Source organism: Sparus aurata, unplaced genomic scaffold, assembly GCF_900880675.1.
Source record: "Sparus aurata unplaced genomic scaffold, fSpaAur1.1, whole genome shotgun sequence".
Taxonomy (NCBI): domain Eukaryota; kingdom Metazoa; phylum Chordata; class Actinopteri; order Spariformes; family Sparidae; genus Sparus; species Sparus aurata.
This window is the reverse complement of record NW_022045101.1, coordinates 168174-228041: the sequence shown is the minus strand read 5'-3', so window position 1 is coordinate 228041 and position 59868 is coordinate 168174. Positions and strand designations below refer to the sequence as shown.

The window sequence follows — 59868 nt, the reverse complement described above, 5'->3', positions numbered from 1 at the left end:
GCTTTGCATCACTACCTACCTCTTCTAGTAGGGCTGGGTATTATTAAGAACCTCATGATTCGATTTTAAATCTTCAGGTCGCAATTCGATTCAATATCAATTCAATATTGATTTAAATGCTTCGATATGGATTCAGTAATAAGCAGTAATAAACAAATACCTGTTGATAATTTTCAAATTCAAAAAAGTAATCTTAAATTATAAAACTTTCCTCTAGGAAGCTCTAGTTGAAATGTAAACAAAGGGACACGATGTGTTAAGTTATAAAATAGTGCAACCATAGTTAAGCTAAGAAAGTGCCATTGTTTCTGGGACTGCGTCGTACATTTTTGTCTGACATAAACAGACATAACCGCGGTCCCTCCGCCCTCCGGCAAGACACGAGGGGGTAAGACATTGACACTGACCCCCCCTCTCTCCCTGGAGGAGAGTGCTACTCGCGGGCGCACGGTGCAGCGGCCAGGGTGAGACCGGCTGCGCTGGGAGTGTACAGTCTGCGAAAGAGTGGTGCGTCAGACGTCGGCTACCTGCCTCCGACAGTGATCGCGGGCGAGGCGCTTCCAGCTGCTGGAGGCGGGGACCGAGAGGCGTCCGGCGAGGGACAGCCGCTGCAATCAGCCCTGCATACGTCATTGTCACTCACGAGACAGTCTCCAAAAAATCACGGTTAAGTAACGCAGTAACGCAGCCTGCTCGCGGGAAAGTAACAGTAATCTAATTATTTAAAAAGTAATCGGATTACAGTAACGCGTTACTTCTAACGCGTTACTGCCCATCACTGTTTATAATAAGGAAAAACTACAATTTTCTGTAGAATATTTGACAGCGATTTACAATATTTTAAGTTATTTCATGTCTTTTCTCTTCAAACTCTCAGTGCATCAATATAATATTCTTTTAAATATTGATACAGAAATATCAGATATAGAATATTATATTTTGTTTGATTAAATACAAGAAGCTGAAAGCAAAGTTATGTTTTCTGTTGAATTTCTGTAAATACTGAATGCATGTAAAGTCTGATTCACTTGCACTCCTTCATTTCTTTTGTACTGACGTTTGTTCTTTAATAAAAAGCTCTTTATGTAAATACATGTAAATCCTCTGTGTGTCTGTAGTTACTGTGACATGAATAGGACCTGAGAACTTCCACATTAATGTCACACTGCTGGTTTGATACATAAGGATGAAGGTAAACCTTTAAAAGAGAAACACGAGTACATAAAACACACATTGATAGAAACATCTGCTGTGTTGAGACTTTATCTCATGTGAACCTCCTGTGAACCTGCGTCCTCATATAAGGGACGTCACATTTTGGGTTTTCTGCACCTTAAACTTCACTCTGCTTTACTCAGACCTGTTGTTCTCATTCTTGGACACCTGTTTCTGCCATCTAGTGGTCACAAAGGCACAATACATTAATGAGAGCAGAAGCAGTCCCAGCCGGTTCAGTTGAGGTTGTAATGGCCGTGATGCTCAGCTCTGTGAGGTTGATGTGGGGAGACCAGTTATCCTGGCAGCTGTGTTGGTTCTGTATGTGAGTCTGGCCCGGTTCTTAACAGAACATGTTGAAGAAGCAGGTGGAACAGTACAGTAGGATGGGCTGGATGATATTCAGCTACAACAGCAGAAGGAGTCTTTATTGATTTTCATGTTTTTATCATGATATGATACACCTACAGGGCATATTTCTCTGTCAGGAGCAGACAGGTTGTTGAATGCATAATGTGTAATCATGTTAATGTTTGAATGCTCCGCTATGTTCACCAGCTCGTCTCTAACTGTGTCTGTCTGCTGTTTGGTGCAGAGCAGATAGTGTACAGTGTTTGTTTTCTTTGTCAGCTGTTATTTCTCTCTGAGCTCGTCTCTACAACGGACACATTTCACATGATTTGATCCCTCATTAATATAAAGTACTGAGTAGTTCAGTTTCACATACTAAACCTGAAACCAACACTGAGGAAATACTTTACACTAGTGGTGTTTCTCAGCCTAATGAAAGTCATGACACAGTTTCCTAAAGTACATTGTGATTGTTTATTGACAGAATGAGTGTGAGAAGAAACCGGAGCACCTGGAGAAAACCCACAAACACACAGAGAGAATGAGCAGACTTCATGCAGGTTGGATGTTGATGCTGTCTTCATTCTCGTGGCAGGAGGTTCACACTGAAAGTCTGATTTGAAGATGTGACTCCTCGACTTCTTGATGTCTTGACCACATCATGCAGGAGTAGACCATCTCGTCGACAAAGTTCTCACTTGTAGAAGCCGAGGCTTCATCACTTGATGACTAAATTCATGAAATCATTCTATAAATGTAAAGTGTAAAAGTATTTATTTTGTAAACATATTGTGAAGTAAACATGGTGCTGGTAGGTGTGGCTTGTCTACACAGACATACACAAAAATAGCTCCACAACTATCCGGTGAATTTACATGATCTTGGTCTCAGTGGATAGTTCAGATCTCAGAGAATGTGTCCCCATGTACATTTGTATCACCACCTATAACTTATTCTACATCAGACAGTAGATAACACCATGATAACAATGATCCTTTGCACAGAGATGCCACTGAAATCATTCAGCAGCTCCTCGACTTCAACTGAACCAAAGTAGACAGAAATACCACAGAGCACATATATTCTACAAAGGTTTCAGTTTGGACAGAACCAGTCAAACCTGGATTCCTTAAAGTACCCAGTGTGTGTGAGATATTTATTATTATCATTAACAGTCAAGAATCACACAGAAACAGGTGATATTGATTATTTAGAGTATTATATAGTAACATTTGAGTCACTCTGAGTCTCTCAGTCTGAGTTTGTTTCTCTTTCTTTCTAAACGTATCTTATGACCTCCTCACAGGTGAAGCGTTACAGGACATCAGTCAGGCAGCTGTTTAGTTGTCAGAAGGCTCCTTTAACAGAGATACTGGCTCTCTGTTTAATCTCTAACTTCAGTGTTCATGCTAAGCTAAGCCAACCTTGTCTGGGAGCTAACTCTGCTCAGAGTTCACATTGATATCAATCTCCTCATTCAAATCCTCTGTGAGAATACTGAATGTTCAGGTAATATACTGAAGTGTCGTCACAAATGAGCATGAGAACCAAACTTTTTAAAATGTGAGGATTTTATTGAAAAGACAAACATCAGCACAAAAACAAAGAACAACACATTTGAGTTTAACATTCATTCATGTTCATCAATGTAAAGGAATTTACATGTTTAGACTCATAAATTCATAGTTGAAAATTTGTCAATAAACATCTCCCACTCTGCTCACTGCTCATACGAGAGACACACTGGCTCCATGATAGACCAAACTCCATATTCTCCATCTATAGAGTGGTGCAGCAATAAACTATTTTTTGAGGATAACCCTGAAGTTAGCATCACCCTGGTTTCCTCCACAAGAAGTCTATGAGATTTTTTAAAGTGGATTTTGGATTATCACACAAAATAACCTCTGTGACAAACACAAGTTTATGATTGTTAAATGTTTTGTTTGTAACTACAGTCTGGTCACACGCTGTCCTCTGATTGCTTTGAGTATGAATTCGACAGAAACAACAATCAATAAAACAACCAATCAGAGTCATAGAACATAGAACAGTCCCACCTTTTCAATCAGTCCTTTTTATGTAATGTTACTTAAAGTGCAAGAAGCCATCTTTTACTCTTTGAGTCCATCAAAGCTAAATAAAGTGTCACCAGGAGAGTCACTGGGTGTGTTTGTCATTCAGGTCTCTGGATTCAGCTGCTCAGAGAGCTCTGTGCTGTTGTCAGGAGCTGCAGGTCAGAAACAAACATCCTGGATTGAACTTTTATAAATTATAAATACAGGAAACACTGTTGAAAAGGTTAATCTGCACAATAATGTGAAACATGTTTTAATCTAAAACATGAAGTGTGAGTCAGATCAGCTGAAATAGAACCAAAGTAAGTTTTACTTACAAGATGGAGGGCTGATGGCTGAAATCAAAACAAGACAAATAATTTCAGTCACAGTTGTAAATGCCAGATTATCTTTAGTCACTTTATTCCTCTCTTCTACTCACTCAGACTGAGTATCTGTTTATACTCAGCCTGTTTAGTGCTGACTGTATTTACTTTCTCTGATGCTTGTTTTAATTTTTCAATTCTGAATAATAATAATAAAAATAAACTCAAAGACTAAAATCAAAGTTCTGAAATATTCTCTCTCACCTTTCTTCTTGTTGTAAACGATGAATCCAGCAGCACCGATGAGAATGAGAGCAGGAACAACCACTGCAGCAGTGACGAGGACGGTCATGTTACTGGGCTTCACTGTTGAATACAATAAATTAAGACTGGTGCAGATGAAACAGGTTTGAACAATTTAAAACAGTTAATTAGTTTATTAGGGTTCTAACCCCGATTCTAAAATTGTGCCGGTTTATTATTATTTGTTGTCTGCAGCTTGAGCTCAAATTCCCGTGAGCTGGAATGGGCCAGAAACTTGAAACTTGGCCCAATGATTGGAAATGATGTGCATCAACTTTCAGTAAAATATGAGCCCCATCAGCCAGATGGTGGCGCTGTAACTAAGGCTTGAAAATGCGTTTTTCAGAAGGCCACGCACCTCACACTGACCACAAAGCTCCGCCTACTACGATTTTTTCACAATTAGCATAATGTGAAAAACAGTCAAATGAATAGAACTTTTGAAAGTTTGACTCTATCACCACCAATTTTGGTATACACCTTCGGGGGGATGTAAAGACACATTTCAATTATAAATGGTCGCCATGGAACAATGTATTTTCGCAATGGGCGAGGCTTAGAAATTATTGGTCATAACTCCCACACACTTTGCCCTATCATGACAAAACTTGTTGGGTAGGTTCAGCACAGGACTGGCAATCTGCCTACCAACCTATAAGGGGCACTATAAATGCTACACATGCGTATCTCAAAGACCATTGGACGTAATCTCACCAAATTTGGTATGCATGCTCTAGGGGCAAGTATTAATGAATATCTTGAGTACCGTGTTCATATGTGAAAGTGGGCTTGGCCTATTAGTCAATAAAGTCCGTGTAAACCAAAATCAGCCATTTTCTTCTAAACACATTAAACGGGTCATAAATGTGTTTACTTAAAACATGTAAAAGCCATTCGGCCATGTAGAATTTAATTTTGGAGCTAGGCTCACAAACAGTTTTTCAACATTTCTGTGTTCAGGATTTAATGGGCGGGTCAGAAATCATGCAAATCATGGCCGCGTTACGTAACGCGGCCATATGATTTGCATAAACCCCGCCCTGCTGCGGAAGTGGTATAAATACGTTCAGCGCATCGGCTTCAGCGGTTCTCCCACTCACTCTCCAGTTTCGGATTGCATTGCTTACAATAGTTTGCAGCTAGCTAACCAGCCAACCAGTCAGCTAACCAGCCATGTCTCCTCCACATCGCTCTGTATCTTTCCTGGATGCCACAGTGTGCAGGGTGACTGCGCTGTTATCTTATTTAAGTTTCCTTCGGATGAAACGTAAGGAAACGGGGGAGTCCATTGACGCTGGTCAACTCCGTCCCCGGCTTGCATCCTCTCCTCCGCCAACGAGGAGATGTGACCGCTGCTGACCGCCGCTGACACTCTCCGTCCTGCTGACGGCGGGTCCCACCGGCATGATGTGGCCGCGCCGTCCCGCTAACGGCGGGTCCCACCGGCATGATGTGGCCGCGCCACAGCCGGCCCTCCGTCCCGCTAACGGCGGGTCCCACCGGCATGATGTGGCCGCGCCACAGCCGGCCCTCTCTGTCCCGCTGACGGCGGGTCCCACCGGCATGATGTGGCCGCGCCGCAGCCGGCCCTCAGTCCCGCTAACGGCGGGTCCCACCGGCATGATGTGGCCGCCGCGCCGCAGCCGGCCCTCCGTCCCGCTGACGGCGGGTCCCACCGGCATGATGTGGCCGCGCCGCAGCCGACCCTCTCCGTCCTGCTGACGGCGGGTCCCACCGGCGGTATGTGGAGGTAGTATCAGGGCCGCATTATTGGTGAGCCGTCCCAGTGTGAACGGATAATCCGGAGGCGCGGAGCGAGGGCGTGTCGGTCTGACAGTCTAACTGCACAGGTCCTTCACTCAACTAAATACAGAGAAATGTCCCACAAAGCAACGTTACATGACCGAACAAAAGTAACGTAGTAACTGTAACTGTATTTAGCAACTTATGAGGAAAACAAATCCCACAGCTGTATGTGGAGAAGCGTCTGTCCTCCTGTCCGTCCCCTCCCTGTCCTCCCGACTCTTCCTCACATTTCTGCTCACAAAACAGCGTTTGTCACGCTTGTCACAAGAGTGTTTAACTCACCGAGTGTTTGACGAAAATAAATCACCGCGACCGCCAGCCCTCCTGACCGAGACTACAGGGAACTGTCCCCCAGAAAACAGCCTCCGTCCCCGCGAGTGACAGTGTCAGACAGCGTCCTGTTTACTGATGGTGATTATGTATAATTATGTAATTTAGCGCGAAAAACTTCACTCCGTCACTTTCCAGGATGTTTAGTGGGTCAGGATCTCAATCAATACACGTTATAACAGCATCTATATGATTATAAACTGTCCGCGGGTTTAGATAGACAAGGGGAACACCTGGGGAACACCTGGGGAGACACCGACGTCATTAACATGACGTGTAGCCCCCGCCGCATGGGCGTGGTTCCAGCGCCTCTAACTGACACGGCCCCAGCGTTTCACAGCAGAAAGAAGTGCTTGTTTTTCCATGATTTAGAGACCTAATTTTATATACTTAACAATTTTTTTAATCTTTCAAATTTGGCTCAGTGGTCAATGATACATGTTTCTTTGGTGTGACAAACTTATAACACAATTTTTTTGCCGCTTTACACGGACTTTAACCATCATTGTTTGCGTTTTATTAATTTATGGTGAGCTGGGAAGACTCAGAGACACGAAACTTGGTAATTTGAGTATAAATGACGTCCAAATGCTGCTCCAAAAATTTGATCCCAATCTGTCGGATGGGGGCGCTATAACATAGGGCGTAAACTTTGAAAGGCTCTCCAAGACAAGCCATAAGTGCTATTGACTTGAAATATTTTATACCACCACCACTTATAAAAACATGAAATATGTTATACACGTCCTCCTGATAGTCCGCTACAAAAAATCCTCTTGCATCATGAAAGCTGCTATTACAAGTTGGTATACAACTTGGGGGGATGAAAAGACAAATTTCTCTCATAAATGAGCCAGATTGGTCAAAAAACATGGCTGTTATATTTATTACTGTTTTCTTCCTAGAAGAATTCTCATGCACTCCCCTTCAGCACCCTCTGATCTCACTCTTACCTTCATTGGTTCTGATCCGATCTTTCTCCAGTTTGGTGATGATGTCCTCCTTCACACCAGAGAGCTGAAACACACAGTCGTACCTCGTCCAGTCTTCAGGTGTGACTGATGAAAGGTTCAAGTCAACACTCATCTGGAAGGTTCCATCGTGGTTGGGGAGGATCTCTCCATGGTCCACCTCCTCATGAAGCTCCTCTCCATCTTTCCTCCAGACGAGTGAGGCTCTGTGAGGGTAGAAACCTGTAGCGAGGCAGCTGACTGGAGAGGAGGGAGTCTTCTGGAGGAGAGACACTGAGGGAAGCTCTGAAGAGAGATCAATCAAACTATTCTTAGCTTTAACAGTCAGACTGACTGGAGTGAAAACACAACAGCAGTTCAGTCTGTGCAGACTGTATGAACATGATTCTGCCCATTAAACTACATCAGGTCAGGTGATTCTACCTGTTCTCAGCAGAAAGCTCCTCCCATAGTCCACATATTTCTTCAGCCACTCAGGGAAAATCACTGTGAGGATATTCTGATTGAACTTCATTTTAGCTTTGTCAGCATCCCATATCAGTTTGGTGAGGACAGCCTGTTGTTTTGGAGCGATCCATGTCTCTGTCTTCAGGTCGATTGATATGAAGTCTTCTCCATCATAACCATACTGATTAAAACCAAGAATCTCTCCGGTCTCATCATCCCACTCACAGCCACTTATCCTCTGTAAAATGTGAACACCTGAGACAGAAACAGAGACAGAAACACCTCACCTCATCACTTTAAGGTTTAACATGCAAACAATGAACAGTGATGCAGCGTCACTGGTTTGGGGCCCCGTTTACACCAAGGGAAGACGCAGATATTTCCCTGCGGTTCGGCCTCTCATTTACACGAAAACCGTGTTTTTATCAACGAAAACGATTCTTTCTAAAAACTCTGGCCAAAGTGGAAATTTCTAATAACGCCGGTTATGTGTTGCCGTGTCAACTGGGAGAAACAGGTTTTAGGTTCTCAAACATCACATTATGCGCCAGAAAACGCTTAGCGTCATGTGAGCGCCCTATGTTTGTTTGGCTATCATGGATGCTGTTAAGGCAGGGCTTGACAGTGCGACTGTTTTGCTCGCATTTGCGAGTTGATCATTTCCAGTGCGAATAGTAAATTACATTCAGTCTCATCAGTGCGACTCCGACAGAAACTGTAGTACATGCACCGTTTTGCATGCTGTTTAACGTGAGCAGTATTTTTTCCCCCTGCCTGTTTGGTGATTTTGGCCGCCGCCTTGATTAAAGCTTGTGTACATCGGGGCGTTCAGATGCAGCGTCTTTTCCGCACATTACTTTCAAGGTAGACACGGTCATGCATGCCAAGGCAATGCCGTAGCAGTGCACATTCGGTTTTTTTGTGCACGTTCGACCTGCTTCTCCCTCCGGTACACGGTCTCGGGCTGTGTCTCTCCTACTGTTTCACACGGAGCTCTGCTCCGTTTGAAAGGTGAAGAAAGCCAATAGGTGGAAAGACGTGGCCTCCGAGATGTAGAATATGTTTTATAGGAGAGAAACACACATTTCAGGACAGCTGCCGACACTGATCACTGCCTGAGGAGTTTCAGAGTACTACTGTACAACACAGCTCAAACCAACCCGCTACCTCAGCGACCAAGATTTGATAAATACATTGTGTCCTCCCGTGTTTCAGTCGGGTCGATACCGCGGAGCTATTAAAAAAAAAAAAAAAACGCTTGTCGCGGTGGAGCTGAGAACAGCTGACATGTGGTCACAGTCTCACAGTGCAACATTCATTAATATTAACTTCAAAGCTCTCTGTCTGACCTGACCTGTCCCTGATCATCACACAGGGGCAACATTGAGATGCTTGTGTGACAGGTTCTTGAGTTTTATTAGTGTTAAAGAAAAAAAAAACATTAATAAGAGTATACAAATATAGCTACTGATGTGTTGAACATTAGGTTTCAACAACTATGGTTTAAGAGATGTAATTCATATCAGAGTAATGGCAGGAAAGACCAATTAACCAAATATTGTGTTGGTCAAGAGATATAGCCTACCTAGAACAAGTTACTGCTTGTGTTTGTTGATTAAAAAAAAAAATAAAAATTGAAATATTTCCATGTATGACCCATTCCTGGTCACATAAAACGTCAACTTAGGAAAAATGTTTGGTGATTTTACTGTTCTCAAATGTAAAAATGGGTCATGTTGGCCCATCAACATTATTTCAGGCTTAAATTCTACTTAAACATTTTTCATTGTGCTTCTAAAGTAAACAAACAAATGTTAGTGTAGAGCCTTGGATAGGCTATGTTCAGCTTTTCTATACTGAGGGAAAAAAAGGTTTGCTGCTCATCAATACCCCCATCCCAGGGCCTTTGCCACCTTGGTCTCAAAACCCAGGAAAAATCAAATCAGACCTGTAATCAGATCTGATAGAGAGCTTCTCTAACCAATGCAGTCCTTCCATAACAGACACGTGACATGCGCAAAAACACACAGTGAAGACTGCAGCGCGAAACTAAAAACTAATATTGGTTGTAATAAATATTCTATTTTCTCACACACATTTGCATTGTTTGTCTTTCCTGATTTTTGTTAAGGCAAAGAGCCAGTTAGAACATTAAAAAATTAGCAGGGTTAGGATTAGGCTAAAGTACTTTATTTGTTTCAAAATGACTTCTTTACCAAAATTGCTGAATTTTCATTGTGCTACAAAAAAATGTTGTGTGCTACTAAATTTTTCAGCATGGTAGCACAAGTGCTACTTGGAAAAAAGCTTAGTGTCAAGCCCTGTGTTAAGGTTTTTGCTTTTCTCTGCAAGCAGCACGCACACACACACACACACACCCCCGCCCAACACAGCTCTCTGACCTGTTCACATCGGAGTTAAAAACATCCCGTAATTCATTCCCTTAACTGTTTAGTAGCGCGAACGAACATTGCGCCATATGTATTGATTTGAAAGGAACAGGAAGTCGCTCATGTTATTCGATGTTGTCGATTCTGAGGATTCTGATTGTCTTGCATGGCTTTATCCTTCTCCCTACACTGCCGACCACAGGTTTGGCATAGTTAGAATAGCGCTCGACGGCGTATTTATGCGGGTTGATGTCAATGACAACATTTTCTCTAAATACCCGGCTATGTGTGAATGTGGCCTGAGTCCAAACTATTACAGCGGGGACTAACACAAAAACAATTTTCTCTAGTTTTGTACTACAATAGTTATATTCTGTGTGATGTCAAGTCGAGTGTCAGTTCTGTGAGGCTTTGACTGGTGAAGAGATTCACCTATCTGTGGACATATAGGAGGACATATAGGAGGACATATATGCTGGGTGTGTCCTGTATGTGTCTCTGTGTGAGACCAAGCTAGTTTTCCCAAGTAGGCTCAAAATGTTCTGCAGCATGAACATAAGCATGCAGTCCGCCATTGTTGCTGTTGTTGCTGTTATGAGACGTTGCAGGGTTAAGAGGTTGAAGGGTGAGGCGATGGCGTCATCGATACACAAAGTATGGGGATTCGCTGTCCATGTGAGAACGCAAAGGCGGCATTTCCACCCTGAGACCAGGTTTAAAAAAAGTGTCTTAACAGGATCCATTTGGACGATCAGCCAAAACAATGCAAAACGTGCGTTTACACACAAATGTGTTTCTATGTGGATGGCCCCTTAGTTTGTTTGAACTTAATCTGCCAATTTGCTCCGGATATTTTGTTTTGTATCCTTTAAGTTATGTGTACATGCATCCAAATGACATATAGTTTATCTTTTAAGTGATGTTTAAATGCAGCCAGTATTTATAATGTGTATCTGCCTTCACACCAGATTGTGGTGTAACATTTGAAGTTGTTTGATTCCTACTTCCTCTTCTGTGAGAAGTTTAACCCTGTAAATATGGCTCATGGAAGATATTTGGATTTAAATGCATCTTGCATTGTTGTTCTATACTTACTTTATGTTTTTAATAAGAGAATCACAGTGAAGGATTACAGAAGACTCGTCCTTCATGGATGCATTAATAATGTAAGCTACCTTTGTTCTCATCCACTTTCTGTGTTATTCAGTTTTGGCATGTATGCAAATATATTGATCTATATTTGCTGTTGTACAGAAATCATCTATCATGTCTTTCATCCATCATCTGATCGAGCATTCCCAACTCAATAAATGATTTAAAGGTTTTTGGATCCTCGTGTTTAAATGTGCACACCAGTCAGATGTTCTGTGGTCCAGTCGTCCCCTGAAGCAGTATTAGTCAATAAAGTTTTCAGTCTTTTTCACTGTGCATGATAGTAACTTTCTTTCAGCCCAGGGAGGCTGATAAAATCAATTCCAATATTTCTGATACAAATCTTACTAAAATATTTTACAATTATAAAGAACAGTTAATGAAGTGAAAGGTGAAATATAACATAGTACATACTGTACCTCCACTTTGGTTGAAGCGTTGTTTCAAACTATTGATGGTGGCTTTGAAATAAATTGGCTCCACCTCATAACATGCTTCTTTGTACTGCTTCAACTGGTGAGGATCATCTTCGAATAATTTTTTCACCAAGACGTGTTTCGGTTCGATTATCTTTTCGTTGCCATTGCAGTAAACCACCAGATTGTCATCCACCACTGCAGCTACAACGTACTCCGGGAAGTCTGGAAGTCCAGAAGATGCAGTTGTGATATACTTCAGGGAGTGTTTCACTGCAGGACAGAAGAGGTTCATACATTCAGTATAAATGAACACATCATCATCATCATCTCACTCATCATAAATATGATGTCATGGGTTACAGTACGGCCCACCAACTACTCCAAGCATTTTGGTGACTCAGTAGTTGACTTTAGACTTTAAAGAGAAGTTACACTCAAAGTACTTTAACTATCAGATCCCCCTTCTAATATGAATGTGAACATCCTTAATGGCTGCAATATTTTATACTGTTACTATGATAAGAGACTATTTGTCATCATAGATTGTGGATATTGTTATATCATAATGTAGGTGTTACATTACATGTGTTACATGTCTTACTTACTGAAGAGGTCACAAACCAGTGTCCACCACCAACATGTGTTGGTGAAGTGAAGACAATTTACTGATAGAAGACACACACTGAGTCTGAAAGTTGAACTGTGGTTTGTCCTTTCATTCTGTATGTTTGCTATTGTGCAACAACTTTCAATAAAGTTTCTCAATGACTGTTGTTTTTCAGTCTTCTACTGTTTATGACAGTTGTTCTGATCCTGTGACAGGGCAATAAAACTGATCATCTTCTATAACTGCCTCATCATGAAGAAGCTTTTCTTCTTCTTGTACCCGACAAAAAACAAAGAACAACTCTGTGTAACAGCAATGTCAGTACACATCTACTTGAATCAATTACCCACTTCTGACGTCCTCTGTCTCCTATGTTTCACCCCCCACTTACAACATACAGCCTCCAGTAACACAGCACAGTAATACAGGCTTTAGGACTACAGTATGTTCCTGACAACAGACTTTGATCTGTGCTTGTTCCAAAGTTAAACACAAATCAAAGTTATTGAGGAACTATAGAACAACATACTAATTCATTTTCATATTATCTGAACCCTGAGCTGGACAGACTGGTTGATCTGAAATATAAAGACAGGCAGCCTCCATCTTCAGGTCACTAGTTTACTGCTGAACTGTTCTGTGTTTCATAAACTGCTTTCAGGAAGTAAGTCAAGGAAAGTTCTCTTACCTGAAAATGCAAAGTGGCTGGAGAGAAGCAAGAGAATGAAGATCTTCATTTTGTGATGAGAAGTAAGTTTCATCCACGTAACAGCTGAGTTGAGTCTTCATGGTGTGAATAAAGGGAGGAGGTGTTTTCTGTTTGGATAAACGCCTCCTTCCTTCCATTACTGTGTCTTTAGCTCCCTCCAGTGGGGATGAGAGGTTTAGACAGGAGTAAAAGTTCTTCAACAGGTTTTCCTGTGGTCTTTGGTCTTTGTTAAACTCAAAATAAACTTAAGCTCTTGTACTCAAATAATGTAGTTTCAGATATAGAGGTGTTTAAAAGTATAGATAGTAAACTTAACTTAACACATTTAATGTACTTGTGTGTCTGATCTTTGTCTTTATTACGCCATCCTTCAGTTGTAACATGAGATTAACTGAATTCACTGAGTGAGCTCAGAATGGAAATTGGCTGGTAGAAAAGATTTTCTTTAAAATGTAAAAGAAATAATAGTTTGTCTTATTTTTTAAATTACCTGACATTTTGTTACCTGTGTGCATTCAAAATCTGCCTCTCTCCACAGTGAACAGTCCCATGTTTCACTTTATACTGACAGTTTCATAACATCAAACAGCTGAACAGTGAAACAGAGAAGCATCAGTGCCGGTTTGGACTGGCCCGGCTTTGTCTTTGACAGGTACAGAATCAAAACACAATGTATATCTGTTTCAGTGGCTGAGGAGGACTTTAACACTGGACTAGTGTCAAACTGTAAAAACGGCTTTTTCACTGTGAAGTCCAGACAAACTTTACATTGGATATATCAACTTATATTCTAACACAGGTGGACTTCACTTTGATAAAATCATCTGAAAATATTTTAACACAGCTCTTGTCTTATAGCATCACACACCTACAGAGACTCACTGCCGTTGTTTGAACTGATGTGATATTCTTTACTTTTTCTTTACGTTTCATATAGAGGAGCAGTCTCAGAGAGTCTCAACTAGGGCTGGGACAACGCATCGACGTCGTCGACGTAACCGACGACATAAATTCGTTGACATGAATAATTTGCGTCGGCGCGTCGTCCCAAACAGGAAGTGGTTTTACCTGCGGAGGCTGAGAATAGCCCCTCTCACACAGAGACGCTGCATTAACACCGCAGCGGCGGTTCGTCAATTCTCTGCCGTTGGTCATTCAAACAGTGGGAAGCACCGCTGGAATAAAAGCAAACCGCATGTAATTCACACAGAAAGCTGCGCTGCCGCTCCTAAAGAAACGTGACAGTACACGTCATGATGATGACGTCGGGGTGTTACGTTGTTCGCGCTAAATTACATTATGTTATTTATATCAACACAACCACTGCAGTAAGTTAACGGTTTTTGCTGGTGAAAGACCCTGTTTTTCGGGCAGAAATGTGATGAAGAGTTGGTAGGACAGGCTGGAGGACAGGCGCTGCTCCGCCTACAACTGCGGTATTCCTCATATAAGTTACCAAGGACTGTTACAGTTACTACGTTACTTTTGTTTGGTCATCATGTAACATTAAATTAATCGTTAGATTAGTTGACTAATCGAGAAAATAATCGCTAGATTAATCGTTTGAAAAATAATCGTTTTGGACAGCTCTAGTCTAAACACACCTGAGATGATTATCTTTTTAAAAATGTGTTCAAAAATGTTCTCTCCCTTTTGGTACAACACATTTAATCATATGAAGAACTACATTTCTATACTATACAGACATTATCTATTGTAGCCCTCTCACTCAACTCTGTTTTATGATTTTCATGAATACCTCTTTTATGTATCAGACTGTATTATTAGGGATGTTTTACAATAATTAACACAGATTGAAAATGAATCTGGCTAAATTGCAGAGAGGCCTGGTTAGTTCATTTAATGCAACTATACTGTCATTGAGCATTCATTTTCCCATGCAGTTTACTTTAAATGTAACTTTAGCTCTTATTCAATATAAACATCATCAGCATGAAAAACACCTTCAAACAAGGATTTAGCAATAATAAACCGTTTTAATGTTGAAACCGTGTGGCTCATATCTTTCTCCTTTGTTTTGAATCACCTCATGACAGAAATACACACACATTAGAAACCTTCACAATAGTAATACTCCGGGTTTTTGTACTGTTTCAGTTGGTACCAGTGATGGTGCGCATGCGGAAGCTCATATGGAAATAACCGTTGAACCCGCAGGTCAGGATACTCACCCGAACCATGGACAAACGATCAAGCCATTTCTTCCAAAACCTCTTCCCAGAGGCAGTGACGTGACCAGAGACCCGTCCCGAGGCTCGGTTCTGTCCTGAGGCTCGGTCCATCACTGACTCCTCCGTCCTGCAGCAGCCCTGTCAACGTCCAATATCCAACCTGTCTCCTGATTAGCAGTTAGCGATGCTAACCGTTAGCAACAGTCCCATCTTCAGTTAGCGCCAGTAATGAGCCCTCACTTCTAAAACACGCTCGGTTATACTTTTAACAAAATAAGCAAACACTCGCACAAACTTCCGGTTGATAACGGTAAATAATACTTTTCCATAAAGTTATTTTAGAGTTTGCTCGGACTTAACGTCTTTCCGCTTCTCTCTGCAGCTCTTTCTCTCCTCATTTCCCCCGCTTTCCCTCTAGTCCCGCCCCTCTAACAATCCCACAGGTTAATGCAGAGAAAATGATTGGCACCTGCCCAAACAAATGAGATCACAAACAACAGACACCTGAGGCGTTCAAAGACCATTCAAAACATAGGAGATATTTAAGTAATTTCTCTGATTGTTGCTTGTACATTTCATCTGTGTTAACCGTCAGCTCAGAGCTTTTGACATCATTAGCCTCATAATATTGATTTAAAAAAAAATCAGACAAAGTCCTTTTTAACAAAATTTTCATGCATTTGACAAATTTGTGCTTTGTTGATATTTTTAAGTTGATTTGTACGCATGCAGGACACATACCACTTTCAGATGTTCGCCCGGTGAATAGAAGTTATGTTACCTCTTTCCATACCAACTTAATTTAGTGTTTGACCTTAATGAAGAAACCCTTCTACTCAAATGATGTGCACATTTGTTTATTTGCTGTTGGTATTCAAATAGTATCCAGAGATGATGATTATTGGCACACTTCACAGGGTTCATGGTGAGAGTTAGCGATTCTTTAAAAAGTCTGTAAATGAGGTGAAAATACAGATTTTAGGACAAATAATATTGTAACAAAATCTGTTTCTGTTTCAAATAAAAACATTTAGATTTAAACTTTAGTATGGAGTGTCCTTTGATGTCCTTTGATGATCTTTGATGCCACCTGCTGTTCTTTGATGTTCTGAAATGCACTTGAATATTCTAGAATGTTTCAACACTAAGCAGTACTCAGTGGTTATAGCTGTGAACAAATTTAATGCCTATTTCTAACAAACTCAAGAGGACACCAAGAGGAGCAGCTGGAATACACAAGAGTGGACGAGTTGCACGATTTACAGGGAAAATTAGGAAGATCACAACTGACATTCAAATATGTCATAGAGTGTCGTCAGACTGAGAGAGAGAATTTGATTCACAGGGAAAAGAGACTTCTTGAAAAAGTCCAACGGCTAGAACAACTGATTCAGGAGAACAAGGATAAACTCAGACTGGAGTTGATGGCTCAATCCAACATGGGTTTACAACAGCTCAAGAGCACGTTCAGCTGCTATGACGGACTGCTTCACCTCTATGACTCAAACAACCAGGAGACTGCAGAGCTCAAAGCTGAATGTGTCCACCTGAAAGACATCGTCAAGGACGACGATGAGACGATTGAGGAGGAATTACAGGCCATGGTGAGCGAGAGCAGAACCCTGACTGCAAACCTGAAAAAACTTGAGAGGTTTGATGAGTCGATGATTTTGTTGAAGGAGAGTCTGGTGATGAGACTTAGAGCTCTGATAGCAGAGGAGGAGCAGAGAGTCGCTGAAGACGAGAACACAACGATACATGTCCTTCAATCAGAGACACAGCCGGTGAGAAGAACCAGTAGTTTGAGATCATTGTGGAAAAGATTCACCGAGCTCTTCAAAACCTGACGAGTGGAGGACAGTGCCTCTGATGATGCTGTCGCAGCTGATAACTACGACTCAGTGGTTATAACTGTCACCTGAGTGGACCGACCATGTTCTCTGGGTTTCTGTACAGGTTTTCACTGCCTACTCCAGTTCACCTACTAGCATTCTCTGTAAAAGAAAACATAAATAAATAACAAGAAGCAACGTCCATCCTTGATCTTCCAATTTCTGGCCCCGCCACCAACCATTCCCTTCCTCCGTGTCGACTCCACCTTCAACTACTCCTGTAGATGGAGCAAGAACATGGCGCCTCTTCTGCTCTTTACGGAATAGCACCTTTTTTTTTAGGATGACCAGCTCTCTCCCTAATGCAAAAAGTCAACAGAGAAGAAAACATATATTCTTTAAATTCTTGAAGTTATTCTGAAAGTGAGAGTAAAAGTATGTATCTTTTAAACACAACTATCAGGTGAATTTACATGATCTTGGTGTCAGTGGACAGTTAAGATCTCAGAGAATGTGTCCCCATGTACATTTGTATCACCACCTATAACTTATTCTAAATCAGACAGTAGATAACACCATGATAACAATGATCCTTCCAATGAACAATGAAATACCACAGAGCACATACATTCTACAAAGGTTTCAGTTTGGACAGAACCAGTCAAACCTGGATTCCTTAAAGTACCCAGTGTGTGTGAGATATTTATTTTATCCACTTGAAAGGGAATCAGGCTCCACAATACAAGTGTCACAGCCCTGTTTGTAATGCTGTATATAATACCACTAAACAGCCGTTAGATGGCAGCAAAGACATGTATGAAATAGAGGCTGAGAGTTTCACAGCTGCCCGACCCAAAGCTCTGGTATTTGATGACCTGGGAATGAGACTCAACAATCAACTATGTTTCTCCAGAATCACGTGATGCATGTTTGAAGTGGGCAGAGCTCTAATGGGGAAAAACATGTGATTATATATATTTTTTCTTTTTACTCTTTGGTTGATTTCATTATTGTTGATTGTTGCTCGTACATTTAATGTTTTTTTTTGCTCCTAACTCACCACAGTAAATGAACATGTTTCATCATGTATTTCACTTTGAGTCTCTCAGTTTTCTACGTCATCATTTGTTTCACTTTCTTTCTAAACAGATCCTCTGATCACCTCACAGGCAAAGAACAACAGATTTGTTCTGACGTGCTGAAGCTTCTGAGTGCAACACCACTATTATAAACACAGATCTCAGGTCCGTAACAGTCTGTCAGATGTAATGTGGGTGCTAACTACAAACAAAAGTCATCACGTCAGAACAATGTTGTGTGTTGAAAACTTGCTATTAAAGTAAACGTGTATACAACACTGTGATCCGACAATGATCACAGCAGCAGCACTGAAGTTACATCCAGCAGAAACAAGTGACAGAGACACCATTCATCTGTTACAAGACACTGTATCATCAAACTGATTCTGGAGCTGTTCTTTTGTTAATGTCAATGTTCATGCCAAGCTAAGCTAACTTTGTCTGGGAGCTAACTCTGCTCAGAGTGAACATTGATATCAATCTTCTCACCCAAAATCCTCTGTGAGAATACTGAATGTTCAAATAATATAACTAATGCAACTACAGTCACAAAGGAGCATGTGGATGAAGAAAAAGAGACAAACTTTTTTAACTTTGAGGATTTTATTGAATAAACAAACATCAGCACAGAAAGAAAGAACAATACATTTGACTTTGACATTCATTCATCCCTGTAAAGGATTTCAGTATATTTAGATAAATATCCTCCACTCTGCTCACCCAGGAGGTTCAGTCACCCTGAGGTCATGCTGAGGTCTCACATTCTGCTGCTCCAACATCCAACCTTCACTATATCTCAGAAGAGAGACGCACTGGCTCAAACTCCATATTCTCCCAACAACAACAACATGACTCAGGTAAGCACATTTCCACAGAGTATTCTGTGGCAGGTAAGATAATCACAGACAGGAAGTTTGTTTCTGCAGAACTGGCACAGAGCAACATTGTTACCACATGTACTGTCGAACCTGTTCTCCTCCATTGAGCTTCATTAAATACTTCAGCGTAAGCAATCACGTTTCCTGAATCTCCTTCCTCACCTGGTTAATCAGATGAACGGAAGTTTAGCAACAATCAATACACAGTAAAATGTGCCAACAGTTGGTTTCACAGTATTCATGTTGAATGATGTTTGGACCATCATTGAACTGCAGTGGGTATCAGACTGGTCCACTACAAATGTACTGAGCCCTCTGACAGGAGACACTATTCTCTAACCCTGACCTCAACATCTTTAAGCTGCCTTTAAATCCTTCACTCAGCCAAACAAACAGCAGAAACTCTGCAGTGTGACCCGGCCTTATATCTACACTGGAACTGCTCAATTGAAACTACATTGCCGGGCCCAACTGTTTTCATTGGCAACTTCACATTAATGCCCGCTGAGCATTGCAACCACCATCACTGTCTGTGTGGTTCAACCAGTCTCACCATAGTTAGCAGCCCTGGTGTTATGAAAAACCATTCATGATGATCGAAGACAGTTTCCTCATACCACCAGGGTCCAAGTTAAATGTGCAATGTGTAAGAATTGTTGTTGGAAACATTTTTAAAAAGCGAAATAAAATTACCAACAGGATGTAAAGTAATGACAGATCATGATCTCTTAGTTTAGTTAACTCAATAAAGACACACAGCAACACTCCCTTAGCGGTCTGAGTTTACATTGCAAACTGCTAGCTGCACTGCTGCCTGAGCTAACTAGCTAATGGCAGCTACAGTTAGCAATGGTTAACAGTTACTCTGGTCATATGCTACGCTTGTTTATAGCTTTAGCAGTGAGTAGACAAACATGTAGTCCAGACCTATTCAACTGGTGGCCGGTGGGCCAGATGAGGCCCTTTAAAAACCTAATTAAAGCCATTTACTCTCTTTTAGTTCATCAAAACTAAATTAAGTGTCACCAGGAGAGTCACTGAGTGTGTTTGTCATTCGGGTCTCTGGATTCAGCTGCTCAGAGAGCTCTGTGCTGTTGTCAGGAGCTGCAGGTCAGAAACAAACATCCTGGATTGAATTTTTATAAACAATAAATACAGGAAACAGTGTTGAAAAGGTTCATCTGCACAATAATGTGAAACATGTTTTAATCTAAAACATGAAGTGTGAGTCAGATCAGCTGAAATAGAACCAAAGTAAGTTTTACTTACAAGATGGAGGGCTGATGGCTGAAATCAGAACAAGACAAATAATTTCAGTCACAGTTGTAAATGCCTGATTATCTTTAGTCACTTTATTCCTCTCTTCTACTCACTCAGACTGACTATCTGTTTATACTCAGTCTGTTTAGTGCTGACTGTATTTACTTTCTCTTCACCACCCTCTTTAATGTACTGTACTGAAATCTTTCCTTTTTCTCTCTCACCTTTCTTCTTTTTGTAAACGATGAATCCAGCAGCACCGATGAGAATGAGAGCAGGAACAACCACTGCAGCAGTGACGAGGACGGTCATGTTACTGGACTTCACTGTTGAACACAATAATAGTTTATTACTTTTTTTGTTGTTGTTCCCATGCACTCCCCTTCAGCACTCTCTGATCTCACTCTTACCTTCGTTGGTTCTGATCCGATCTTTCTCCAGTTTGATGATGATTTCCTCCTTCACACCAGAGAGCTGAAACACACAGTCGTACCTCGTCCAGTCTTCAGGTGTGACTGATGAAAGGTTCAGGTCAACACTCATCTGGAAGGTTCCATCGTGGTTGGGGAGGATCTCTCCGTGGTCCACCTCCTCATGAAGCTCCTCTCCATCTTTCCTCCAGACGAGTGAGGCTCTGTGAGGGTAGAAACCTGTAGCGAGGCAGCTGACTGGAGAGGAGGGAGTCTTCTGGAGGAGAGACACTGAGGGAAGCTCTGGAGAGGAAAGAGAGAGATATTCTGTTCTTATGATTCACAGTCAGGTCGTCAATCACAGTGTCAATGTTCAGTGGAACTATTTCTATTGTGAAACACTGAAACTGTTAAATCACTTTCCTTAAACTAACTGTGACATCACAGTCTGAGCTTTGATGGTGAGTGATGTCACCCAAAGATGTCTGTGATTGGTCAGGACTAAAACTAATGTAACCACTACAAAAAAGCTGATGTCAGACAGGTTGGATTAATAATACAATGACAGTTCAGTCTGAGCAGCCTATATGAAGATCACTGTGTCTAATAAACTACATCAGGTCAGGTGATCCTACCTGTTCTCAGCAGAAAGCTCCTCCCATAATCCACATACTTCTTCAGCTGCTCAGGAAAAATCTGAGTCAAAACAGTCTTAAAGTTTTCTCTTAAGTATGTTTTTGTGTACCACATCATTGAGATGTTGACAGCTTCAGGTCTTAGAGCGATCCATGTAAATGTTTTTGGATCCCATTCCAGGAGGTCTTCTCCATCATAACCAAACTGAGCGAAACCTTTGACCTCTTCAGTCTCATCATCCCACTCACAGCCCTCCACCTTCTGTAAAACATGGACACCTGAGACAGAGACAGAGACTGTAATTAACACTGATTCACAGATGAAACATTCAGTGGAAAGATGATCTTAAAAACATTGTACATTGTGTGATGACTGCTGTTTTTTAAGTCATGCGATCATGAATCAGATTATTATCAGTAGTTTGTGTTTAACAGCTTCAGCAACAAGTCTAACTAGCAGCTGATTAATGTTGACATGATGAATGACAGGTAGTGGCTGGACCACTGAAGACAAACTGATATGATGTTTACTTTACATGAATCTCTATTTCAGGTTATGTGTAAAATGATGTTAGAGTTTGAACTGATTGGTATCTTGAGGCCCTGGGTCACTTTACAACTAAGATGCAGAACAGTAAAAAGTTAAACAGGCTGTAACATGTTACATACTGTACCTCCACTTTGGTTGTAGAGACGCATCAAACTGTTTGTGCGGGGTTTGAATTTCAGCAACACACTGAAACATTCCTGTTTGTACCACTCCAACTGCTCAGGATACTTTAGGATGAATGATTTAGCAATGTCCTTTATATCCATATTTTTGTTGCTGTCACAGTACCCCAACAGATGTTCATCCATATGTATTGTTGTCACAGCCTCTGGGAGGTTTGGGATTCCAGTTGACGCAGTGATGAAATATTTCAGGGAGTGTAGCACTGCAGGACAAACAAAGGGGCTTATAAATAACACTAATCATAAATATGAAGCTAAGTGAAAATATAAATATGATATTAAGTGTGTGTGTTTGCTGCAAAGGAGCAAAACACAAAAACTTTTTAAATGTAATGTGCAGAACAAACAACCTCCATTCAGTATGAACACACACTCAGAAATATGCTTCAATTAAAACAGTCTGATGAAGTTGAAACAGGTGTGTAGTCAGTAATGGTCCAAGTTAGCATGTTAGCACATTCTTTGATACAGTGTACAACATGAACAGTTTCATGAGAGGCAGCAGCAGACATGTAGGTTTGTGGAAGTGTAAAAAGAGTTCTATCCAGGACACCGTGCTCGAAACGTGAGCGATCTGTGGACAAACGCTGGAACTTTGAATCTGGAGCAGTAAGCAGAATAGTGACGTTACTCGATGTAATATTAGAAGTGTTTGCAGTGTGTTGAAAGCAGCGGTCAAATAAAGGTTGAGGCTCAGTCCCTGCTGCAACAACTACAAACAAAACAGCTTAGATTTTTACTCATCACATTTGGGAAATTATTAAAGTTTAACAATTTGAACACACAGGGTTTACAAAGCCAAAGATTATCAGTTTCTCGAGTTCATTGACCTAACTGAGGGACTAAAAGAGAGCCATGCTCAGTTTAGAGACAATTCAGAGTGTGATTTTGAAGTTATGAAGTTAAGAGAACAGCTGATACAGAAAATGAAATCAAGAGCTGGAACCAGAGAGGGACAGCTTGTTGGATCTGTGCCCACAACTAGTTTGGGAAAAGCAACAAGTGTGTGAAATAATGATGACACGACTCAAACACATCTGGAATGATATCCTGACAGACAGCTGACAGAGCTGGACTCTTGTTTCCAGGAGGATCAGGACAGTCCAAGACATTTACACAGAAGGACTCTCTGTGGACCCGTGTGATCACTATTTCATCTCAGTTGAGATGCGTTGTTTGTAGTTTGTATTTTTAGGAATGAGGAATGAGAGATCGACAGTGATAGGACGAGAAAGTGACCCTCATGGCGGGTCTTTGTGCAGGAGGCCAGTTGCGACTTGTCTGCTGCTGCCCAAGGTAGATATATTAAATCAGGCTGTGCCCAATACTCTGCTATGTGCACCACTAAAATAAGTGTCAGGACCAACAAGACCCAAACAGCAGTCTCACAGCTCTTTGTATCTGAAGCATCTCCTGAAGCTGATACAGGAAGTTTCTTAATCACTTCTATGATGGAACATGTCGTTCTATTCAGATTATATTTAATCTCTGGCTGAATTTACTAGCACATTAATGAATCACACAACATACAAGTGCCTGATTTCCTGGTTAAATGTCAGTCTCTGAGGTGGGCGTGTCCTCATGTGGACTGGCCTCAATAGAAGGCTGTGTGATGCATAAACACTGATTGATTTAAATATGAATCAATATAAATGCATTGCCCTAAATGTGAAGAAAACACACAACTATCATATGTTATTAAATAATGCTGTATCACTCTGGAGAACTGCATTCTTCATTACTAATCAATTAACAGTTAAAATGTTGAAAATAAATAATGTTTGACTAAATATATTTTTCTCAGATGTATGAAGAGGCTGTTTGTGTGACTGCTTTTCATACAGAAGGCAGCGGATCATTATTTTAGCCAATTTTAAAGGAATATTATCAGTACAACATAAATATATATCATCGATAGACATTAATACAATCAGGAAATAGTTCAATTTAACATTGACCGTATCATTCATGATTGTGACTTCTGTCTGATGTTTGCTCTGTCATGCACCTTCTCTGCTGTTTGGTTTTGTCTTCATCACTTTTTGCAGTAAAGTGGTTAATGAACAGTGTTGTGTGCTGTAGAGACGATGTGCTGCTCTTTCTGTGGGTGCAAATATGTTTTAGTCTGAATCAGGATGTAACAGACAGGTTTTAGTTGTGTCAGCCTTTATAGACTGAACTCTTCTGGTTGTATCATGTTGTACAGGCAATGTTTTGTTCTTATTGTCTTGGTGATGCAGAATGCTACAATGTTCAATTGTTTGTTTGTCCTTTTTTGCCACCTCTAAATGTTTATAAGTCCTTTTTTGTTCCGGGAAAAGTTGGTCCACATCATTCTGCACTGACCCACACAGTTTCTGTTACTCCACTGAAAGTGAAACTAAACTCAGAGGAGAGAGTCGAGTGGACTGTGAAGTTTAAAGAGTTTAAAGGTTTAAAATGTGATCTTACCTGGTGATGAAACGTGACAGAAGAGAAGCAACAACAATAACGTTCTCATCTTGATTTGATGAAGACGAGTGAGTGAAGGACCGAGCTGGATCAGCTGTTCACTGTTGTTTGTCCTCGCAGAGGGAGGAGAGAGAGTTTCTGTCCTGAGAACAAAATAGTCCAGATTGCCTCCAAGTGATCCAGTCCTCACCAACACCCCTCACATACAGTAACGTATTAACCATGAATACATACTAACTGGGAAAATTCATCATCTTCAAAAACACTCGAAGACGAGCCCAAGGATCAGCTTCTCTAGTGAACTTACTCACTTCTATTTTCATATAGCTGTGGTGATTAAAACAAACCAACAAACAAAAAAACAAAAAAAACAAACAGGACTGAAAAGATTCAGAGTCAGAAACTGGGTCTGACTGGAGAATTTGTTTTATCTTATCTCTGAGTTCAAGTGAGCGATGTCTGTCAGACTGCAGGTTGGTGGATGATTCACACATTTTTTCTGTCACCTGTGAAGAGCTCTGATCCAGTTCATCCTGTAGACCCAGTCATGGGCGGGAACCAGAGGGCCATCCAGGAATCTGGCCCTGCCAGGAGAAATCAGCATTATTATTACTGTAATCATATCACTATCTTGCAACATTAGTGTATGGAATATCACTTTATTGTGAGATGAAAGAAGGAAAGAATTGGCTCCCTTTTTAATGATAATATGGTCGAAGTCCTCCCTCTGCATGTGATCTGACAGACAACAGTAACTTAGCATGACTCCAAAAGCAGCTGAAAAGCATTTCAGTATTTCAAGTACATTCTTTTAGCTAACTATTGAACTATGTGGCATTTTATAGCTTAATAAAAAGCAGCTGCAAGTTAGTGTTTTTCCATCTCCTTTTTACTTACTAGATTCCAACAGCACACAAATTGATTATTTTTCTGAATTTATTTGAATTTGGAAAGCAGCACTATATCAATTAAACTCCTTAACTTTAGTTTATACTTAAATAAACTTTGCTTTACTAAGCAGAAATTAATTGTAATGTTGCAACAGAGCTCTGCTAAATTCTTAATTCTGTTTCTTTGTTATTTTTTATCTTTGATTAAATTAGTGCTTGTTGGAGAAACCCAGTGTAAAAAGGTGTTTTCTATTTAGATAACACACCTCCTTCCTTCCATCATTGTGTCTTTAGCTCCCCCCAGTGGGCATGAGAGGATTGGACAGGAGTAAAAGTTCTACAGAAGATTTTCCTGTGGTCTTTAGACTTTGATAAACTCAAAATGAAGTGAAGTTGTTATTGTGAATGCTAAAGAGCTTCTTTTCCTACAAATTTTACGGAAACCATTCAAATACAGAAATGTTAAGCTTTTTAAGGACATTACTGCTTGTATTTTTGGCTTTTCTATCTTTTGTTTATAAATATTCAGCTTTTTCTGCAAAACTTTTTCCATTCATCCTTATGGGGATTTTTTCAAATTTGATTCTGCCATTGCTTCATCACATGTTCAGCTACAGAAACCATTCAACTATACATTATCCCTTACATATAAAATAATAAGAGTATGAAAGTAAATAGAAAAATCTTTAAAACTCATCGACTTTCAACCTCTTCTTGTCGCTCATACTTTGAGCTAGAGACATCATTCCAACTTTAAAAGAGTCAAAAGACCTTGAACTTTAAAATATTTTACTGTTTTAAAATCATCACAGTTTTAGTTTTAAGGATTTTTAGCTTGTCTTTTAGCTTAACCCTAACCCTGACATCATCGCTAGAGAGGAGAGCAGCTGGAAAAAGTGGAGAAAAAATTATCTTCAGCTTGGATCCCAAATCTTTTACTCCACATAGACAATATATACATATAAATGTAGGAAATCTTATTGTCTTTCAGTTGATGGTCGTATTTCAGATGTAGGACTCAAACTCTTGGCTGTATAAGCCCCAGAGCGACAAGCACTCCAGCAGGCTCCCCCATAAGTCGTCATGTTAATTTTGACCCTAAATTTCTGGTGGAGAGCAGATGGTACCTGTTCTGTCTCTTGCTCTGGTGCCCTCATTTCTCACTCTATGGGGATTAATAGACATGACCGAGTTCAGTAATGATTCCTGTTACTCAATATATAAATATTTTGGCGATAACCATTACCCTTTTTTCTAAAAATCGCAGGAGTTTGGGAGACACTTTCTCATTCATTCGTATGGGGACATTTTCAACTTCGCTCTGCTACTACTCCAACATATGTGCAGAAACTGTTCACCTTTATAAGCTCCTCAGCCCTCTTACTTTTCAGCTTTGCCTTTTCAGCTTTTAAACTATTGATTTTTCTTGCTTTTCAACTTTTTCATACAATCAGCTTTTCAATTTTTGGCTTTCTTGACCGTTCCTTTTTTATAGTTTTATGCATTTTCAGCAGTACATTCAGCAGATTTCAGAAATCGCTTCAGCCGTTAACATTCACACTGTATTTTCACAGGAAAAGCAATTTTTCTAATTGTTCTCAAATACTGTAGTTTCACATATTGTAGGAGACATACAGGTTGAAGATGAGGAGCATGGTGTGCTTGAAAGTGTGTGTGTTGCAGAGGCGGTGGTTCACATGGGAGTGGGCGTGTGCATGTGCAGAAGTGTGCGTGTGCGTAAAGGTGCGCACTTACCTGTGACACAGATGATGAGAGAGGCAGGGCTGGGTAGAAGCCGTAATTTTTGTTGACCGCTATCCACTCATTCATTCATCACTTTTTTATCTGTTTAATCCGCTGGTTTTCATTATTCCATGTATCCATCTTTGCTGTGCTGTAATAGCTCTATGCTGTTTGTTCATAATAAATGTACCAAAAGCATCTTTTTATCTCAGCGTATCTGTCACCATAGCCTCCTAGCGCATTACAAATCTGCAAACCTGAGGACCCAACCTCATACTCTCAGCGGCTAAAAGGTTTGTCAAGGAAGCATTTCATTGTTCATTGTAATGTTCAGGAAGCAACATTTTGTAAACAAAAAAGGCGTTTAATGAAAATCATCAAGCCGCGCCAAAGAACCAAGTCATCACGCAACTAGCCTGAGAACAAAGGAGCCACAGCTAAGTGCCACACTACGCCATCCATTCACCTGGGAACAGGTAGGCCTGAACATGTTTATGTTATGTGGATTAAGGAATCCGCTTCGATTGGAATGCATTGTGTCAAATGAGGACAATGTATCAAATGGATGTTACGATGGCTGCATTGGCGCAATGATGGTGGCGCAACTGAATTTAAATGCAATGTCTATGGATGGATTTTGAATGCGCTCTTGATGAACTGTGATTGTGTTGCTTTATACAAAATACAATCTAATAGAAATGAGTCAAATAAATGCTGTTGCTGAATGTTTAAACATAGAAAATGGAAAAAGGGAAATTAAACTGATAGCCAAAGCTGGGGGAAATAAAATCGAATGGCTTCAGCATGAGTGCAAAAGTGCCGTTAATAAAATGAAAGTGCTTATTCCGCAAATAAAAGCGCACATGAAATCAAAAGAAAATGTAACCAAATCCCTTCACAACTGAACAACTTGAATGCACTGTGTAAAAAGGCCAACAACCTGCACAATGAATTACTGCCACTACTTCATAATGATGAAGGTAAAAAACAAAATGAGTGGCTTTCTTGCATTATAGATTACAGTGATGCATTCAAAGAACAAGTGGAAAAATTGATACAGGAAATCTATATGAAAACTCAAATAAATTACCATTTCAGACAAATACTTCTGAGCAACCGCCAAAGGAAATAAACCCTGTAGTACAAGTTCCTGTCGAAAAAAGCAAGGATTTGTCTGCTGCTTACCCTCCAGTACCTATTCCCACTGTACAAGACCCTCAGGAGGAACTGCATCCCTGTGACAGCATCTCAAATGCAACCAAGAGATCACGCTCACATCATTCCTCATCCGCAGCTTCACGCTGATCTGCTCGCTTAAAAATGGAAACAAATCATGCAATTTTGGCAGCAAAACAAAAGGCATTAATGGAAAAATATGCATTGGATGAAGAGGAGTTAAAGTTAAGCAAAAAGAGAGAACAGTTTGCATGGGAAGAAGAAGAATTAAAGCTACGCAAAGAAGAGAACAGCTTTTACTGGAGACTGAAAAATCACTGAGGAAATGGCAAAACTAAGTGTTATAAAATCACAAAGCAGTGTTGGCAGTAAATCAAGGTCAAAGGTTTCAGATGGGATGAACTCATACTATGAAAGGACACACTCATAACAACAACTTGATGTCAATGCCACTGAATTTGTCCCATCACTGCGAGTTAAACTAAAACCCAATGCAATTTAACCCTTTGATGCACAGCATGGGTCAAAAGTGACCCGGCTGAGTTTTTTTCTTCTCTATCTTTGCAATGAATTACTTTTATCATTCAGTATTCAAGGTATTCCTCAATTAGCTTGTTTTTGATCATATTACATCTTTATTTTATTTTTTACTTTTTTACTTTTTGAATAAAAACCCCTTTTGTATCAATACCCCTCTAATGCACAACATGGGTAGAAAATGACCCATATTCATTTTCTATGCCATTTCATCTATTGCTGAGCGTTTCTATGATATGTTTTTGAAATAAAAAATAATTGTATCATTTATTATTCCACGTATGCAGTAAATATCTTGTTTTTGTTTTCTACAAATCATATTTTTTCTTTTTCTTTCTTACTTCAAGAACAAGCACAGCTTTTGTATTTCTACATCAACTTCACATACATGGGTCAAAAACGACCCACACAAATTTGCTATATCATTTGGTGTAAACTGTCTTTGTGACATTTGCTCCCACTGTAAGTATCGTAAGTATTTTTCAATTGTTCTAACATTACCTTTGAAAATATTTGATGACAAATGTGAAAGATAACTGTACATAACATTTGATTAGGTTTAGGTTACCTTGAGTGAGTACAGTCTTGTCAGAAAGTTAAAAGTAATTACTATGAGCTAGTTAGCTAGCTGTTGACATATTCTATTTTAGTTAGCTTATTCTACCATAGTTAGCTGTCTATTATAGTTAGTCCAGCTAACTACTTTTCTCTTTTTCTTTTTTTGTCCAGCTAACTACTTAGCAAAGGAGATTGCTAGGCTACTTAGCAAAGACGTTAGCTTACTTAGCTTAGTAGATTACTAGGCTACTTAGCAAAGTAGTTAGCTAAATAATTAATTAAGCTACTTAGCCAAGTCACCAAAATAAAACTGTATGCATGTGTATATATATTGATGTGCATCTGAAAATATTATTTGTGCTTTTGATTTTCTTTATCCAGAGTATGGCTGTTCGCAGATTTACAGCTGAGATGGTTGCAGCAATGGTGCAGGAAGAATTAAATGAGGAAGATGAAGAGGCAGTTTGTTCTGAATCTGAGTCAGAAAATTCTGACGATGATGACCCAGAATATTTGCCACAGGGTCAAGGTGGAGTTGTGGGTGTGTCTGGGGATCCAGCTCCCTTACATGAAGACTCCTCTGATGATAAAGATGACTCGTCTGATGTCTTCTCAGAGGAGGAAACTCAGACTCAGTCCAGTAGACTGAGTAAAAATGGGTCTTACTGGAATGAGAATCCCCCCACTCATGGCAGAACACGAAGCTATAATATTCTGAGGAGCTGCCCAGGACCTACACCTGGATCAACAGCTGTCTCACCTAAAGATGCCTGGGTTATGTTCATTACTGACAACATCATTGAGGAGGTTTTAAAGTGCACCAATTTAGAGGGACGAAGAGTCGCCACAGCAAAAGGGAAAGAGTGGAGGAGCATCAATAAAGAGGAATTCATGGCCTTTATTGGTCTGACCCTCCTTGCAGGGGGGGAGAAGAGCTGGGATGTGGCCTTGCGGGAGCTGTTTATGGATCCGCTCCAAAATCCCATTTACAAAGCCACCATGAGCATTAAGAGATATGAAGATATCCGCAGTGTCATACGGTTTGACGACAAGAGGACCAGGGCTCTGCGACAGGAAACAGACCACATGGCAGCGTTTAGGTACGTGTGGGACTGTTTCCTGGACAACTGCAGAAGACGGTTCATCCCCAGTGACTGTGTCACCATAGATGAGCAGCTTGTGCCATTCCGAGGCAGGTGTAAGTTCAGGCAATACATGCCCAGCAAGCCTGCGAAGTACGGGATAAAAATCTTCTGGATGTGCGACGCAAGAGTACCCTATGCAATAGATGGAACCGTCTATACAGGGAGACAGCCAGGACAGGAAGTTCAGAGGAACCTTGGGGAGAGTGTCGTCCAACAATTGTGTAGTGGAATAAGACAGACAGGTGAATATACAGAACAATAAAGAAATTAATTAATAAATTTTAGCACAATACATAATTTTTTCCAATCTTTCATGATGTGTTTTAATTTTTTTTATTTAACGTTTTTTTCTATCATCAAAATAGTAGAATAGAATAGAATGCAATGCAATGCAACAGATGTCGTTAGAATTTGAGAATTCGATGTTGAGTAAATTTACAATCTTTCCCCCCTCTCAAAGGTCGCAACATCACAATGGACAACTTTTTCACTAGTGTCCCTCTGGCTAAGAAGCTCCTCGAGAAGAACCTGACCATTGTTGGGACTCTTCGCCAGAACAAGCCAGACATACCACCTGTCATGAAGCCATCCAAATCACGGGAGATTCATAGCTCAGAATTTGGATTCAATGGAGACATGAACATGGTGAGCTATGTGCAGAAGAAGGGAAAGGCTGTTGTCCTCCTGAGCACCATGCATGACGATAAGGCAGTGGATGACAGTCAGAAGAAGAAACCAGAAATTATCCAGTACTACAACAAGACAAAGGGAGGTGTGGACACAATGGATCAGATGGTTAGCAACTATTCATGTAAGCGGAGAACCTCGAGGTGGCCCCTGGTTCTCTGGTACAATATGCTGGATGTTGCCACCCTCAATGCCTACACCAACTTCACTGCACAACACCCTGATTACATGGGTGGTGTGAACAATGCACGCCGGCTATTCATCAAGGAGCTGGGCAAAGAGCTTGTTATGCCACATATGAAGAGGCGCATGGAGGGCACACCCAAACTCCAGAAGCATATCGTTGAGGCAATGGGAAGATTTGGGGTAAAAAAACAAAACCCAGCCACCACCCAGTCACAAGAGGCCATCAGGCAAGAGGGCCAAAGGAAGAGGAAGAGGTGCTCGATCTGCCCTGTTTCCAAGGACAGAAAGGTCAGCAGCTGGTGTTCCCAGTGCACCAGGCCTGTGTGCAAGGAGCACAAGCATGTGGTTGTCATTTGTGAGGAATGTAAATATTAAGGTGGCAATTCTCGCTCTTGTTATGTGTTAAGTTTTATTTTATTTTGTTAGGTCAAATTTCACCAGTTTACAGTTCAGTTCAATAGCCGTGTTATCTGTTATCTGTTATCAGAGGTATGTTTCATGGTGGATCCCTGCCTCCTAGTGTCCTACCCACCAATCTGTGTTCTCCTCAGTCCCCCTGACACCTGTCCCCCCCACCCTTTTGGATTTTTCTTGTACTCTTTTTTTGTTTATATAACAGATGCTTTGTTCAAACTGTCTCGGCCTATGGTCTCTGCATTTGGGTCCACCCATTTCACCACCCCCAAAACCTGACAGTATGTGTATGTGTGACAAAATGACAAAGCTGTATGTAAATGTAAATAGGTGTTTGGCCCCACTCATTGATAAAGTAATTACTTGAAACTAATTATTATTATTATTATTATTTTTCCTATTATTATTATTATTATTATTATGGTATGAAGTCATTGAATTTTAAATCACTTTTTGACTCATGTGTGTAAACTTGATGTTGTAATATAAAATGAATTTTTGTTCATAAAGTATTAAAGGAAAAATTGAGAAAAAAAATGATCAGTGACCCATGTGTGTAAACTTGATGTTGTAATATAAAATGAATTATTGTTCATAAAGTATTAAAGGAAAAATGGAAAAAATGATCAGTGGTAATCAAAAACAAGATATTTAAAGAATACTTGGAATATTAAATCTTAAAATGAATCGATTTCAAAAGACGGAACAAAGAAAAACTCAAAATAACCTGGGAAATGAATGCGGGTCATTTTTGACCCATGTGTGTAAATTTGATGTAGTAATATAAAAACTATTTTTGTGCATAAAGTATGAAAGGAAAAATGGAAAAAATGATCAGTGGTAATCAAAAACAAGATATTTAAAGAATACTTGGAATATTAAATCATAAAATGAATTAATTTCAAAAGATGGAACAAAGAAAAACTCAGCCAGCATGAAATAACCTGGGAAGTGAATGCGGGTCATTTTTGACCCATGATGTGCATTAGAAGGGGTGTTCATATGTCGTGCATCAAAGGGTTAAACCGCAAAGACAGCTGTGAAGCCTAAAGTCACTCACTTGCCAGACATAGAACATCTCCCAGGTCCTTCTTACATGCTCCAACGTTATCTAATGGCTCCTGAAGATCCTGTGACCAATGTTACGCAAAACGACACATCACTAAATGACAGTGTGCTGGACATAATGAGAAAACACAATGAAATTACAACACTCCTAATTCAACAACAATGCCTCTCAGCACTCCCAAAAAAGGAAATTCCCATTTTCGATGGTAACCCACTCAAATACCATTCGTTTATTAAAGCTTTTGAAAATGGAGTTGAGCAAAACACCAATAACAACTGTGACAGACTCTACTTTCTTGAACAGTACACCAAAGGGCATGCAAAAGAGCTGGTGAATAGCTGTCAGCACATTGAGTCGGACAGAGGATATGTGAAGGCGAAGGCTCTATTGAAAGAGCACTATGGCAATGAGCAAAAAGTGGCAGCAGCATACATGGGGAGAGCTTTGTCATGCCCCCTATTATAGCCTCGTTCTGCATGGATGCTGCAATGCTATGGAGGATGTGCAGTATTTAAATGATCTTGACATGCCCACAAACATGTTGGAAATCATCAAAAAACTGCCCTACTACCTCCAAGACCACTGGAGGTGCCATGCATGTGACCTGCAGGGAAGGTACAACAGAAGAGCAAGGTGTATGGACATTGCCAACTTTGTTGGAAAACAGGTGAAAATCTTGACAGACCCTGTGTTTAGAAACATCCAGGACACTGCTATATCAACCAAACAAATGAAACACAAACCTCACCCACGCTCCAGCATCAGAGGAACCAGCTTCGCTACCACAGTGAATCGTGTGAAGAGAACAGCCCAACCTTTGAACAAGGTGTAGCCCAGGTAAATCAGATCACAAAGGGTTAACTATTCTTAGCCAATCAGAGAGCAGGACTGCAGCAGCAGTGGGCAGGTTAAGTGACACTAGTCAGTCACCTGTGTGACTCTGTGGGGAGAAGAGCTGCTGCTGCTGCACGGTAATCAAACATGAAGTTAAACGGGAAATCACAAGAAAATATCAAATTAGAATGTAAACAGCCTGTATTTCTGTTGAAAGTTTCTAGATGTGTTGTGTGAAGCGAGCCACGGTGAAATCTGCATAGCATTGCTGCATGACTTCTGAATTGGTGAGTCACAGACAAACCTTTCAGTGTTGCACCATGAGCAGGTGTGTAGCATTGGACCTAATTAGAGTAGCACTGAAGTAAATTGTCACTGTTATATGAACTAAAAAGAATATTACCATCTTGACAAAGTGTATTAAATTGAATAATATTTTTTTCCTGACAAAGCTATTGTAAAAAGAAATACTGAAGCAATATTAGTGTAGTTTTGTTTTGTTTTATTTTATCATTATATTGAATCTGTTAAATGGAAATTAATTCAATTCATATTTTGCTTTGTGTTGTATTTAAAATATTGAGATGAAAATACAACTTTAATTTAGATTAATCATTTAGAAATTAATTCAATTAAAGGTTATTTGAAATATTGACATGTGTTTATTGTATAATCAAAATCAAATTATATCAAATGTATATAATTTGTAATAGGTGGGAGCACTGAATTAATTCTGGCCATTTCAACAACTGCAGGCCAGGTTTTTCACCTACCCCTTGAAAATGGATGGCGAGCTAACCCAGATGGATCACCTCAGAGCTCCAGTATATGAACTGAACTTCATCTTTGTCCAGCCACATTGGTAGGACAAAACTACACCAAGCCAGCACCCCCAATCACACTCAGTTCCAGTATCATTGACTTGACTTGACTTTATTGATATTTTTCACTTTTTGACTTGACTTAAGGACTGCTGTAACCTTCCGATTTCCATGAAGACACTGTTTTGTGGCTGGGAAATAATGGATTAAGAAACATACTGTTATTCCTCTTGAGTGCAGTGCTGATGTGGTAATGATGAAGTGGTTGTTCTTCAGGTGGTTTGGTTTAGAACTGCATTATATTTTGATACACGAATTATGATTTGTTAAGTTTGAATTATTTTGAGATAGAGTGCACCCAGATCCAGATGTGTACAGTCTAATTTGTATATTGTTTTTGATGTTATATTTTTGGTTATAATATAAGGTATCAATTTAAAGCACTTTGTCTGGTTTCTTCATTTAATTTTGCAAACATTTCTGCCTCCTTGTCGAACCTTTTGTTAATTCTGATTCTAGCCACAGTAATTTCAGCCATTAATATTTATTTATCTTTATTGAATTTACTGTATCTGGAGCCATGTGTTACAAAAGCCAAGGATATAAAACAACCAGCCAAGAAGATCTGCCCCTGCTGCACTGGAGGACACACATTGGATGTGTGTGCGGGGTTGGTAAAAAGGGCACACAAGGAGAAAATTGACTTCCTGAAGGAAAATGGTGCTTGTTTTCGCTGCCTGTGTGTAGGACACATTAGTAAAAATTGCCAAAGGAAGATTTTCTGCTCGAAGTGTAGCCTAAACACCTGACTGTGCTCCATAAGTACAGTGTGGCAACTGCAGAACCGGCTGGGAGAAGCGTCCAGGCTACAGTGGACGGCACCTTGGTTTCCAGTGGGCTTACAGGGGCTGGTGAGATGGATTGCAAGCTTCCTATTGTGCCGGTCCAAGTAAAGGTGAAGAAGGGCAATAAAATCATTCTCACATATGCCATTTTGGACCAGGGAAGTACTGCAGTGTTCTGTACTGAGAGTCTGAAGCAGAAGCTCAATTTGTCCGGAAGGAGAGCCAACATTCTTCTCAGGACCATGGGGCAGGAGAAGGTGGTCAGTAGTTACATTGTGCCAGAGCTGGAGGTGGCGGCACTTGAAGATGACAGCTTCATTGAGTTGCCAAAAGCATACACTTAGTTGTCAATGCCAGTCCAAAAAGCAAACATACCTACAAATAAGGAACTGACAAGGTGGCCATATTTAAAACACATCTCTTTACCACAGATTGAGGCTGGAATTGAGTTGCTGATTGGAACAAATGTCCCACGAGCAATGGAACTGCTGGAAGTCATCCGCAGTGAACATAATGGACCCTACGCTATAAGGACGGTGCTGGGCTGGATGGTAAATGGACCACTGACAGGAAATGGTGGAGAGGCCAATTACTGTGAGCAGCCAGTAACTATGAATTGTGTCTCTATTGTAAATTTGGATGAACCGTGGCAACAGCAATTTAAGATGGATTTTCCAGAGTCTGCTGTGGAGGAACAAGTGGGTCTGTCCAGAGAAGACCTGAGGTTCATGGACATGGTCACAAAGTCAGCCAAACTCATCGATGGTCACTATCAGGTCGCCCTGCCTTTTAAAAATTCAAACATCAGCATGCCAAACAGCAGGAAAGTAGTGGAACAACGTCTATACCATCTGAAGAGGAGGCTCCAGAGGGATCCAGTGTTTTACAGGGAGTATCACACCTAATAAATGATCCCCTTGGTAAAGGCTATGCTGAAAGAGTTCCTGATGCAGAGCTGGAAAGAAGTGATGGCAGTTTTTGGTACATACCACACCATGGTGTCCACCACCCGACAAAAGGACAACTCTGAGTTGTGTTTGATTGTGGTGCCAGTTACAAAGGACAATCTCTGAATGGAGAGCTATTGCAAGGCCCCGATCTAATCAGCTCACTAATTGGAGTTGTGACAAGGTTCAGGAGGGAACCTGTGGTCATCATGGCTGACACAGAAGCAATGTTTCACCAGGTGCAAGTGCCCCCAGATCACGCCGACCTTCTCAGTTCCTCTGGTGGCCACAAGGAGACCTGAGCCAAGCACCATATGAATACAGGATGAAGGTGCACCTTTTTGGAACTACATCCTCCCCTAGCTGCGCAAACTTCGCAAGAGGAAACAGTGGAGAAGCTGCAGCACTGCTTCTATGTTGATGACTGTTTGGTGTCAGTTGTGACAAAGGAGGAAGCACTGAGCTTCTGTCATGAGCTCATTTCTCTGTGTGCTAAAGGGGGATTCTGTTTTACCAAGAGGCACAGTAATAGATCTGAAGTGCTCAAGGCCATCCCAGAGCCCTACAGAGCTAAAGGCGTGAGGCAATTGGACCTGGAGCGGGAGTTTGTGCCTATTGAAAGAGTGCTGGGTGTAGAGTGGTGTATCAAGTCAGACACCTTTAAATTCAAAATTGTATGGAAGGACAGACCACTCAACCGCAGAGGCATCCTTTCTACTGTAAGCTCTATTTATGACGCTCTGGGTATGTTAAGTCCCCTTGTTCTGACAGCAAAAAGGATCTTGAGGGATTTGTGCAGAAGAGGAGTTGGTTGGGATGATCTTATACCAGAGACTGTCTCCAAAGAGGCAAGGGCTCTACCTACTGGACAACTCTGAGCTACCCATATGTCTAAAACCTCTGGAGTTTGGATATGTTATTACTGTGCAACTACATAATTTCTGCGATGTTTGTGAGGAAGGCCATGGTACAGTCACTTACCTGCTGTTACAGAATGAGCACCTCCAAATGCTCAGTGCTTTCATTATGGGAAAAGCCTGTGTTGCCCCACTGAAGACAGTTACAACTCCAAGAATGCAACTGATTGCTGCAACAATGGCCAGCCGCATGGATTTCCTGTGGAAGACAGAGCGTTACATGCGTCTTCAGGAATCTGTGTTTTGGACTGATAGTGTTTCTGTGCTGAAATACATTAACAACGAAAGCTCCAGATTCAAGTTGTTTATTGCCAATCGTGTTTCAGAGATAGTGAAATCATCTTACCCTGCTCAGTGGAGGTACGTGGATACAGCTTCAAATCCAGCAGACGCAGCATCCAGAGGGGTCAAAGTGGAGGCATTTCTGAATGACAGACTCTGGTTAACGGGACCTCTGTTTCTTTGCCAACCTGAAACAGAATGGCCTGTGAGCCATCACTCTCAGGATGATCCAGAGGAGAAGAAAAGTGCCCTTGTCAATGCTGTACAAACTGGAGAGGATCCCACTACTCAACTGATCCATCATTATTCCTCGTGGATCCGATTAAAGAAAGCTGTGGCGTGGTAGCAGAAATACAAGGAATGGTTGTCGTCCTGCAACAGGAAGAGAAAAAAGGTAACAGCCAATCAGAGTGAAGAGAGCATGCAGCAACAGAAAATGATGGAGCAGGAAAGGTGCACATTTAAAAGCACAGCTGTCCTGGGAGTTCTTACAGTGGAGGACATTGACAAGGCTGAGCTGGCCATAATTCAGTTTTGCCAGAGGATAAAGTTTTTAGAGGAGCTCTCATATCTGGAAAAGGGACAAAATGTCAAGAAAAGTAGTCATCTGTCAAAGTTGTGTCCAAGGCTGGGGGATGGAGTCTTGCGTGTGGGAGGACGGCTCAGTAAAGCAGCACTGCCTTTGGAGTCTAAGCATCCTATCATTCTGGCAAAAGACCTTCATATTTCTACCCTGCTGCTAAGTAATATACATCAAGAAGTAGGACTCAGTGGTCGCAACCACATGTTGTCCAAGCTCAGGGAGAAATATTGGATGACAGGAGTAAGCACTGCCATTAGGAGAGTTCTGTCCAAGTGCACAACCTGCAGAAGAAATAATGCCACTCCAGGATACCAGCAGATGGCAGACTTGCCCACAGAATAACTCAAGCCTGATGAACCTCCATTCACTTGTGTGGGAGTTGACTATTTTGGACCCTTCGAAGTGAGGAGCAGGAGGAGTACAGTGAAAAGGTATGGTGTCATATTTACTTGTCTTGCATTGAGAGCTATTCACATCGAGGTGGCACCTTCTCTGGAGACTGACTCCTTCATAAATGCACTGAGACGTTTTATATCCAGAGGAGGACAGGTCCACGAGCTGCGCTCTGACAATGGGACAAATTTTGTGGGAGCAGAACGTGAGCTAAAAAAAGCAATTGCGCAGTGGAACCAGGCACAGGTGCATGATGTGTTACTCCAAAAGGGCATCAAGTTGAAGTTCAACCCCCCTGCTGGATCACATCATGGAGGAGCATGGGAAAGGCTGACCAGATCGGTGAGGAAAGTCCTGAACTCCACCCTCAAAGTACAACGCTTGGATGAGGACGGACTCCACACAGTTCTCTCTGTGAAGTGGAAGCCATTATTTACAGCAGGCCCATCACCAAGGCCTCCACGGATCCTAACGACCTGGAAGCACTGACACTGAACCATCTGTTACTGCTTAAAAACCAGCCTTCATTACCAGCTGGAGAGTTCAGTACGTATCTGATCTTTTCTGGAAACACTGGAGTACCTGCCTCTGTTACAGGAATGACAGAGATGGACTGGGGTCCAGAGAAACCTTGTCGCAAGAGATCTAGTTTTGCTTATGGACAGCACCGCACCTCGTAATTCCTGGATTATGGGACATGTCTTGCAAACCTTCCGGATCGCAAGGGATTTGTTCGTCAAATTTGGATTAAGACTAGAATCAGTTGCTTGGACTGACCCATATCCAAGGTGTGGTTGTTCTTGGAGAAAGAGGAGGCAGCATGAGGACATTGCTGACCTCTATAGGGACTTGGTATTTTTTGGACTTGAGCTGGACTTTGCACTAGTCGGTCATAGAGATGACCAGAAGAAGGAATATTCGGTGTAATAGATTATTCATGGGCTTGAGCAATTTATGAGACAAATTTTGGCATTTTGAAATTGATATGATGATTTATTGTGTCTCCTAGTGTGTTTTGAAATGTGAATTATTATGTGAGACCTAATAATTAGGGGCTGGTGTCTAGGAGACATACAGGTTGAAGATGAGGAGCACGGTGTGCTTGGAAGTTTGTGTGTTGCAGAGGTGGTGGTTCACGTGGGAGTGGGCGTGTGCACGTGCGGAAGTGTGTGTGTGCGTAAAGATGCGCATTACCTGTGACACAGATGATGAGAGAGACAGGGTTGGGTAATAGCCATAGTTTTTGTTGACAGCTATCCACTCATTCATTCATCACTTTTCTGTTTAATCTGCTGGTTTCCATTATTCCATTTATCCATCTTTGCTGCGCTGTAATAGTTCTATGCTGTTTGTTCATAATAAATGCACCATCTTTGGATCTCAGCGTATCTGTCACCATAGCCTCCTAGTGTGTCACAAATCTGCGAACCCTGAGGACCCAACCTCGTACTCTCAGTGGCTAAAAGGTTTGTCAAGGAAGCCACAGCACATATGGAGGTGTATATAGATATAGATATAAATACTGGTGTTAAACATTATTTCATGGCAATTCAGCTTCATGAAGGACAATTTAACACGTTTAATGTACATGTGTGTCTGAACTTGTGAGCTCAGAATGGAAATTGGCTGGTAGAAAAACTTTTCTTTAAAATGTAAAATTGTTGTTTTTTGTTTTTTTCTTGACTTTATATTACCTGACATTTTATCACTTGTGTGTATTAAAATCTTTAAAATCTGCCTCACTCCACAGTGAACAGTCCCATGTTTCACTTTAAGCTGACAGGGTTTCATAACATCAAACAGCCAAACAGAGAAGCATCAGTGCCGGTTTGGACTGGCCCGGCTTTGTCTTTGACAGGTACAGGATCAAAACACAATGTATATCTGTTTCAGTCACTGCATGAAAAGTGGGATTTTCGGCCCCGTAAACGCCCGGAAATCTCCCTAATTTTCGGCAGTTAACGACAATTTACAGGCTGTGAATGTGGCGTTTGTCTGTGCCGAAAATTGTCGGAAACGAACCATGACGTCAGTGGAGCTCCCGGAGGTGCGAACGGCTCCAATTTGCATATGAGTAGCGGCGAAACCACGCCTGGCCGGAGAATGTGTGGGCTGGCTTGAATATCCTCACTCAGTATTGGATGAAACCACTACTCATAAACAAGCAAAATCACTCGTGATTGGTCACCCTGGGTCATTATAAATGTGAACCCCAATGAGAAAAAAAAAAATAAATAAAAAAAAAAAAAAAAAAAAAAAAAAAAAAAAAATATATATATATATATATATATATTATTCTTTCATTTATATTTATGATATAATCATATAATAATAAGGACATTAATGAATTTATTGAGGAAAGGAACATTTGCCAGAAGGTGTTGTTTATATTCAAAGAAAGAGTTTTATTAGCACAAATACAAACACACAACATGTACAAAGCATAATCTGCCCACACAACAAATGGGAAGCTCACAAGAGGCCCAAAATCCTACAGCACCGCGAAGTGTCTGTTTCTGCAGACGTCTGTGGTGTGCTGCCCTGTACTTCGGAATCGCCTCTCATGTGACTGCAGTGTGGTACAGAGCTCGGCGAGCTCCCGGCTGCGAAAGGACGGAGGTCGCACAATTCATCCAGACACCCGCCATCTTGTGCCGTCTTCCTCCTCAGACATCAGGTCCATGGCGGCGCACTTCCAAAGGTCCACCTCGTCCTCAGCTAGCACTCTGGCTCGCTTCCAGCAGCTGTAAAAACAATCAATAAAGACGATCAGTACTGCGCAATGGACTGCATGTGGATACAACACATCTATTACACAATAACTGTTCTCTATGAAAAAAATAACTGTTCTCTATGAAAAAAAAATGTCCTCTAATAAAGAAAGTAGCAAAGCAAACATTTGTTGAGAAACCATGGTTAACTAAGGGAATACAGAAGGCATGTAAGAAGAAAAATCAGTTATATAAAGACTTTTTAAAGAAAAGAACAACTGAAGCAGAGAATATCTATAAGACTTATAAAAACAAACTGACAAGAATTATGAGGAGCAGCAAAAGGGATTACTACAGTAAATTATTGGAGGATAACAAGAGTGATATTAAAAAAACATGGAAGGTACTGAATGAGATAATCAAACAAAAAACCACAAAACCAGAATACCCAAATTATTTCTTGGTAAAGAACAATAGATTCACTGACATGAATTTAGTTGCAAATGGATTTCATGATTTTTTTGTTGGTGTTGGTCCTGGTCTGGCTAATGAAATTGTAAGGAATGATAGTAGGGATGATCTTGGAAGTGGTGACTTAACTGTAAATGAATCGATGTTTATAAGGGGAACAAATGAAAATGAAATTATTGAAATTGTAAAGTCATTTAAGAGTAAGAGGTCCACAGATTCGAATGATATCGATATGTTTATTATTAAAAATATTATTGAGTGTGTGGTGAAACCTCTGACGCATATTTGCAATCAATCTTTAAAAAAGGGAATATTTCCTAAAAAAATGAAAATAGCAAAGGTCATACCAATATATAAGACTGGAAATAGACATGAACTGTCAAATTACAGACCTGTCTCTTTACTGCCACAATTTTCAAAAATACTAGAAAAAAATCATGTATAGCAGATTAAATGATTTCATCACAAAACATAACATACTGAGTGATCAGCAATATGGATTTAGGGCTAACAGGACAACTGCACTTGCATTAATGGAATTTGTCAAAGAAATAACATCTGCAATTGAGAACAAAGAATATGCAATACGAATATTCCTTGATCTAAAAAAGGCATTTGATACTGTCGACCATGATCTCTTGTTAAAGAAAATGCATAGATATGGAGTCAGAGCACTATCTTGGTTTGGCAGTTATCTGGAGAATAGGCATCAGTACGTACAAATGAATAATAACTTCAAATCTCAACTTCAGAAGGTCAGTTGTGGGGTTCCCCAGGGTTCAGTACTGGGACCAATGTTGTTTATTTTATATATAAACAGCATATGTAAGGTCTCTAAGTTATTGAAAACGATTGTGTTTGCAGACGATACAAATCTTCTCTGTTGTGGCAATAACTTGGAACAACTCATGGCTACAGTTGAGATGGAGTTAAAAAAAACTAAAGAGATGGTTCGATTACAACAAGCTAACATTGAACCTAAATAAAACAAAATGTATAATTTTTGGAAATCGACCGATAAATTCAAATAAGAAACTCATGATAAACAATGGTGTCATTGAAAGAGTGTCTGAAATCAAATTTCTTGGAATACTAAACCAATCTTTATCCTTCAAAAAAGAGCCATAAGAATTGTAAATAAAACCACTTACAGAGAAACAATGAATCCATTGTTTAGCAAGTTAAAAGCTCTAAAATTTAACGATTTGGTCGATTTCAAAACAGTTCAAATTATGTATAAAGCCAAAAACAAATTATTACCCAGTAGTATTCAAGAGTTGTTTCAATTTAAAGAAAATCATTACAGCCTGAGGGGAAACGATATATTCAAGAAACAATTAGTAAGAACAAACACAAAATATCACTGTATTACAGTCAAAGGAGTTACATTATGGAATAATTGTAACAAGGAACTGAAAACATGTACATCTTTAAATAAGTTCAAACGAATGTTCAAAGATAAATGGAAATGGAATAGGAAGCATAGGTTGTTTTGTTACTTAAGTACATTTTATTTATTATTTATGTGATCTGAATTTTTGATTTCACAAGAATGATTATAAAGTTAAAAAATGAAAAATAGATTTTAGAAAAAGGAGTAGGACTCGACAAGTTTACACTTGCTTCCTGCTCCTTTTCGGACATGAAATATTTGTTTGCTTTTTTTCTGGTGGGATTTAATGATTTGTTGTATGCATGATGTTTTCAAAGCTTGTTTGTTTTGATATTATTATTATTTTTTTTTTTTATTGTCTTGTCTTTAACATGTACGAATAAACAAATAAACAAACACACAAAAGATAACACCATGATAACAATGATCCTTTGCACAGAGATGCCACTGAAATCATTCAGCAGCTCCTCGACTTCAACTGAACCAAAGTAGACAGAAATACCACAGAGCACATATATTCTACAAAGGTTTCAGTTTGGACAGAACCAGTCAAACCTGGATTCCTTAAAGTACCCAGTGTGTGTGAGATATTTATTTTATCCACTTGAAAGGGAATCAGGCTCCACAATACAAGTGTCACAGCCTTGTTTGTAATACTGTATATAATACCACTAAACAGCCGTTAGATGGCAGCAAAGACATGTATGAAATAGATGCTGAGAGTTTCACAGCTGCCCGACCCAAAGCTCTGGTATTTGATGACCTGGGAATGAGACTCAACAATCAACTATGTTTCTCCAGAATCACGTGCTGCATGTTTGAAGTGGGCAGAGCTCTAATGGGGGAAAAACATGTGATTATCTGTATTTTCTTTTTACTCTTTGGTTGATTTCATTGTTGCTGAATGTTGCTCATACATTTAATGTTCTTTTTTTTTTTTGCTCCCAACTCACTACAGTGATTAAACACGTTTCATCATGTATTTCACTTTGAGTCTCTCAGTTTTCTACGTCATCATTTGTTTCACTTTATTTCTAAACAGATCCTCTGATCACCTCGCAGGCAAAGAATAACCGATTTGTTCTGACGTGCTGAAGCTTCTGAGTGCAGCACCACTATTATAAACACAGATCTCAGGTCTGTAACAGTCTGTCAGATGTAATGTGGGTGCTAATTATAAACTAAAGTCATTACAACAACTTCATAACAGTGTTGTGTGTTGAAAACTTGCATGTTAAAGTAAACGTGTATACAACGCTGTGATCTGAGTCTCACTGAAGTTCAGTGGTGGACAGTAACGGAGTAAATTTACTTGAGTACTGTACTTAAGTACATATCCAGAGGATTTGTACTTTACTTGAGTATTAGATTTCTTTGGTACTTATTACTCTTACTTGAATACATTTTCAAGTCAAATATTTTTACTTTTACTTGAGTTAATTTCTAGGAAGGCTGAAAAGTACTCGTTACTTTCAGGTCTGCTCTTTTTTTTTTTCTAAAATACTATTGGACACAAGCTGTGTTTGTCAAAGAAGGAAACCTATCACAGTGCACGCTCTCCACTGGGATCTACGTAAAAGTGGAAATATGTCATCCCTCCCCATAAGGACACCACCAAAGTAGCCACGCTGTCGACTACGTTTGTCAAAACCGCTACAATGGCTGCATCAGGAGAACAAAGACGATCCGCTGAGTCTCAGTCTGAGTCTGATAATGATCCGGAGCAGGAACTTTCAGAAAATCCTTGGCCTTATCTGGACTCCATGTTTGAGTTTGACAGAGTAAAAAACGTGGACACAGACAAACATCTGCAACATCTGCTGTCCTCCTGTGATCCCATTCATTTGATTTGTTTTTATAGGTGTTTCTGCAGGCTTTATATAACATTGTGGTTCTAAAAGCAAGCACATCAGTGCAGGTGGTTTCAAAGAGTTAATTCTCAGAAACAAGAGTTAAAAGGTCCTTAAATTCATTTAGAAAATGTAAAATATAGTAAATATAATATGAAAAATATGAAATTTACTCTTACTCTTTCTCTTACATTTACTTAAAGTAAATTAAAAGCAAGTACCTTTTTACTCTTACTTGAGTAACATGTCAACTGAGCTACTTTTACTTGTAACGGAGTAAATTTTGACCAGTAGTATTTGTACTCTTACTCAAGTACTGGGGTCGAGTACTCTGTCCACCTCTGCTGAAGTTACATCGTGCAGAAACAAGTGACAGAGACAACATTCATCTGTTACAAGACACTGTACCATCAAACTGATTCTGAAGCTGTTCTTTTAAGGTGAACAAGTTCAGTTCAAACAACTTCAGTGTTCATGCTAAGCTAAGCTAAGCTAACTTTGTCTGGGAGCTAACTCTGCTCAGAGTGAACATTGATATCAATCTTCTCATGTAAATCCTCTGTGAGAATACTGAATGTTCAGGAAATATAATTAATGCAACTACAGTCACAAAGGAGTATGTGGATGAAGAAAAAGAGACAAACTTTTTAACTTTGAGGATTTTATTGAATAAACAAACATCAGCACAGAAAGAAAGAACAATACATTTGACTTTGACATTCATTCATGTTCATCCCTGTAAAGGATTTCAGTATATTTAGATAAACATCCTCCACTCTGCTCACCCATTGTTACCACATGTACTGTCGAACCTGTTCTCCTCCATCGAGCTTCATTAAATACTTCAGTGTAAGCAATCACATCTCCTGAATCTCCTTCCTCACCTGGTTAATCAGATGAGCAGAAGTTTATCAACAATTAATACACAATAAAATGTGCCAACAGTTGGTTGCACAGTATTCATGTTGAATGATGGTCAGGGCCGCTCCCATGAGATCAAACAGGTTTTCATGTTTACTTCCTTCAGTCCTCTGTCAGACAGACAGAGATTAGTGGCTCTACAGTAAGATGAACGTAACGTAACAAACATGGCTATTGTTGGTGTTCATCACTGTCAAACTAGCATGTTAGCATTGGGAAATTTTGGCTGCACTTCCTTTGCCATTCTTGTGCAACAGCTGGCTAATAGCTTAAGCAATGTGTAGACAAACATGTAATTTGTCTGATCATTTCATATGGCTCGAATGAAACAGCTGGATGATCATCCCTTTTTATCATTGGTGTTTTAACAACTCCATAAAAACAAACTATTTGTAACAGAAAGAACACAGAATGGGTCAGTACTTCCATTTACTCTATCAAAGCCCATAAAAGAAAGAACATAGAACAGTCCCACCTTACACATTACTTACAATGCAAGAAGCCATCTTTTACTCCTTTACTGTCTTTTAGTTCATCAAAGCTAAATAAAGTGTCACCAGGAGAGTCACTGAGTGTGTTTGTCATTCAGGTCTCTGGATTCAGCTGCTCAGAGAGCTCTGTGCTGTTGTCAGGAGCTGCAGGTCAGAAACAAACATCCTGGATTGAACTTTTATAACCAATAAATACAGGAAACAGTGTTGAAAAGGTTAATCTGCACAATAATGTGAAACATGTTTTAATCTAAAACATGAAGTGTGAGTCAGATCAGCTGAGATAGAACCAAAGTAAGTTTTACTTACAAGATGGAGGGCTGATGGCTGAAATCAAAACAAGACAAATAATTTCAGTCACAGTTGTAAATGCCAGATTATCTTTAGTCACCCAATCCCCCAATGTGGACACAGGATAATAATAAAGGAAACTTTCTTGATCAGTTCAAGTTCATGTGAAAATATGATCCAAGTATCCAAAATCATCTGGAGCAGCTGCCCAGAAACAAAACATTAATGAGTCCAGATGTTCAAGATGAGCTGCTGGAGTCAGCAGCCTGTCTGCTGTTGTTCAGGATCAAAGCTGAAGTCCTTGAACCAGGCAGCTATTATGTCCTGATGGCAGATGAATATAAGGATGAGTCAAAGCATGAACTTGTAGCTGTTAATTTGAGATATGTTCACGCAGGGAAAATAAATGAACGGACAATCGTGTTCATGGACACAAATATGTCAGAGAAGATATTACAGGTGATTGAACCAGTTGAACAAGTTACGGAGCTAACGGAACAGCTGATGCAGAAAAATGAAATCAAGAGCTGGGACCAGAGAGAAACGCCTTGTTGGATCTGTGCCCACTTTTCTCACTAGTTTGAGAAAAGCAACAAGTGTGTAAAATAAATTATGACCTCAAACACATCTGGAATGATATCCTGACAGACAGCTGACAGAGCTGGACTCTTGTTTCCAGGAGGATCAGTACAGTCGAGTACATTTACACAGAAGAACTCTCTGTGGACCAGTGTGATCACTATCTCATCTCGGTTGATGATGCTGAATTAACAGTCATAAAGTGCAATAAAGTGGTTAATGAACAGTGTTGTGTGCTGTAGAGACGATGTGCTGCTCTTTCTGTCGGTGCAAATATGTTTTAGTCTGAATCAGGATGTAACAGACAGGTTTTAGTTGTGTCAGCTTTTATAGACTTTTGGTTGTTTCATGTTGTACAGGCAATGTGTTGCTCTCATTGTCTTTGTGATGCAGAATGTTGCAAAGTTAAATTGTTGCAGTTTATCCTTTTTGCTACTTCTAAGTTTTTATAAGTCCTTTTGTATTCTGGGTGGAACAAAAAAGGACCACATCATTCTGCACTGACCCACCCAAAGTACAGTTTCTGCTGCTCCACTGAAAGTAAAAATGGTAAACTTGGAGCAGAAGAGTCGAGTGGACTGTGAAGTTTAAAGAGTTTAAAGGTTTAAAATGTGATCTTACCTGGTGATGAAACGTGAGAGAAGAGAAGCAACAACAATAACGTTCTCATCTTGATTTGATGAAGACGAGTGAGTGAAGGACCGAGCTGGATCAGCTGTTTCCTGTTATTTGTCCTGGCAGAGGGAAGAGAGAGAGTTTCTGTCCTGTCTAGAAATAGGTGGGTGAATAGTTTGTCTCTCACCTGTGAAGAGGCCCCAGGCCTGACAGGCCCCAACAGGCCATCCAGGAGAAATCAGCATTATTATTACGCTAATCATTTTTCCCTTTATAATTTATTGTTATCATTATTGTTGTTATTGGATTTACTTCATCAACATGTTTCTTTTGTATTTAACTATCTTGCAACATTAGTGAATGGAATATCATTTTATTGTGGAATGAAGGGATTGACTCCCTTTTTTATGATAATATGATGAAGTCCTCCCTCTGCTGGTGATCTGAGAGACTGAAATGTTTCACCAGCAGTAAATTCACATGACTCCAGAAACAGCTGGAAAGCAGCATGATGTAACAAACAGCTGAGCTAATTTGAGTTATTCCAGTTGATTCTTTTAGCTAGTTTATTGATAAATACAGAGCAGCTGGAAGTTTATGTTTCTTTCTCTCCTTTTTACTTGCTACATCCCAACAGCACACAAACTGATTGTTTTTCTAAATCTATTTGAATTTAATTTACATTTTTATCTCATTAAATGTACTTGAGATGGTTCAGTACAACGGAGTATTAGGTTCATACTAAGAGGAAAAAAATAAAAGTAATTACAAGAATAAAGTTGTAAAGTTACGAGAGTACAATCGTAATAACACAAGAAAAAAAAGTCGTTTCAATGAGAAAAAAGCTACGATAGAGTTATCAAGATCTGACGTGAGCAGTTCTTTCTTCGAAATAGACACAGTCGTTTGCACAATAGTCCTGATACTGATGATAATTTGATGCTGATGTGCCAAAAGATTTATTTCCTTAATTGTGAAACCGATAACAAAGAATAACTTCACAAGATGCTCAACATTCCTCATTTTAACACAGGGAGAAGACTGCTCTTTCTCGTAAGATTTCTCATAAAATGACTACTTTATTCTCGTAATATTACGACTTTATACTCGTAATTTAAAAAAATAATAAATATTTTTTTCTCTTAGTCTGGTCCTAATACCCCGTCGTAGTACTGTGCAGGATAAGAGATGCTTTTTATTGGTAACTTATTCTTCTCAATATAAAATCGATCATCGATCTTCCAACCTTCCTCCACCAGGATGGCCGACAGGAAACAGCTGATCCAGCTCATAACATCCTTTCTATATTTTATCTTGTACACATTTTTTTTAGTATTCTAAGTCCTGTACTCACTGTATGTCTGTATGTCTGTCTACCTGCTATTGTGACAAGTGAATTTCCCAGATGTGGGATAAATAAAAGTCTAAAGTCTAAAGTTGCTTCTTCATCATCCACAGCCGTGCTGTTCTGACCCAAAATGCCACTGAAGTGACCTCATCATATGACATCACATCTCCCAAACAGGCATTACATTCTGCAATATATTCTTATACAGATGTATATATGTAGAGAAGTATTTTTTAGACACGGTTATTATACATTTTTAATGACTTTATGAACTTAAATGATCATGTACTTATAACAGAAACATATACGATAAACACATCAATTAAACTGTCTCTGAGACAGTTACAGAGCCGCTCCCATGAGATCAAACAGGTTTTCATGTTTACTTCCTTCAGTCCTCAGCAACAAACCTGCTGAGTGTGAAGTTGATGATGTGTCTGTCTGTAGCCTACAGACAGACAGAGATTGGTGGCTCTACAATTAGATGAATGTAATGTAACAAACATGGCTATTGTTGGTGCTCATCACTGTCAAACTAGCATGTTAGCATTGGGAAATTTTGGCCACACTTCCTTTGCCATTCTTGTGCATCAGCTTGTTAATAGCTTAAGCAACGTGTAGACAAACATGTAGCCTGTCTGATCATTTCATAGGTGTCGATATGAAACGGTTGGATGTGCATCTCTTTTTAGCTTAAATTGATGTTGAAACAACTCCTTAGAAACAAACTGTAACAGAGAGAACACAGAACTGGTCAGTACTTCCATTTACTTTACACAGACAACTGACAGCACACCAACAAATCAGGTGTTAGAAGTCCCAAAACCAAACTATCTTACATTACTGTCTCTTCACATGGTGAGGTGTAGCGCTTTGCTAACTCTCTCTTACTTACTGATAATTAGAGCTGCATCATCTGGCATCACCTCAGCTGAACATCATTAGAGGAAGAAAACAACGATCAAACAAACAACCAATCAATCAAAGAGATAGAACACAGAGCAGTCCCACCTTTTCAATCAGTCCTTTTTATGTTACTTTACTGCTACTTCATGATCTGTCTTTTTCGTTGTTAAGTTCTGTAATAGATGAAGTGTCACCAGAAGTGTCTTTGTCATTCAATGGTCTTGATTCAGTGGTCTTGAGGAGTCTTCATCTGTGCTGTTGTCAGGAGCTGTTAAACAATAAATAGAGGAAAAAGTATTGAAAAGGTTTATGTGCACAATTATTTTAACATGTTTTAATCCAAAACATGAAGTGTGAGTCAGATCAGCTGAAATAGAACCAAAGTAAGTTTTACTTACAAGATGGAGGGCTGACGGCTGAAATCAGAACAAGAGAAATAATTTCACTGACAGTTGTAAATGCCAGATTATCTTTAGTCACTTTATTCCTCTCTTCTACTCACTCAGACTGAGTATCTGTTTATACTCAGTCTGTTTAGTGCTGACTGTATTTACTTTCTCTGATGATTGTTTTAATTTTGCAACCTGAATAAAAGAAATCAATTCAGAGACTGAAATCAAATTACTGAAGTCTTTCCTTTTTTTCTCTCTCACCTTTCTTCTTTTTGTAAACGATGAATCCAGCAGCACCGATGAGAATGAGAGCAAGAACAACCACTGCAGCAGTGACGAGGACGGTCATGTTACTGGGCTTCACTGTTGAATACAATGTATTAAGACTGGTGCAGATGAAGCAGGTTAGAACAGATTAAAACAATGAATTAGTTTATTATTTATTAGTATTATTTAAGATGATCTCACTCTTACCTTCATTGGTTCTGATCCGATCTTTCTCCAGTTTGGTGATGATTTCCTCCTTCACACCAGAGAGCTGAAACACACAGTCGTACCTCGTCCAGTCTTCAGGTGTGACTGATGAAAGGTTCAGGTCAACACTCATCTGGAAGGTTCCATCGTGGTTGGGGAGGATCTCTCCGTGGTCCACCTCCTCATGAAGCTCCTCTCCATCTTTCCTCCAGACGAGTGAGGCTCTGTGAGGGTAGAAACCTGTAGCGAGGCAGCTGACTGGAGAGGAGGGAGTCTTCTGGAGGAGAGACACTGAGGGAAGATCTGGAGAGAGATCAATAAAACTATTTCTAGTTTGTAAAACTGACACAGTAAACTTACTTTACTCATGCTAAGTGTACACTGACTATCACAGTCTGAGCATCAATGGAAATCAGTGTCTACTGATTGGTTAGGACGACATTGAATCTTACAGCTACAGAAGATAAACAGAGACAACAATGTAATGTCAGACTGACTGGAGTGAAAACACAACAGCAGTTCAGTCTGAGCAGACTGTATGAACATGATTGTGTCCATTAAACTAAATCAGGTCAGGTGATTCTACCTGTTCTCAGCAGAGAGCTCCTCCCATAGTCCAAAAACTTCTTCAGCCACTCAGGGAAAATCACTGTGAGGATATTCTGATTGTACTTCATTCTAGCTTTGTCAGCATCCCATTTCAGTTTGGTGATGACAGCCTGTTGTTTTGGAGCGATCCATGTCTCTGTCTTCAGGTCGATTGATATGAAGTCTTCTCCATCATAACCATACTGATTAAAACCAATAATCTCTCCGGTCTCATCATCCCACTCACAGCCACTTATCCTCTGTAAAATGTGAACACCTGAGACAGAGACAGAGAAAGAAACACCTCACCTCATCACTTTAAGGTTTAACATGCCAACAATGAACAGTGATGCAGCGTTGCTGGTTTGAGTCCAAACTATTACAGCGGGGACTAACACAAAAACAGTTTTCTCTAGTTTTGTAGTATAATAGTTATATTCTTTGTGTTAAAAAACATTTGCTTTTGTTTTCAATAATATAATCACAGTGAAGGATTAATGAATTTCTATCCTTGTGTCACTGAGTTTTGGCATGTATGTAAATATATTGATTTATATTTGCTGTTGTACAGAAATCATCCATCATCTGATTGAGCATTCCCAACTCAATAAATGATTTAAAGGTTTTTGGATCCTCGTGTTTAATGTTCACACCGGTCAGATGTTCTGTGGTCCAGTCGTCCCCTGAAGCAGTATAAGTCAATAAAGTATTCAGTCTTTTTCACTGTGCATGATGGAAACTTTCTTTCAGCCCAGGGAGGCTGATAAAATCAATTCCAAATATTTCTGATACAAATCTTACTAAATCATTTTATAATTATAAAGAACAGTTCATGAAGTAAAAGGTGAAATATAACATAGTACATACTGTACCTCCACTTTGGTTGAAGCGATGCTTCAGACTATTGATTGTGGCTTTGAAATAAGTTGGCTCCACATGAAAACATAATCCTTTGTACTCCTCCAACTGGTGAGGATCATTTTCAAATAATTTTTTCACCCAGTCAAGTTTTGGTTCGAGTATCTTTTTGCTGCCGTCGCAGTAAACCAAGAGATTTCCATCAACCACTGCAGCTACAACAAACTCCGGGAAGTCTGGGAGTCCAGAAGATGCAGTGAAGATATACTTCAGGGAGTGTTTCACTGCAGGACAGAAGAAGTTTATACATTTAGTATCAATACACACATCATCATCACACTCATCATAAATATGATGTCATGGTAACACTTTATGTTATGGCCTGCCATCTACAGCATGAATCTCTTTATCTAACTCATCTATTACCTATTCTATCATTACAGGGTTAATATCAAGATTTATATTTTGTGTTTCAATACAGCCTACAAATATTGTGGGTCATATCAACCAGTAATACCATCCTTGAGAGACACACAGAGGTAACAAACCAGTGTCCACCACCAACAATTGTTGGTGAAGTGAAGTGGGTTTACTGTTAGAAGACACACACCGAGTCTGAAAGTTATCAAATTAACTGTAGTTTGTCTTTTCAGGCTGTATGTTTGCAATTGTGCAACGACTTTCGATATAGTCTCAAGATGACTGTTGTTTTTTAGTCCTCTACGGTTTATGACAGTTGTTCTGATCCTGTGACAGGGCAATAAAGTTAATCATCTTCTATAAAAGCAAGGAATCTCTGTCTGTCTGTCTGTCTGTCTGTCTGTCTGTGTTTGCCTCAAATATCTCTGCAGATCAGGATCAGACTGAGGTTAATGTGTAGGGAGTGTGATTGTAGTTAAACATCAATTTAATATCATTGAGGCTGCAGAATGAAGGGTGAAGCTTATGATATGAGGACATTGATTCTGGAATGCAAGCTCATAATGTCAGTTTATGTTTTTATATATATAAATATATAAGCTAGAAAGAGAGCTATTTTATGAAATATTGCAGCCCATACAATTATACAATTAATACTATATTAGGGCTATCAGTTTTCATTTGATATTCGAATATAGGTGCAGTGATGCCACTTCACAAATTTATTTTGCATGATGCAGGCCAGGAGTGCTGTGCCATAAATTCTGCTTTTATAAATCTTATACAGGTTCAGTTTATGTTGACATTATCAGAAAGGTGTTCATTCTACTTTATGTTATTTGTTCAGGTCATAGTGGGTGGTGGTGCTGTGCTGGACTGCATTATCTCAACAATTGTTGCTTATAATTTGCCTTCAAGTATTTTAATGGAGAGGGCAAAATATCAGGAACAGTGATGAATATAATGCACCCCAGCACAGCGGACACTTTATGACAATGTCAGCTAAAACTAGAAATATGTAAGTTTTTTAAATGTAAGAATGTATGGCAGAGCAGTTGAACTGAATTGTCTTAGATTGCACAAGTGCGCCTTATGACATGGGTGATGAGTCTGTATATTAGTATGATATGTATATTAGTAACTGTAATGAATATATAGTTAATTAATAATTTTAAGTAATTTAAGTAAGAATTGATGCTGCATGCTGCACATCAGGGGAACTGAAGAGTAAAGACCAAAGATCTTATAGCTCAGGAGGATGTTACATGTCTCTTGTTAATGATGGTAGCCGGGTTCTGGTAGTTGCTGGAACAGTGATGTTTGCTGGATACAGGTAGGTGGAGGGGCAGTGATGCTGGCTTTGTCCTGAAACACTTTCAGCTCTTCTGGGGTTGCTTGATGTTGAACCTAGGCCACTGTTCTTTTTCACCTTGTTGGTCTGGCTCTTGCTTCCAAGAAGGCCATCTTTTAAGTGTTGTTTTTTCCTGTCATTTTGTTTTTTTTTTTTGTTTTTTTTATTCAATCCGCAACCTCAACCTAATAAATCTCCTGATGATCTTTTCTTTTACTCCACAGGATGATGAAAGCCTGCTGGAGAGTGCCAGAGCTTCACCCTCTGCGTTTGGAAGCTCCATGAGGGAGGAACCAGTCTTTGTCGTAAACAGTTCCTCGATGTGGTGAATGACATCATAGGCTTCTTGGGAGGGGTAGCAACTTGACTTCTCTTGGTTTTTGCATTGTTTTCCTGTTCAGTGTTTTCTGGTTTTAATTAAAAAAATCTTAAACTTCCCAGTGGTGTGGTATTTGAAAGTGCAAATGTATTGTTTGAATATGATTACCTCACATATTTTTTTGTTATCAAAATCTTTGTAGGTGGTTAAATTGCTCCTTCTGAATTTAGAATAGAACAGAATAGAATAGAACAAAATTACTTTATTGGTCCCAATTTAGCCACCCATGCTTTTCTCCTGTCTCTGTCTTTGGGTAAGCCATACATGCACATGCCTTTCTCCCAGCGATCAGAGCATCCCCATGCAGCACAGCACACCTGGTGAAGACTGTATTCAAGGACAACACAGCAGAAAGGACACAAACAGCTTGACGTGCTGATCTGTTTGATTCTTTAGATACTGTTTTTAAGGAATTCATTGTGGTATTGAATGCATTGGGAAAATCAAGACTATGTGATTTATTATGCATCAATGAGTAGAGTAAGTTTGGGATAAGTAAGAAAAGTTAACAAATAGTGATAGAATTCCATTTATTTGCAATGAATTCAAATCAAAATTTAAATTATTTGCCATGGATTTCCTATTAGAACACAGTTATCATCATAATGCTGCTGTGAGTCCAGACTTGTCAGTCACCTGTTAGCCTCACTCAAGTCTGAAAGTAAAAAAAAATAAACAGAATATATTACGACTTTATTGCTGTCAACGACTGTACAGGTTTAATAAACTTAACGGAGGTCAAAGCAATGAACACAAGCGCATATACATTTTGCAAAGCATTAATTGACCATTATTTACCGATTATCGTGGTTTTCCTGTTGTTTTCTATTGTCTGCTAAGCACTTCCTGGAACTTTTGGAGGGCTACATGGACCGAGGGTTTGGCCAGCGTTAGTAGGCGTTTGAAGTGGCCAATCAGAAAGGAGGGGGGGTTGCGAGCAGAATCGAGCAAGCAGGAGGCAAAGAGGGAGACAGCGAGCGCTCAAAGAGTGACCGCAAGCGCACAGAGAGTGGTCTTTATGCGCGCTAATTATGGTTTTATGCGCGCGGATTATTGGCACTAAAATTACGCCATATCCCACCCCCACCTCCTGAGTTGATGGACGTGCCGGTGTGTCACATGACCAATTTAAGATGACCTGGCAGCAAGACGCAGCCTCTGTGAGTCTCGGTTCCAACGTATGTGTTAGTGCGGCCTTCAAACTATATACCAGTTTTTAAATCGTGTTGATAGGCCAAGTAAAACCGGACTTATGAAAAATAATGTCCGCCACGCTTTTTCGCGAACATCGCAGTCATGTTTGCTGCGCATTTGGTGCAGGAAGAGATGGTCAAAACGGGCTTCCCTCAAGAAGCAAGGAAGTGTTTGCTTTGTGCTACTCCTTTTCCTATTGGTGGCACCCCACCAACCAATCACAAAATTAAACGGCAAACTACGTGATTTGGTTGCTTAGGAACAGGGAAAGTTGTCGGAGGGACAGTGACGGTGACAGAGACAGCGAGTTTTGAGAGTTGAGAGATTTGTGACATTAAGCGTGTTTGGAGTGTGTAGTTAGTGTGTTATGTAGTGTTTAGTTTCGTGTGTAGTGGAGTCGGGTTTTTTTTTAATGAGGAAAAACAATGAGGAGACTGCTGAATGTTCAGCAGGCAGGAAGGAGCTGGGAGAAACATATCACTACGTATAACTTCGTAAATTTCAATTTTTTTTTAGCAAACAGCAATTTATATATTTGTATTATAAGTAATAAAAATAGTTCGTTAAACATATTTGTGGTTTTCACAGTAAAAAATCTAAATTTTATCTACTCTGATTTTATGTTTTTTGTGATTTAAGGTCCATTGTGTTATTACAGTTTGTCAAAATGAAAAAAGAACCGTACAGTCACACATGTGAGGTTGTGCTGAAAATAATGACACCAAGCAAGGCAACGTAAATAGTTTTTAAGGTGAAATATTATGGCAAAATCAAAAGTAGTCAAAAACGGCCAATTATACCCTGGAATATCGGATTTCACAACAAACCTAAATATCCCCAACGTCTCACCTTCAAACACAGCATCATTTGGCCATCCATGAAAAAGCTCCTTTACCTCCCACTTTTCTATAGGAATACATATTTCCTACAGGCACTGCACTAGTCTTCTATAACTGCCTCATCATGAAGAAGCTTTTCTTCTTCCTGCACTCGATAAAAAAACAAAAAACAACTCTGTGTAACAATGTCAGTCCACGTCTACCTGAACCACCTCAGACTCCTGAAGTCCTCTGTCTCCTATGTTTCACCCCACACTTACAACATACAGCCTCCAGTAACACATCACAGTAATACAGGCTTCAGGACTACAGTATGTTCCTGACAATAGAACTGGACAGACTGGTTGATCTGAAATATAAAGACAGGCAGCCTCCATCTTCAGGTCACTAGTTTACTGCTGAACTGTTCTGTGTTTCATAAACTGCTTTCAGGAAGTAATTCAAGGAAAGTTATCTTACCTGAAAATGCAAAGTGGCTCGAGAGAAGCAAGAAAATGAAGATCTTCATGTTTTGATGAGAAGTAAGTTTCATCCACGTAACAGCTGAGTTGAGTCAGTGGAGTCTTCACGGTGTGAATAAAAGGGAGGAGGTGTTTTCTGTTTGGATAACACGCCTCCTTCCTTCCATCACTGTGTCTTTAGCTCCCTCCAGTGGAGATGAGAGGTTTAGACAGGAGTAAAAGTTCTTCAACAGGTTTTCCTGTGGTCTTTGGTCTTTGCTAAACTCAAAATAAACTGAAGTTCTTGTATTCAAATGATGTAGTTTCAGATATAGAGGTGGATATAGATATAAACAGAGGTGACATTATTTGATGGCAATTCAACTTCATGAAGGACAACTTAACACATTTAATGTACGTGTGTGTCTGAACTTTGTCTTTATTACGCCACCCTTCAGTTGTAGCATGAGATCAGCTGAATTCACTGAGTGAGCTCAGAATGGAAATTGGCTGGTAGAAAAACTTTTCTTTAAAATGTAAAATAAATAACGGTTTGTCTTATCTTCTTTTATATTACCTGACATTTTGTTACCTGTGTGCATTCAAAACCTGCCTCACTCCACAGTGAACAGTCCCATGTTTCACACTATGTTGACAGAGTTTCATAACATCAAACAGCTGAACAGTGAAACAGAGAAGCATCAGTGCCGGTTTGGACTGGCCCGGCTTTGTCTTTGACAGGTACAGGATCAAAACACAATGTATATCTGTTTCAGTGGCTGAGGAGGACTTTAACACTGGACCAGTGTCAAACTGTGTAAACTGTTTTTCACTGTGAAGTCCAGACAAACTTTACATTGGATATATCAACTTATATTCTAACACAGATGGACTTCACTTTGAGAAACTCACCTGAACTTATTGTAACACAGCTCTTGTCTTATAGCATCACACACCTACAGCGACTCACTGCCGTTGTTTCAAGTAATGTAATATTCTTTACTGTTTTGAAAGTATTGTGTTTAGAGAGCGTTTCATAAAGAGGAGCGGTCTCAGAGAGTCCAAACACACCTGAGATGATTTTTTTTTTTTAAATGTGTTCAAGAAGTTTTTCTCCCTCTAGTTGCAACACATTTAATTATATAAAGAACTACATTTCTATACTGTATAAAGACATTTTCTAAAGTTGCCCTCTCACTTAACTCTGATTTATGATTTTCATGAATACCTCTTTTATGTATCAGACTGCATGGGAGCCAATTGGTGAGAGCTACTAAAATGTATAATTTTCGATGTTTTACAATAATTAACACACATTGAAAATGAATCTGGCTAAACTGCAGAGAGGCCTGGTTAGTTTATTAATTGTATCTATACTGTTACTGAGCATTAGCTAATTTTCCCATGCAGTTTACTTTAACTGTAACTTTAGCTCTTATTCAATATAAACATCATCAGCATGAAAAACACCTTCAAACAAGGATTTAGCAATAATAAACTGTTTTAATGTCTAAACCTTGTGGCTCATATCTTTCTCCTTTGTTTTTAATCACCTCATAACAGAAATACAAACACATTAGAAACCTTCACAATAGTAATACTCCGGGTTTTTGTACTGTTTCAGTAGGTACCAGGGATGGTGCGCATGCGTTAGGTCACATAGAAATAGCCATTGAGGGGCGCCATGTAGCTCAGATGGTAGAGTGCACGCCCCATGTGCTGAGGCTCTGCAGCGGCTCTCCGGTTTGATTCCCGGCCTGGGTCCCTTTTCTGCGTATCACTCCCCCTCTTTCCTGTCATATCTTCAGCTTACCATACATACCTTAAAATAAGGCCAAAAGAAATAACCGTTGATTCTGAATGTCAGGATACTCACCCGAACCACGGAAAAGCGATCCAGCAGTTTCCTCCAAAACCTCTTCCCAGAGGCAGCGACTTGACCAGAGACCCGTCCCGAGGCTCGGTTCTGTCCTGAGGCTCAGTCCATCACCGACTCCTCCGTCCTGCAGCAGCCGTGTCAACGCCCAACCTCGTCTCCTGATTAGCAGTTAGCGATGCTAACCACTAGCAACAGTACCATCTTGTCTTCAGTTCGCGCCAGTAACGAGCCCTCACTTCTAAAACACGCTCAGTTACACTCTTAACCAAATAAGCAAACAGTCAGACACACTTCCGGTTGATAACGGTAAATAATACCTTTCCATAAAGTTATTTTAAGGTTTTCTCGTCTTTCCGCTTCTCTCCGCAGCTCTTTCTCTCCTCATTTCCCGGGCTTTCCCTCTCGTCCCGCCCCTCTAACAATCCGACAGGTTAATCTCCAATAACAGAGAAAATGACTGACACCTGCCTAAACAAATGAGAACACAAACAACAGAAACCTGAGGCGTTCAAAGGCCATTCAAAACATAAACAGTTTATAAAACAGTCCGGAATCACAGAGAAACAGATGATATTGATTATTTTGAGTATTATATAGCCACATTGAATCATTTTCTCTCAGAGTACCTCTGTGTTTAATCCTGAAAAGAAAAACATCAAAGACACAAAAACAAAGAACAACACATTTGAGTTTAACATTCATTCATGTTCATCAGTGTAAAGGAATTTACATGTTTTGTCTCATAAGTTCATAGTTGTAAATTTGTTGATATACATCTCCCACTCTGCTCACCACTCATACAAGAGACACACTGGCTCCATGATAGACCAAACTCCATATTCTCCATCTATAGAGTGGTGCAGTGATAACATGTTTTTCAAGGCTAACCCTGAAGTTAG

The 59868-nt window shown here is 39.9% G+C and overlaps 1 protein-coding gene across 1 annotated transcript; it reads right to left on the bottom strand.

Moving 5' to 3' along the window:
* Nucleotides 1-3746: 3746 nt before the first annotated feature.
* On the bottom strand, nucleotides 3747-57206 carry LOC115577541 (major histocompatibility complex class I-related gene protein-like). The gene is made up of 7 exons (XM_030410429.1): nucleotides 57110-57206; nucleotides 11768-12037; nucleotides 7783-8061; nucleotides 7342-7644; nucleotides 4214-4315; nucleotides 3962-3979; nucleotides 3747-3796 (listed from the first exon to the last, which is right to left on the bottom strand). Exons 1-7 carry the CDS (start codon nucleotides 57180-57182, stop codon nucleotides 3747-3749), a joined length of 1095 nt encoding a protein of 364 aa, XP_030266289.1. The 5' UTR covers nucleotides 57183-57206.
* Between the last annotated feature and the right edge of the window lie 2662 nt (nucleotides 57207-59868).

Coding starts and splice junctions, on each gene's coding strand:
- LOC115577541 (XM_030410429.1), bottom strand. CDS start 57,182: ATGAAACTTACTTCTCATCAAAACATGAAGATCTTCATTTTCTTGCTT. Junction 12,038..57,109: donor GAGCCACTTTGCATTTTCAG/GTAAGATAACTT, acceptor TCTGTCCTGCAG/TGAAACACTCCCTGAAGTAT. Junction 4,316..7,341: donor TCGGATCAGAACCAATGAAG/GTAAGAGTGAGA, acceptor TGTATTCAACAG/TGAAGCCCAGTAACATGACC.